At 41.6% G+C, this 56,511-nt stretch overlaps 1 protein-coding gene and 1 long non-coding RNA gene across 2 annotated transcripts; one reads left to right on the forward strand and one right to left on the reverse strand.

Annotated features, from left to right (window-relative positions):
* The first annotated feature begins 22,670 nt into the window (after positions 1-22,670).
* apln (apelin) lies at positions 22,671-45,000 on the forward strand. The gene is made up of 3 exons (XM_018694219.2): positions 22,671-23,254; positions 37,135-37,307; positions 40,542-45,000. Exons 1-2 carry the CDS (start codon positions 23,188-23,190, stop codon positions 37,299-37,301), a joined length of 234 nt encoding a protein of 77 aa, XP_018549735.1. The 5' UTR covers positions 22,671-23,187; the 3' UTR covers positions 37,302-37,307; positions 40,542-45,000.
* Positions 45,001-52,532: 7,532 nt separating this feature from the next.
* Positions 52,533-53,865, reverse strand: LOC108895410 (uncharacterized). The gene is made up of 3 exons (XR_001962952.2): positions 53,807-53,865; positions 53,303-53,372; positions 52,533-52,772 (listed from the first exon to the last, which is right to left on the reverse strand). It is a non-coding gene; the product is annotated as an uncharacterized LOC108895410 (long non-coding RNA).
* Positions 53,866-56,511: the final 2,646 nt, after the last annotated feature.

Consider the following 56,511-nt stretch of genomic DNA (forward strand, 5'->3'; position numbering starts at 1 on the left):
AGTTAATTAAGGCAGGTTTCTAAAGAAGATTTCACAAAATAAGAAAATAAATAAAAATGGATATGAAGGTTAGATTACAAGTTACATTACAAGTGTTTGGGGAGAAGATAATCATAGGGGAATCTGTGTGCTCCATTTAACATTTTATGTAGCTGGGATTTATGAATCCAGGCATCTCTGCAGCACTGCAGCAACAGCCTGTGCCTGTAAGATTACACAACTCACCCAGTCTCTGATTAACCTATTTTCACACTGAGTGAGTATCACATCAAATAATTTATAAACAAATGTACAAATGTGGGCAAGACAAACCAGCCCACTCTAAACTTCTCACCTCATAGCTGTTACATTATGTTAATATGTGTAAAAATCTTGCTCTGTAAACTACTGAAATAATCAATTATCATCAAACAAACACTCATTTTAAGTCTATGTGTATTTCAGAATTAGACTTTGTTTGGTAATAGTGTAACCCTGACACTGCTGTGACTACAAACTCAACAAACTTACAGCAAGTGTTTGACCATAGAGTGTTAAAATTACCTCAGACAAATGTTCACACCAATCAGACAAAAAGGAGAAGAAACAGACTTTAACTGAAGTCACAAGGACATCAGATTTTCTTCAACCTCTCCTGAATGTGTAGCTCACTGTTGTTCAAAGTCCTGTCAGCAGCATGAGTCCTTTTTAATATCAGCCTGCAAGCCTCCCCCACCCACCCCAACCTGCACTTCTAATCTGGTTGGCGGGAAGTGATTTGATCTTGGTGAAAAGCGGAGCATCTAAAAATCTAATAGATTGGGACTCGAAGTGCCGCCCCAGCTATTTGACCTTGTGTGTTCATGCTGGTTTTGAGAGTGGGAGAGAGTGACAGCAGGTGTTTTGCCTCCTGGCACCTCTTGATGGTCCCATGGCAGCACTTTCATCTGCCTCCTATGAGTGATTTCTGTTTGACGCAACAAGCAAACACAGCCCAGCTTCAAGACTAAAGTGACAGGATGATGTCCTGAAGGCCAGAACGATGTTTCTTGCTTCTTTACAGCAATTTTTGATTAAAGATCTGAGCAAATATCTGACATTGTTTCTGAATGATTATATGATACCCTAGTTGCAATAAGGAATTATTCCTTAAATAAACTTGTCACTTGGTCAGTTCACCTAAATCAAAGTAGAAGGAAGAAAGTAAACAGATGTAATTTGCTCAGTTGTCATGAAGATTACCTGATGTGTGAGCTCAGTAGCTGATACTTGAGCAGATTTGTTTAAGCCAACAATTAGGGGAGAAACCCTAAAAAAAATTTACTTAAAGATTGACCTGACAAACTGTTGAAGAATGCCGTTCATTGCTTTTGAACCAGAAACCTCAGGAGATAAAACAAAAACCATCAGCATGAGTACATACCACTATGAGTAAGAAGGAACTTTTGTTTTTTGTGATTTGGTTGAACTTACCCTTTAAATACACCACAAAGAATGTAAAGTATTGCTGAACAATTCTCTGATTAACAGATACTGTATCACGCAATTTGGGCTCAATGATTCATATTATGAAATGAAGGATTTTCCAAAAGTCACTCACTTCCCTTTTGGTCAAAATCAGACTCCCTTTTTTTTTTTAAGAAAAAAGGAATTTCACTCAGTCACCCTTTGCCAGGCAAGTGAATCATATTCCAAAATAAACAAAAATGTTTCTGACTGCACTCAAAGTTGGTGAACACAGAGCCTTTTCAATTAGTTTCCTCTGGTTTGTATATATGTATATATTAACACTTCTGAAGAGTTTAAAGCAGCATAACGTGTCCTCTCATGCAGGTGACTCATATTTATAGCTGCCGCTTTCACTTCTCAGTTGGTGTTTGAACCTTTTCAGGCTTGCTCAAAGGGCAAAATGTCAGAATGCTCCTGTGACAGTCTCCATGTTTCATTTTCCTCTGGACCTTGACTGGAGTCCCTGCAGTGTCTTATATCTCTTGCCTCCCTGGTTTTGCATGTAAACTGTCACGCCACCGGTGAGGCCGGTCCTCACCTGAAAACCATCGACGCTCAGACCACCAAAGGTGCCCTTGACTCAAAAATGTTGTTCCCTGAACACAAACCATCACGCCAGTGTCAAGTTGAGAGTAATATTTTGGAGGAATCTTCTCTGCCTCTGTGGCAGGAAATCAGTGTCCCCTTTTTTTTCCACAGGTGGCTTCACATCTGGAATCTCCAGCTGCGGGAGAGCATGGATCCGGAAGGGCAGATGGATGGATGCACTGTGGCTGGTGGAAGTCCTCATTACCCTGTTCACATCCTTCTAGAGGAGCCTGCCTATTGAGGCCATTAATCCTTGGCTGCTTCAGGGGTCATATGTCACTTCTAGTCCATCACTCCCTCGTCTGCCACGCCATCTCACACACACGAACACACATACACACACACTATGTCTGGCAGGCCCTGAGAGACAGACTTGTTGTGATGGGTCTGAGTTAGCCATGCGTGAGGAGCCAATAGGATGTTTTCATCACTGGGAGAGGTGCAGTGACAACAGACAGAGTGGAAACCTCAACAGGTCAGTCAAACTCATCTGCTATACCTGCAGTGTCTCCTCAGATCAGACACTGAATATGCTACAAACAGCAGATATATATAGGACATATATATCTCTCACACATGTCTGACATGCAGCAAGAATTTCATTTACAAGTTGCAGACATCCAGAAAAATATCTCCATTCACTTTGCTCCTTTAACCTCACAAAAGCAGAGATGCTCCTTCTAACTTATCATTTGCTTTTAAAAAAAAACACGTGGGAATTTTAGACCTCTCTGCAACAGAAAAGGTAAACACCAGTCTGAACCTTTTAAGAAGAGCTAAACATATACTGCAAGATGACAAAAGATTTATCAAAGTGTCATCAAATCATGTGGGAGTGAAAAACTTCAGCTCTTGTACTGTGCAAAGTGCGGATACAGAATGAAGATAAGCGAAATCCAGTCAGAACAGGAGAAAGTATGTCATCCTTCCCACAAATAGCTCTAACTCGCTGATTTTCTTGAGATAGTGTTGCTTACATGAAACTTCACCTGCTAATTAATCAGACGCGTTCTGTGTGCCAATGACAGGGGTACAAGCTGAACTTCTGTTGCACCATTATAAGCTTTTTCCAAAATTAATACTCACAGGACAAAATACCAATAATGGTCTTTTATTAAATCAGTAAAAAGCACAGCTTGGTCTGCATGTGACTGCTTTGACTATTTATAGAGGGTGGCATCACATCTCTTTGTATTATAGCTGACCATTTCATCCCCTTCCTCAAACAATAACAATAAATAACTGTAACGTGGGACGACAGGCCTGTTAAGCTTTGATTTCTCCACATGTTGAAGCAAGGTGTGTGCAAAGAGTTAGAGGCGAATGATAAATAGCATGTTTATCTGCTCTCACATGAGCTGCAATTGTTAGTATGTCTGGTTAACTGGTTTACTACCTACAGTGGATACCAAACACTGTGTCCACTGCCAGGGGCATTTTTAGAAATTGACTTCCTTGATTAGTTTGATGCAGTCTTGGATGCTTCTGGAGTTTAGACTAAAGTTAGCATCTCAGTCATTGTCGTTATTGGATCTGGGGAAGTTTACACTCAAGCAACCCCAGCCAACTACTGGTGATACATTTTTCCTCATTATATTTGCAATACCAGGACTAACTAGTTCTACATTGCAATGTCCAAACAACCCTGTTTTTTCAGCATGGAGCATCACTTGGTCAGGATGGTGACGTGTTGCCTGGGACATGCAGCTTCAGTTTCAGTCTTTCAGCTTGATATCATGTATGTAGCAGCCACCGTTTACACGTTTCTCCTTTTTTGAGTCAGCAGGAAACAGTGCTGACAGCATTTTCAACCGACTCATGAAACTTAATTAGCAAGCGAGCCGCAGCTGATGAAATCTGCTGGCTGCTTTTGTCTCTGTGTGAAATCAAGGACCCATTGTTTAAAGAATTGCTAAGAATTTTGGGTGGTAACTCTGCCACACTTTTCATTGTGAGCACAGCAGCAACAACATTAACATTAAGTTGTTGTCCCGATTTATTAGACAAGTAAAAATATCCCAAAGGCCCATTCCCAGCTGAGGTCCATAGAGTAATGATTAATATCTTAAAGCTAATGTCTTGTTTTTAATTACACCATTATGGTACAAAAATAGAAAACACCTTGAGCTGCATTAGAAAATCCTGTTGTCCATTTTTAACCACTTATTGTACAGTGCACACGAGTTCTCCAGCAGAAACAATCTGTCCCTGGGGATCCTGAAAGCCCAGGACACAGCAAAGCAGTGATGAGTGAACCAGCTGTCCTTTCTGCCTCTTAAGCCCCGTGTGGAAGTGCACACACGCACAGCTACCTCTCATCTGCCTTTCTGCTTCCCTGATCTCCCACTTGTTTAATGTGTGTCTGCTCGGAGGGAACAGAGTAATCTTACTTCAATGTCAAACGTGGCACATCCACTCTTATCCATCTCCCCTCCCGAGTGTACAAGCTCCTGTCTTGGGAAACACGATATCACGTCAAAACAGTAGAAGAACAGAAATAAGTTATGGGCTGAAAGTGCCTGGGATCCCTTGAAACTGCTCAGCAACACACACACACACACACACACACACACACACACAAAGATGACAGTCCTCTGCTTTCTTTTACAACTGGCAGCTGCTCTTGGCCCATGAACCTAGAGATAATTGGTTTTGTTTGCAGGGGCTGAATCATTTTCTCATCCTATTTTTCATCACAACTGTGGTTTAATGCCTCACTACAACACACAACGACTCCCACATGTTGCAAACATATGAAGCATTTCAAAGATGGGAAGTATTGTCTCACAGACTCCTCATCTTTTGGCCCAGTATCATACCATGCACTTATCTGCACGTACTCTATGGGTGAAATCTTACTCTGACCTCCTGCTGTTATTACAGTACTACTGCAGGCAGCATTCTTAACCTACATTACAATTCTCTTCAGTTTTTGGTGTAAGAAGATAAAAACTATAATGATACCATTGTACAACAAACCACACAGCAACAGGTAAGTCCTGTAACCTCAGCACTTGTCACGAGAGTCATGATAGAGTCTCTAATCTTCCACTCATTTTCTCCATTAATCGATTCATTGTTTGGTGAGTGAAATGACATAATATATTAGTTATCAGAATTTTAATTGCAGTTTTACTTTAATGCCACAGGTGTTACTCAACAAACTGACAAAAGCCCCACTTCTGTTAGATGTTATTTTCTCTCTCTCTCTCCATGTGGTTTGGTTGTAGTGAAAGATTCTGTTCAGGAAGTTCAGTCAGAACATTAATGCAGGTCATAAATCAGCTGCTCACTGTTGGATTATCGAAGAACATCCTATGAAGCAGGCGTTTGGCGCATGTCCAACTCGCGAACAAAGAGCTACCTATCTCTCCCTCTGCCCAGGCAATGCACTTGTTAAACTCTGCTTGACGTTCGTCTTTTTGGGCTTCCTGTAGGCCAGTATCGCACTGAAACCAAAACTTTTGTCGTGCCTTTAAATGCTTTCTCTGCCCCTTTCTCTCTCCCCCTCTCTCTCACCCCCTTTCTAATTTGCTGGTCACAGTTAGGAGCCAGCCAAGTGGGACTTGGTCAGTAATTGGAGTCTCTGCAGTGACTGCCTACAGCAGAGCTCCAAACGATGCACTGGGGAGGCTTCCTAGGGAAAACTCAATAAGCTCTTCACACTTAAGTGTAGTCATCATTAGGATTTTTCCACTGTAGTGAACAGTACGCGAATCGTTGGCAGCGCCTTCAGATAGGTAAAAGTAAGAAAAATACTAGCATTGTTTGCTTTTGGTTGTATTTCTTTCATCTCACCTCTATTTTTGAATTATCCTTCATTCATTTCCCATGGCACAGCTTTGTTGTTTAAAGTGGGTCAAGGTCCTTTCTATTCACAACATTGTCTTTTCCCAGTCTATCAGTGGTTTACAGACATGTGAAGTGCATCAAATAATAGAGCACAATCACTCGCAGCACAAAGCACATTACTCCTGCTGTTATATTTAATTCCACTTCGACTTTTCTGGGAATAACAAAGGAGTCATGATTAAAATGAACTTGCCTTAAAGGAAGACAATTTTGTATTGATTATGTGTCAGCAGGATGGAGTTTCAAACTATAAACTGTAGGATCCTAAGGTGGATATCTAATGAATATACACTGAATGAGGTCTTTTGTGGCAGTGTTTTACGGTGGAGGTGCCCCAGCTTGCGTGAAATAAAAAGCACCTCCACCAACTCACAGTTTAATGAAATATATTACGCTTATTAGGCTTCAGGGAAAACTAGCACTGGCACTAAATCACACAATAAAGGACGCATATTTAATGAGAGAGGTGATTGTTTAAACTGTCATCAAGTAATTAATGCTGTAGATTATGGCCCACAAAATGCAGTTTAATTCATCCCAATTTACGAGTCATTTCTATATGTATAAAAGTAGCAATACATATGTAGGTAAACAGGGGCAAAATGTGAAGCTAGGGAATAAGAGGGGGTAACAATCTGGGAACTTACAAGTAATTTATACAGTGGGTATTTTCTAACTAACAGGTAAGTTTGGGAGGAATTTAAATAGAGTTTATGCTGCAGGTATTTTTGACTACATGTATGTGTCTGCAGTAAGTAATTATACAGTAAATTAGGAAGAGCTACGCCAGACACTGCAGGCTGTAATCAAAAGCATTACCAGTTATTACATTCATGAGGAGAAGAAGCAGGTCAGGGTCTGTCTTGTTCAGCTCCACCAGGTGATTGATTGATCACATCCTAAGTTCACTATGCAGTAATTAATCAGAGTAGTATTGGACAAACAATTCAGGAGTGCAATGATTATTGAATATGTATTGGAAACCTGAGCCTGAGATTCAGTTACCACAGATCAGAGCCAAATTTGACATTAAATTCTGACAAAATTAATATAGCTGTCAAAAACTGATCTTTCCAAGTCCAATTACCAGACCCCCAATCAAATACCTGCATCTACAACATTCCCACACTGAAACTATGGCATCTAACACTGCCTGAAAGCTTTACATTGCATGTGCAGTGTTCAAAATGTGTAATTATATCATAAAATTTGTCAACGGTATGGTGCACTGGCTATGGAGTTATTGAGAGGAGCAGTAAACACCAAGCAAGTAACACCAGCAGCTTACTCACTAACCAGTTTCCTGGAGAAAAAGTCAAATGCCTGAATATTCAATGAGACAGCAAGCTGCTCGAGTGATCATTATCCGTAAAGCATAAAATCTTTGGTTTTATGTGCAGATGTTGAGGACAAGAAATAAAAACTCATATTATGAACAAAAACTAGATGAAATATGACAGAAACAGTGAGCTAAAAATCCTCTTGGTTTCAGTGGTAACAGTCTATGGTCGACAGTAAGTTAAGTCTGGAATGTATCTAATGTCTAACATCAACTGCATATTTGTCTGACATCCTCTGCTGTGACAGAGCTATTGACTGAGCTGTACTTGAGTAATAAAGGGCATTAAACAGTGATGCCCCCACCCACTTTAAAGATTATGTGCTTACTTCAGAGCCCACTGGGCACCAAAGTGAGTGCATAAACAAAGTGTTAATTGCAAAAAATGGATTCACTGCCAAGTCAGCGGTATGGCAGCAGCATAGCTACTCCACACAGGTCTAACCCCCTCTGGCTGACACAGAAAACAGTCTGCAGGTTTCGTGTGAAGAAAAAAAGATGAAAGGGAATCAAGTCCAAACTGCATTTCAAACATTTATATTGTTCTGCCTCTTGAGATCTGTCAAAACTCTGGAAAGTGAACTCAGGCCTTCACTCTGCAGAGGAAACAGATCCTATTGGTGCAGATATAGCTCTCAGGAGTGGGAGTATACATTTCAACCATAAGATGCTGCTTCTGCAGCTCAACATATATAGTATGACAACCAGACCACACCATGAATCATGGCTGGTTGCGATCATTTCCTGATTAAGAGCCCTGAAAATTCAGACCCCTCTCACACCTGGTAAAGCATGCTGAGAGTCCTGACATGCAGGCACTTGGGTGACATTGTGATGAATAGGTAAGTGATGAAACACAGAGGCTCTATGACCCCCCCCCCCCAACATTGCCGCCACCTCTCAGGAGGACAGACTGCATTACATTCACAGCCTCCAGCCTTGGAAAGAACACGATGTAGCAATGCTGCAGAAAGCACTGCACGCTGCTCGATTAAGCCTTGTTTGCTTCACCAGTGCTGACAGTTTCATGTTCGTTATTAAGCGAGGGAGGTTAAATATGATACTGAAATCTTCTGCAAGAAAATGCAGTTGAGCTGCTGAAATTCAAGACAGTTTCGCCATCTAACTCACACAACTCCCCATCTGTAGTCGTTGACTGCTGAAGGGCCCATGTTGCCTAATTAAAACAGGAAGAGTGATGACTCGGCTCATTGTCAGTGAGTTATCGTCTTCTGGACGTTTCACTATGATGTGACTCAGCTCTCTACGTCTTCCTCCAGATAGCGAGCTTGTGGCTCCGGCTTCCTGAGAGGACAGTTCCTGGCATGTTCAGCGTGGCGTCACCTCTACAACACACACCGCCCACCCCACATCATCGAGACACTGTGGAGCACAACTTGTTATGAAACAGCCATGATGATGCAACACTGGAAGCAATGCTGCCTTAAAGAGTATAAACAAAACATTTGGCTGCGGAGCGGCAGATACTGTAACTCCCCTCAGCTGGAGATTTAGTGCTCTGTGATTGAATCTTAGCCTGCACAGGAAGTGGTGGGCGATTTTTGAGATTTTTGAGGTGTAAAAAGAATCCTGCTTGTACAAAGTGTCCATAATTCACGGGCTATTTAAGGCCTACTCTTGGTCTACATAATGCTTAATGAGTTGGGGTGTATTTAAACAAGAGGGTCAACCCAGCCACATTAATGCAGCCCACTGCTGTAGCATTGAACCGCAAAACCTGACATTAATCCTGAGGGTAATGTGGCCCTTCCTGTGGCTAATGAAATCTGAAGCTTTTAAATGGCTGCACCTAATGACACTCCCTGACAGTTTTTGAATTAAGCAGCTATGACTGCTGGGACCAGTCTAAATAGCACACAGATGGCCCACACCAAAGTTTTGTCCACCCACCCCCATCGTTGTTTGCCCTTGGGCTGTTACGTGTGACGCTGTACCTGCTTGAGCATTAAAGCAACAGCGGATTTTGAATTAGACAACAGAGAAACTCCAGCTTAGCAGCGATTTTGTTATTCTTGTATAATTTTAGATTTCATCTTTTTATGGTCACCATAGCCGAAAAGCATTAAAACTCGATTAACATGCACATACACAACCTTTAAAGATACTCTGCAGTTTTCTTGTTTACATGCATTGTTTCTCGCAGATAAACAATCTATCTTTGAGGCCAAACCTTTATTATTTAAATCCACTTTTAAGCAGCCTTCTTCTCCCCTGCCTTTACTGACGCACTGCTCCTTTTCTCGGCAACCGGTGATTAGTGGAAGAGCATGAAACTGTTGTCAGGAATGTGCGTCATGCGGCCTCAGTGCTTGCATGCATGACTGCATGTCCTCATGGGTTACAAATAAAATAAAAACCCACTCACCTCCATATTGAGTGGATTAAAAAACTACACAGGCTACCTTTAAGTTGCACATAAACTAGTAAATTAATGATAAATACAACACTTACAATAATAAAAAGGTATTGAATCTTACAAAATCAAAATGTACCTTGTAGAGTTTTCTGGTAAACAGTCATGTTTACATATCCTCCAGTTAACCAATTAAGCAAATTTCCTTTCCTTATCAAATAAGATGATTCATTTTATTCATACTAGAAGAGCTTCACAAAAAGACAAAGGACATGAATACAGACTTACGGAGAATAAAAACCGTAGAATAGACAAACATTTCTAAAGCATTTGTAAAATATTTTGAACATTTCATTGCTTAAATACAGTGCTGTTATTCTTCTTTGCCTTTTGCTGGCACATTGCTACATTTCCTGGCACATTACCACAACCAGCTGTCAATCCATTAAATACTATAGCTTGAAACTCAGGGATGTGATATATCCCCCCTTACATTAGATGGAAATGGCAGTTTCATTTACCATCACAAAGAGCGACTGGATGTGCTGGATGACAATATGTTTCCAAATTTCAAGGTATGATGTTGTAAAAACATTAGCTGTCTCTCCTCCGTGTTATGTTCATGGATGTATCATCAGAGCTGGAGACAGGTTTCTAGTTTGCCAGCCATTCGTTCCAATGAAAAATGCTCACCCAGCACATGCTGTACTGAGATGTCACACACATAAAAATAGTTCTTCCAGGCACTGGGGACTTTATACCAATACTAAATCTTCAAGGTTTAAAGATTCATAATACAAAGACTTGAGTTTGTTTCAAATTCAGGTGTCCAGACAACAGTTTTATGAGTGTCCTGTTTTTTTTTTTTAATACTTTCCTGATTCCAGAGGTAACCATAAATTTTTCTATAGACATGGACGTTACAAGACTCACAGCTGAAGCTCTGCATGAAACTCTCCAATCATCAGTACAAAAGATTAACGACTGTGTCAGACAATATCCATCCATCCATTATCTGTACCATTTATCCTTAAGGGGGGGTGTTGCTGGAGCAAATCCCAGCTGACATTGGCTGAGAGGTAGTGTACACCATGGACAGATCGGCAGTCTATCACAGAGCTGACATACAGAGACATGTCAACATGTCAACAACATGTCACACAATATCTGGTTAAAAGTTGGAGGGAAGTTAACAACTCCCAAGGTGCATTTCAGCAAGAAACATCCAATCACCTAGTTTAAAATTCTGCACACCACTAAATATTACACAGTTGGAAAAACTGAAAGCACAATCTTTAGCTTAAATTTTAAACTATGCTGCTGCCTTCTGTTAATAACTGCAACAACAAGGCGTTTTGAACAGCTAATTGAAACATTTCTGTGTTAGGCAACTTTGAGATACAGTTGAGAGAAAGACCTTGAATGGGAATACAGAATGGAGAAAAACACTTTCAGAACTAGTGGCCTCTCCTGCTCTGAGGCTCTGTAGGGAAACGCTTTTCAGGTCACAGGGATTTTTTTTATTTCTATGACTAAGGATGGCCACTGGCAGCAAGGCCGAATCTTTACACCTGCCCATTTCTCCTGCATCAAACACACTGACTACAAGAACCAACTATTCACCTACCACTAATATATCCCAGACCTTTCACTGATGTTATGAGATAATCAACATTATTCATTTCATCTGTAAGTGGTCATGATAGTTTGGCTAATCAGTGTACATGATCTTGTTTCACCTTCCTGTTTTCTTTTTCTTGTGCATGTTTCATGGATGTGACGAACTACACATTTGCATTGCATCCATCAGGAACGTGGATTGCATCACCTGCACGCTTGTGTGAGCACATGTGCATCCTGCTGGTATAGCCGGTATAGCACAAGGTACAATAGACTGATTCTGTTTCATCATTTCTCTTCTCAGCAAGCTTTCACTTGTCTGAACGTATTTAAAGAAACATTGTCCATGTTGTTCAGTAAAGAAAATACACAGTACCACTCCTACATGTAATCTAATACAAAATATATTACATCTCCTGCTATTCTCTTGATTTGCTCCTCACTGGTGCTGCAGTATTTTCCCCAAAGTGCATATTCTTTCCTCCAGTTGGAGAGCTGAGAGAGGGGAGTGTCAGATATTTAACGCTTAATTGCCAAAGATGTTCTGTAATAACATTATCATGGATTAACTGGTGAAAGATGTGAGTTTTATCATGAAATGCGTGACAGAAAATACTAGATTTTAATAATAAGAGTATGTGTTTCTGTCGTGTCAACACATCATTGTTTTGTATTATCTGTAGTCGTGATGCCAGGCAATCAGCCTCGTACAACAGACATTAAATCCAGCCAGACTTCTCTGAGGACAGTTGAGCTTGTCACAGCTGGACGCAAACATGAAATTTGAAGCCACATAATTGCTGATTTGATTGCTCCAAATATGTGGTGCGTGCAATCTTCCCAAACCAAATAAATCAATTAATTTACAAACTGCCAACCACAGAGAGAACGGTCTCACTTGGACTTTTTCTGAAGCAGTGCCATGGTGAATAAACATCTGCAGAAAACAGCTCAGCCGCGTTTCTTTCATGTGCAACAGACAAATCATTCCAGCAGCCCACGGAGGCACACTGTGAAAATAACTTGATATGGGTTGAAAATGCGTCACAAAAATCACAAAATAGAGCTTATTTCACAGACTTCAATGATATCCAATAGAGACATTTTTCCACAAATCTCAAGATGATGCCTTTTATTCTTCCACTCACTAGCTGTTTCTCTTTATATTTCTATATATATATTCTCTTTATCTTTATATTATATATATATTAATCTTTACTGATTAGAAACAACTCAAAGACAAGAAAACCTGCCACCAGTATCTGCAACATGTTGACTTTTCATTCAGAGTTTCACGAAAATTACCAAAATTAGGACAACCAAGCTTTTCAAACAGCAGCAGCATCACTTTCATTGCACTATGTGCTTCAAAGTGACACCAAACATGGAGCATACCAGTCTTATCTGAGCTGAAGAGCCTCCCACGGTGCAGACGGGGCTCAGTGTCCAGATAATGAGCAAACACCAAGGTGTCTGACCCACTCATTTGATCACAAACACATCAGGACAAGCAGCGCGAAATGCTTCAGCTCATTTAAACCAGTTGGAGTGGTGATCAGAGAGGGGAAAGCGCTGCCATGTTGGTCACCTCGCCGAACATCAGCCGCTGTTTTTTTCCCAGGGTAACTGAGTCACCTCGCCACCTCGTCTGGGTTGTTCAGCTGTCAGAGAGCTTTAGTGGTGGTGCTGAAATCCAGACATGCAGATACTGAACCACTCAGCTACAAACACTGCTCCAAAAGACACAAGTTACAGAATGAGGGCAAACATATTGTAATAATTTCAGGATTTTTTGCTGGTTTGTTTGTCTTTTACCAGAAGAGCGTTGACAGAAAGTCTACTGAAATAAGCAAATCTGGGTGTTTACTTCATGTACCAGCTCTATCAAGCAGGAATTTGCTTGAATGAGCACAAACAGATTTTGTGAAGTTTGACTAAAACCAGTTTGTACACAGGTGGGTGAAAGGATGTGGTGTACTGTAAATGACTGCACAGTGAGTGGGTGACTTCAACTCTTGGATTCTGGGTTTAATTCCGAGCTACAGTATAAACAGGAGAATATCTCAAACCTGAACATGTTTTTGTTCAAAAACCTCAACCAAACCATCTTCTGTTAATTTAGCCCAAAACCTAAACAATGCTTTGAACATACAGAAAATGAAATATACAAGCAGTGTAATTGCTAATTTCACTACATTTTATTGTGTCATGTCCCACTCTAACATTAACACCAGGCAGGAACATCTGTCTGGTGTTGAACATCATATCTAAGAAATATCTATCTAAGAAACATTCTTGCTTTCTACAGTATGGCAACTACAGTATAGCTATGGTTAGCAAGAGATCAAGGTTATGATGCTTCAATGATCTGTTTTAGTCTTTTTAGTCCAAAATTCCCTCTTTGTGTTTCCCCAGTTTTTCCTAGTTGAGCTGCAATGGATACAGATAAAAAAAGGCTGTAAAAAGGCTGCAACTTTGGAAGATAAGGAAGAGGACTGTGGACACATTTAGACACAGTCCACACATTGGAAAAGGATCTTTTAACATTCAGAATGAACAGGAGGAATGATAACAGCATACCAAAACCTGTGTCAGGTTCAGCAGCGATCACAGTGAGCAGATGGCTTGCAGTGTAATCACTTTGTTAGCTGTCTGTTACTGAAGAGGAGAAGACACCTGAGAATCCTTCTTTAACTTTCTTAACGTTGTCTTCACTCCCAACAAACTCCACAAGCATCACAAACATGTTGGGGAAATACAAGAAACCAATCACAGTTATTGCTGCCTCCGCATATCTCCATCAACGCTAGAGCCCCGATATGTAGCGTAACCTTTAAGCAGACGTGTAAATCCAGTTTTACTTTCCACCTTGCTACATATGGGGTTCATTACTTCCTGCATTGGCACTAAATGTTTGCACTGGACATAAAATGTGGTTTGCACCAGGGCCCAGTGTGGATTCCTAAGTGCTACGTCTGCTGGGCTGCAGACTGTGAGAAGGGTGGGGAGGTACAGTAGGTGTCTTTGGGTTCATCTGCTGAGTTCGCAGTGTGCTGTAATGGTTTGATGGGAATGTTAAATGTCTCCAACATCTGAAACCTGAAGCAGGAGAAACAGACGCCAGAATACAGCTCGGCCAGATCTATAACAGGCTGCAGAGAACTATGAATACCAGCCTGGTCATCAGTGTCACACTCATTATAACATCAAAGTGCTGGACGATTATCAGAAGTATGGAGACTGTGAAGTGTGCTTTTGATTTGAGTTCTGATTTCATTGTAGCTCTCTAATCACCAAATATAACAAAAAAAACTTTAATGTGCGTTTAATGTCTTTTTTATCTGTACTTTTCCCTATCAAACTTTATAAAATTTTGATTACTATACTGCAAAATAAGTGAACACAGGGAATCTTAAGTTAAAGTCAAATCTGTGGGGAGGCTGAAATGTGCTGCACAACAACCACAAAACATTTTCTCATAATTACTTTCAGGTCCCCTGAAGCAGCTGAATTTGAGGGGGAAAAAGTGCAATTTATCTTGGAGGCATGTTCAGACTTTATTTTAGATGTCTTCCCTTCTTCTCAAAATAAAGCATCAACAAATGTTTTGGTGATTTGTTATAGTGAAAACTTGTTAATTGTATGTAGCTACGTGTTGACATCATGGCGCTAAAAGGCTTGGCTCTGGTGTGAAAGACTCCAGCCTCCCAGTGTTGATATGCTAGAGTGGCTGTGTGTGTACATGTGTTTTGTGGGTTGGTGGGGAGAGTTTATACTGAGGCATTAGCCATTTGTTGGGCCGTGTCAGATCTAATGCCAGAAAAACAAGAGAGTGAAACCAAATAGCAGGAACTGTTCAATTGACCCCAAAACATAAGCCTGAGGAGTTAAGAGAGAAAGAGTTAAGAAAATGTTATCCCTCTTCCATAATGGAACACACGTCTGCATTAGATTTATGGCTGTGTGCATTCATAGATAAAAATGATGTGAAATACAATTCCTAACACCAAACGTCTAGTTGCTACGTAACTGAGAGAGGTCAGGCGTTCCCTGTGAGGAGACGCGGTTCCTTCAGAGACATCCATTCATCAAGTGCTGCCAACATGCCAAAAGTACAAAGGACAGCATATCCTTCGCTGGCTCCATTTCCCTTTTTGTTTGTCTTTCTTGTCTCTTTTCTTCTTCTAAACTCTTTTCACAGTTGTATTTAACTTCTTTAAAATAGTCACAGCACAAAGAAACAACCATATTTCTTCTTCTTCTTTTTTTTTTTGCTTGAATGGCGAGCAGACTTTGTTGGCAGAGAAGCATCACTAACTCTTTCACTTTTCCAATCTTATTTTCGATGCCACCCATAAATATTGTGTCCTACCATTTGTCAAGTAAGCAAACCAAATAATGGAGAAAAGAATTTAAGGAATATGAGCTTTTCATTCAGCTGTCACATGCTCTCCATCTGCATTTCATTGAGGTACATATAAAAGCCTGTTTAATGGGTCTCTAAGCTCATGTCGAGAAATGCCCTTCATCTACCCCAACCCGAGGCAGGTGGAGACCGGGGTGGCTCACATAAAACAGAAACAAATTGTGCTCAAGATACTTGAAGTTCCGAGTCCACCATAAAACATAACGTGTCATTAATGAAGTTACCTTTTCTTGCCCTTTTCCTCTTTTTGTTCATAACAATAGCAGCTGGGGAAATAGTCACCAGATCTGCTTAAACTTTACAGTCTGCACGGCCATGAATAATTTACTTTGATTGCACGTATCAGAAAAATAAAAAATAAAAAAGAAAGGGGGGAAATTTCCAAATGAAGGATTGTGGAGGTTTTCTTCCCGGAAAGAGCAAAGAGAATTTATAATGGGGAAAGGTGACAAGACATCAAAGAGAAATTTTACAGACTGATAAGAGACAAAAGAACAGTGACTTCAAAACATTGTCAGAGTTTCCCTACTTTGTTCTTTCAGTAACGCTGACTTCTTTTTTTTTCTACTTGATTCAACTGAAAGAGTCATTTCAAGCTGAAAGTTCCTTTTCTTGCATTTATTTCTAGTGGCATCTCAAAGTCCTCCAGCCTTAAGAAGCAGTACAACACTACATTATGTGTTAGTATTAAAAAATCAATCATAGTGGGAACAAGAGGCATTTGAGCTGCTTAATGTCCATCTATAATCACCATAATACACGAATATACTATTAACTATTACACTGATGATACCAATAATGAAGCCATTTCATACATTAGATATCTCCGTTCCTACATGCTGCAGTCATCTTCTCTGCTCACATGGGTGGTACTAACATTAATTCCCAATCTTAAAGCATGAAAGAATAAAGGCCTGGTCACACTGTAAAGCGGCACAATGAAATTTATCCTGTGCTACAGGACTACAGTACGTGATATTAAAAGCTCAGTGATGTGGTAGCTACTCACAGGAGTAGTTGTTCAGCTACTGCAGCTGAAGAGCTAACGGCAGACACACCACGTCAGAATACTGTAACACTCCTGAGCTTTGCTCTATTCTCTCAGTGCCAGCCTGACATTTTATTCTCATTACACATCATTTCATTCAAATGAATCTTTGGCAAACATTCACTAAGACAGATCTGTTTCCTCGTGTTCTGCCTTTGTTCATCTATGGGTGAATGTCTGCTGCTCTATCTTTCTCTGTCACTTTCAGATTCTGGATCAATGAAGATGCTTCACATCATCAGTCTAATCAGAAGAACTTTTCTCTGTTGCTATGTCAGACTTCCCATAGATCCCTTCTTATTGAATAAGATTGAATTGAAACCACTCTGTTGCACTGGATGACTGGTTCCTTCATTACAAGGAACATGGGAACTGTAGTTTTGAGTTAATCCCACATACACTGTGTGGCTGCCGTAAATACTACTGCACCAAATCCACAACTGAGAACAGTCCCCATAAAAAAAACCCTATTTACTCACATTTGAATAATGTTTACCAAAAGCAACACTGTCGTGTAAACATGAAGGTATATATATATATCTATGAGCTTACTGCTGCTTTTGGTCATTTTATGGAATTTGTTGGCAATAAGAAAAAAAAAAAAATATTGCTACAGTGATTTCAAGATCAGTTTCTCTCTTTGCAAAGCCGTGCATCATCGCTTCAAAATGTAAACAGATCTCCATAGATCTCTGTTCTCTATAGGTGGAAGTTGTCGTCTGAGAGTGAGATTTGTTTTGTCTTGGACTTATTGTGTCCTAAAGAATGTGACGACGTACAGATGTAGAATAACCAAGAGGAAAATAGAAAAGTTGCACAAATGAAAACATACCCACACACAAATGGGGGTTTTGTAGTTCAGGTTCTTTTGTTTTTGTTATAGAAAAAAAGTGTTTTTGTAACAGTGAAGTGTTTTTGAAGGTGCACTCCTCTTGCTCCTAAAAACATCCCGCAACTTGTATCAAGGCGGAAGAGAAATTAGTGAATTTAGGGAAAGGTTCAGTGAGCTGGGTTCCGGCAGACGTTGATCTTCAGCTCCTTCACTTCGCGGCACAGACTCAGGCTTTGTGAGCTTTCAAAGACACCTCATGTCTGTTTTCAGAGTCTGTCTTCTCCCTCTGGAAAACATTTCCTTATCTCTCATCTGTCAAGTCACATTTCTCTGTCTCGCTGTATGTCAGTAAGACCAAGCTGCAGCATGCTCAGTCCCCAGCATTAAAAAAAAAAAAAGTCCATAAGAAACAAATCAGCCATTTCCAAACTGCATGCCACTGTTCAGACAGATTAAAACCTCCGATAACTACAACAATATTAGAGGGTAAGAGAGCAGTTCTCCACTTTGGATACAACACCTCCCCCATTTAGGTTGTTTTGACTCTGTTTGATCCTCTGCTACAATAAAGGATGGGTGGATGATCATCGCATCTTCTGCACGCTTAGAAAAAGAAGAAAACACCCCTGAAGAATACTGCACTCAGGGACCAGAACACTGGTATTTTTATGTGCATGGAAGCATGTGAAAAGCTGGCATGCTGCCACTGACTCCCCTCTCAGCAGCACATACCAATACACATCAACAAGTACGGCAAAGTTGAAGGTGAGAGTCGCACTTAAAAAAAGTTTCTGAGTACTGAGGCATTCAACACTAGCAATGAAACATAGAGCTCTGAGGGTGATGTCAGAAGCTGGGCTGGTATCACCTGCCACCTGGAGAAAAACGCTCCAGATTTTCATTGCTGATTAGACAGCATGGAGTACAGTTGGATTCAAAAGACATCCTTTATTTGTTGTTTTACAACATCTATGGAGAATCTGAGTTTGACAGGCTTATGGGGGCGTGAGGCATGTTTTGTACATGCTCTCTGAGTTTGATCCTGCCCTTGCTGGGAGCCAGAGTGACAAATGTATAGTAAAATACGAGGCTGTTTCATGATTTGGAGACCTGCTCTGTGATGTGAATTACTTTTTTTTTTTTTTTTTTTTAAAGGCATGTCCTGCAGGTGCAACATCACAGGATAAAAATCTGCCCTCTGTGCCTGCAAAGCTGCTAAGATGGAAGTCACCTGACAGGGATACTATGATTAATCAAACTGCTGCTGAAAAGAACTGCCTGGAAATGAAGTTGCTTTTTTATCTGTAGGCGGTTGCACTGAATTGTCATCTCACGCAGCATCTTTCCACCGATCTGCGGGCCACTTTGTTTCCAAAGACTGATGAGCCATATTGGACTGATTATAGAGACAACTGTCTGAGAGTCACGCAACACTACAGCATGTGATCCCAGGGGATAATATGTCTGAACAATTCAGGAAAAGTGCAGCAGTGAAACCTATCTGGAAGCTCATGATGAAAAACTTAATCATTTCTCTTTGGTTATTTTGGATTTAAAATCACACAACTGAGGATGAATCTGTCAAAGTAGACAGAAGGAGAGGAGAAGGATGAGAAGTTAACTCATATTTATATGATAACTGTTGTGTAAATTGCTTTCCTCTCTGGACCAGCAGCACTCTGATGTCAAGGGTTTGTGATTATTCTCAGTTCATGACTGGGTTCAGAGTCTGTCCAACATTAGAGGAGATAAACCCCAGCTGGCGTCCAAATTTAGGGATAAACAGGCCTCTTGTTTGTCATAATTTCTTCTCAAACAGACAGAAACCTAATAATTCACCATGTTATCTGCACGAAAAATATGTGTTTTGCAGAAACTCTTTAAGATAATTGTTAACTGCTGCATTTCAGGGCAACAGCAGTTCTCTATAGTCTTTTAATGATTACTAGGAACTCTATTCAAGTATGAAATTACAGAAAATGTGTGTATGTGTGTGGTTGCTCTGAGGCAATACGACAGAATGAGAACCACAGACTGACAGAAAATTGCTGCCCTATCTTTCAGGGGGCTTTGGTGAGCCCAGAACATTTCTCAGCTGAATTTGCAGAGCTGCTGATAATGTCACGATTAAAGGCAGATAAGTTAATCCACCGAGCCTCTGATTCTTGACATTTCATGATATGAAGTGCAGGCCGCCTGAGGGGAGGATCACATTTGTTTAAAGCTTCAGACGAGCAAAACACTGCTCAGGCTCTCTCATCTCTTCAAGAAAATGCAGATTTTGAAATGTCCTAATGAAGATGTCACACTGTCTTCTCCCATTGCTGATCTCTCCAGAGAAGCTAATTAGCAACCACGACCCGATCTCCTTTGACATTCTACAAGCTGTTGACTGCGACTCTTATCGTGATGGAGGTTTGATTTGTTTTCCAATTTAATAAAGGTGTGCTGCATCTGATGGATGCTCTGGATATGGAAGCGGACGCGCGGAAGTGTGGAGTTCGCTTTTCCACAACAATAACAACAACACGAGCAGGCTGCCACTGCTCATTCAATCATCAAAACAACAATACAAACAAACATCCGCACACTTCATTAGCATTTCAGAAATCAGGAGCTTTATATAGAAGCGGATGATAAACAGGAAACACATTAATTGTGAATACGGTAAATAATGCAGCAAATCTTTTTGTGAGATCAGGGAACTAATTTAGCCACAGCTGAGAGGCCACCTGTTAACAATTCCTGCTGTACAGTTTGACAAATATTTCAAAGGAAATGCGAAGATACCTTTCTTTCTCCATCATCTGTCTTACACTTATCTCAGGAATGTCTGCCTGTTATTAAAAACTCAGGAATCAGGAAAAGTCGTCACCACTGACTGAATTCAAACATCCACAGCATTCCTTCATCAAACACTTCCTGTAAACAGCCGAGTGTTTCCTGTGTTGAAGCACATGTGACTGTATTGCTACCCCCTGACTGCTGTTGCCCTCCATGTCATGTTGCCAGGTCCCGCTCCACATCCCTGGATGTAAAAAGGCAATCCTCCACTGGCTTACACTCACGTCACGGCCTCTGATACACTCTGAGGAAACACCATCTGTTACTTTTTCATTACAGGCTTTGCTTCGAGCTAAGACAATTAAAGCTAACAGAGTGCAAATGTTTGAGGCCGTACTGCCAACTTTACAATCTCTCACACATTCTTATCCATGTCCATAGGATGTTTTAATGACTGGTAAATCCACAGTCATAAATTACCGTGGACAGCACCTGGATTCAGCACATTCTGGATATTTGGCTCTGCTTCAGTTTTGATCGCCAACTCATGCACATTAACTGTTAATTTGAAACAACTCCGCAGGCAGTTATCTCATATTGCTTTAAAATTATTCCTCAATGTTGGATTGGATTGAATTTTGAATTACTCCTAACTACTCCTAACTACTAAGTGGGCTGGTAATGGCGCTATAATCCCCACTATCTCTCATTATGTACAATTGCCCGCGCTCTCTGTCAGTGATCAGTGAGCACCTCTGAGAAAATGCCGTGAACAGATTCTTTTAAAGGCACTTGGGCGAATTATCTTTCAGCTAAAAAAAGGACAGGCTTGGATAAGCATCTTTAGCCCCCGGGGGCTTGGCCACCCCTGAGGTGAGAGGATTGCTTCACATGAAGTGGAGGCTTCAAGTGCTGCATGTAAAAATGGAAGGTGCTCTTGTTGTTGGATCTCAAGTGGGTGGCACAGACATGTTGCCCTCTGGGACCCGGAGCCTTAAAGAGACAATGGCCAGGCTGTGTGAAGCGGGGGCTGTGGAGTTGAGGGTCACAGGGCCCCTCTGCTCAGGTCCACGCCACTAAAGTGACTGTTTAGTGACAACACATAGAAAAGGGGTTTTGTGGAAGACTTTAGTGGAGGCTGTGACCAAAGGCAGCCTATCCATCATGTGTCACTGCGGCCCTTTGGGGACTTGGATATATGGGCTCAAAAGTGAACTGACGCCTTGTAAACAGTATATCACAAAAACACCTATATATATGCTTATTAAACTGATATATGTTTTGTGCATATTTTCTTCATTGGCCTATGGGTTTTTCTATTCAGTGTGGTGATCAGTTTTCTTCTTTATTGGTTCTTCTGTTTAAGATTGATGGTCCAGATCTGGAGACTGAATTATACAATGTCGTAAGAGGGTGGGGATCAAATTGTTTGTGTTTCTTTTACATAATTTTGCATGCATAGCATAAAGCGCAAAATTTATGGTCCTCCGCGAATGTTTTTTTCTCAAGAGGGGATGCAGAAACTTGTCGCCTTGATGTTGCTCTATGGCAAAACGCGATAAGAAAAGTTGTTGTACATCTAGTGCCTGCTTACAGTTCTCACAATTCACAGCAAGAAATGCAACCTTTCCTGTTTATTGTCTGATAAACAAATGAAAAAAACACAAGTCAACTTATTTTATAGCCATGAAGGGTGGTGGTTTTCTTACAGCTTTTGTTCGTGGAAAGAATATAATCTGAGTAACAAAATAAAACAAATGACTTCAGGGGCGGTGGAACAAATAGCGCGAGCGATGGGATCGGGCAGAGTCTGATAAGTTTTTTCCTGCGGTTACTCCCAGTGTCACGGACGCTAACTTCAAACGGTACGAATGATTTAAGCCATACCTTTAGCCGAGACAGGGCTGCCAGCACCACTGTGGGTAAAGAATAGTGTGAGGAAGAAAGGTCTATACAGCTGGCGCAGATACAAAAGCAGGAAAGCATGAACCTCATCTCACACCTTCCCTTCTTTCATCTACTTCCCCTCATAAGCTGGTATTTTGATTCCTGGATTCCTGGCAAGCGGCCGTGTTTGCAATTCAAAGAGTTTTCAACAAGAGCATCTGTTTGGGTATTATCATAAACCTGCATGCAACCCCCCACCCCACCCTTCACCTCCCTACTCCCCCTCCCTCCTGCTCTCTTTCCTCCGCCGTGTGCACTTGCATGTTTGTGGAAAAGGGGTGGAGAGGGTGGGTGATGGTGGGGGCTTTTCCGTGACCCACAGAGTCAGTGATACATAAGCCACATGACCAACTAGTCTCCTTATCCAAAGCAAACAGGACTCATACGCACACACACGGGCGCATGCACACGCCGGCAGACAGACCTGCGAGCTGACTTTCAGCACATTCACAGCTCCACTGAACTTGGCTCATGCTGTCGTTTCTCTGACAGAAGAAAAGAAGAGACACACACACACACACACACACACCTCCGTGGGAGAGCACAGATAAAGACGTGCTTTCAGTCTTGGAGTGGCGCTGTCACACACTGACATACAAATACGCATTTAGACAAATACACAGGCACAGTCAGGGAGCCACCACACACACACATTCCCACAAATTGACACACTCACTTCTCCCATACACACACACACAGGGGAGCAAACAGTCTCTCTCTCTCTCTTTCTTGCTCGCTCAGCTGCTCTCTCTCTCCCCCTCTCCCTCACTCACTCTCTCTCTCCCTCCCATCCACACACACACACACACACACACACACACACACACACAAACACACCACTACAGTATATCAGCGAGTGACTAGCGGAGAGCCAGAGGGGAGTGCAGAAATGAATGTGAAGATCCTGACGCTGGTGATTGTGCTCTTGGTGTCTCTGCTGTGTTCTGCCAGTGCTGGTGAGTACAGGAGCGGCCAGCCTCGTCGCCGGTCGTCTCTCTTTGCTTTCTATTTCTCTCTCTGTTTGCCTTGGGCTCGTGCAGGCAGCTGTAGTTGATCAGTTACCCAGCATGGTTAGCCTTGTGTGGGCTCTAAAAGGCAGGAATATCAGCACCTGGCTGTATACAGTACTGCACTGCAGTGGTTATACTGTCTGCTATTGTACTGTCATGGCTTTTATGGTAAACTTGAATGTGGTTTCTAGCTTAGATTGATTATTTTCCTCCCTGCCTCACCTTGATGTAAGCTTGAAAGACTTGGAGATGAAATGTGAAGAGGTTTTTATTGATGGACATTCATGTGTGGAGCTATTCCTAAGTGATAGATGGGCTGAATGTATGGGTGACTGTTGTGGCTGTTATGAAATGTAAGATATGCATGGCACATGTTCTGTAAGGTGGAGTGAATCTGATTAATTTATGGCTTGATGTATTCCATCTGACCCAAGTGCTATATGATTATTACATGACTGTGATTGTGCAGCGGGGCAACACAGCACCTATATATGCGTGCGTTCCTCCTGTGGTGATGATAATGAGGACTGTAATTGTTGTACGCATCGATGAGGGGAACACAGATCCCAGATGCATGGATTGTCTCCGGAGGGGCTCAGGCTTGATGCCTTGTCACAGTAAATTTCCGTAAAGTGCCGCTGCGTCTCTGGAGCCATTGTTGAACTAGATATGAATTCCAGCGTGGACCTAAAATGTCTAATATTTGGAACAAAAACATTGACTTGGGACAATCATACAGGGGCAGGGCATATTCTCTCTGATGGCTCATGGGAATAAATGGCTCATGAGAAATGGGCTGGGGGGTAGAGTTTGGAGACCGATGGGCAGTCTGCAGATGTGATGCAGGTAACATTGTGGTGTGAAAAAACAACACTTAGGCCTGTGTAAATGTCTGGACCATTCTTGGGATTATCACCTACCCACCAACTACAGCAGCTTGGAAGCCACACAGACAGAAGCTGTGTTTATATCAAATACTGTACATGTGGAAGATGCTATGTAGACACCACATTATAAGATACAGAGAATTAGAGAATTAGAGAATTATAGATATAGAATATAAGATGCTGCACACACTACATCTTGAAGATACAGGCCTGGGAATATGTATAATGTAAGATGCTATATAGGCAATATGTTGCTAGGTGCTGTATAGACTGTGGTTGAGAGATGCTGTGTAGACTTTATGCTTGCAAGATGCTGTCCACTTTGTGTATCGATCCATGGCCACAGCACTCACAGTTCCCATGCTTCCCAGCACATTCGTTTCAGTGACATGCTATTTTTGTCTGAGGCTCTCAGCACATGAGTAAATGGGAAGCAATTATCTAGCATCATGGTCAGTGTCGTTTTTCACGCCCTGCGTGTGGCTAAGCATGTTCCACGCCTGAAAGCCCATCGTGCTACACAAGCGACGGGGAAAACAAGGCTGCTGTGCCTCGGGCTTTCATGGGAGCTTATCCTTCTCAACGTTGTTCAAGTCATGCCGCTTATGTTGCCTCTCTGTTCCCTGGCTGCTACTGTAGTATCAGAGCTCCACTGACAGAGAGAGAAGAGAGAGGAAGGGAGTGAAAGAGAGGAAGGGATGCAAGTGTGTTGCGGCGTTGATGGGTGTGGGGAGGGATGCTAGCTGGAGTGTGTCTGCGTAGCACAAGCCTCTGCTACAGTATGCGCTGTCGCGGGAAGGTGTCGGAAGAAGCTCTGCATGTAGGCAGTGGGTGTGAAGCCTTTCATCTTGAGACAAACGCTTTTCCAGTTCAGTGGGCTTTCTCTCCCTCTCTCTCTCAGGCATCTGTGTGTGTGCATGTGTGTCTGAGAAAGAAGAGAGAGATGCACAGAGAGTGAGACAGACAGAGCATGTGTGTGTGCATTTGCAGAAAGCTGTGAATATAGACCTGAATCTGACTTATATAGGGTGGGGAAATGTACATGAGAGAGTGTCTTGGTTGTATTTATGGACGTATATGCGTATAAGTAAGAACTCCTAGTGCAACAGGCAATTCACCTCAACAACCTAATGCTGCTTACAATATTCAGCCAGTACACTAAAAGAGCTGCGGTGGCCTTCTCTATGTAATATTAGCATCCTTTAGGAGCGCACTTCAATTACCCATCCTTGAAAAGCACTCTGGCTCAGGAGTGGGCTCCAGCTTTAGACATGTGGTATCCATAATTCATCCCAAGGCCGATCACTCTTCCTCCCTGTGTAACTCTTAAGACTGGTGTATAAACAGTGCTTATTCTCAAAACATTCTCATGTCTGTCACAGCCTCTTAGAGGATATCAAAGCTTCATTTTCCTCCGCCATGGAAACACCCTGCCAATCCTCACCCAGGGACGCACAAGATAAAAACAATAGCAGCTGGCTCAGACACGCACTTGCCCACGCGCACACACACATATACACAGAGGGTGTAGTTGCGAGGCCTGGGTTGAACAGGTGAGGCAGTTGCGAGTGTGAGCGGGGCACGAGGCCCAGATCAGAGCCATTATCTGGCAGAGAAATCGTCTGCTTGGGAAGGGGGGGGGATTTTTATGAGAGCTGTCAGCAGTGCTATTATTCCATATTAAACTTTGATGTATTGTTGGGGCTGGCTGCTCCGCGGCACCAGCATGCAAACGTACTGTACTGTAGCCCACTTCACTCAGATGCTCAACCAAGTGTTACGGGTCAAAGTACAGCCAGAAAGAGGAGGGCTACGGTACACGCAGCCACTCATTAAAACACCTACAGGCATAAAACTCGTGCTTAGCGAGGTCTGATTATTTAGTGAAACAACATATACCTAAGGCTGTAACCAGGAAGCTTTAAATCATAATCCCGGGTTTTTCTAATGTAAAGAAGGTGTTTGTGCCTATGGACGTGATTACGGTGGCCTGTGGAGAGAACAAAAAGCAGTTAAACTTTTCCAGATGTCCAGGCATAACATAATAACAGTGGGTAAACAGTTGTGTCAAAGGGGAAGCAGTGGAAAGGTTATTAGAGGATTATGGAGAATCACAGAGCCTTTTTCCTTTTTTTTTTCTTTTGAGGCACAGGAGCTTGTGAGCACCAGCTGGGTTTATGTCACATACACACACACACACACATGCTCACACAGGGTCAGATGAAATCCATTTCATGAAGAACCTGGATTTCCTCTTGATGCAGCATTACAAGAAAATAGAGCCTGCAGCCTGCAGCATCAGTGTAGTTTGTCTGCTGCAGAAAACTCACACATACACACACACAAACTTGTTGGTCTGACTGTCGCTGTGAGGACACTCATTGACACAATGCATCCCCTAGCCCCTTACCCTAACCTTAACCATCACAACTAAATACCCATCCCCAACCCCAACCTAAACCCAAATCTAAACCTAACCCTAAAACCAACTCCTAAACCTCTAACAGCTCTTTGAAGTCGTGAGGACCGGCCAAAATGTCGTCATACAAATGGTTCTGAACTATAACTTGTCCACACAAACATAGAAAGATACACACACATAGATACACACACTCTCTCTCTCTAAACAGAGTTTGAGAAGTGAGTAAAGAGTGATTTGTTATCCTCTTGTTTGTCTCTTGTTTATCCTGTGTGGGCTTAAATAGTAGCGCTGAAGCTATGTTATTATGATCCACACATTATCTGTGTTATCTTGCTTGGGTTTAGGGGCGGGCATTTGACAGTATATAACCTGAGACGGTATAAATTTGTCAGCTGTCAGAGATTTTGCCTTATTGTTTACACTGTGGTAGCAAACCCTTTAATATTTCTGGATGTATTGTGCTGTATCCACATCACATTGTTTAGACTGTGAATATGAGCAGCCAAGAAGGAAGTAAATCGTGAATTTCTGACAGTGGTGATATCTCCCACTTGGTGAAAGGAACTACAGAAGTGTCAACAAACTGCTAGCAAAATGTCTGTAGCTGGCGGTTTCTGATATCAACATTAATATCATGAATTCAGCTAATTTAAAAGTAGCTATACCCTGTTTGTTTGTATCCAGTTTCACTTGTTAATGAACCACTACAAATACATAGCACCATTTGAAGAATTACTTTTATTTGTTAGGTATTTAAATTGTTGGAAAAACTACAAACAGACATCCCTGTGTGGCTATTTTATCTATTAACAATTTCTAGATCAAAATATACTGTTGTCATGATATTAAATAACACATATTGTGACAGAAGATCTTATCCATATTGCCCACCCCTGTAGCAATCAGAATATGCAACTCAGTCTACCTGTAGGTTTCAATGAGGAGATTTTTCTGCAATAAACCAACTTCACATCTGTGTACTATCACCCAATGTCAGCTTGGTGAATGGCGCTCACAATTGCTCTGAAGTGGGTGGGAGCTGAGGAAGAGATTTAGTGAAAAATCATAACTCATTTGGTAGGGATATAAGGCTAACCTTTGGGCTAACGTTCCCTGGAGAGCTCAGCTGTTGAAGACTTTGGCATATGCGACTGCCAGGCTGCTGTAATGTAATTCAGAACGCTTTGAATGAATAAATCTACTCACTTAGATTTTCCCTTGAGAGCAAAATGCAGTGAGAGGAAGAGAAAGCGGAGGGGGGGGGAGTAAAAGACGGGCCAAGGGACAGAAAAATAAAAGGGTGGACAGGAAGAGAGGCTATCTGGGAGCTGGGAGGTTGTGTAAGCTCTCCGTGGTGAGGGAGCTCACAGCTACGTCTAAAAACTCACAGCTGGTGGTCTGGTTCGGCTTTACAGATTTCATATGTGAAATAATGACACTTCTTGGAAGAAGAATCCAGTTCTGCTAAATATGCTAAATTACTTGTAAATGAAATTCTGACTCCATTCTGATTCATTAAGTACAGGTCCTTAGCAGACCCCTCTTTGAGTTTTGAGGGCACAACCTGGAGGTTTGGGCAAGGGGGCAGTGGGGGTGCAGACAGAGGTCTGTGGGGGGGGGGTCCTGTGTTAGCCAGACCTCATGTGATCACCAGACCCTATCCTCAAGCCTGGGGCGCTCCTTACAACTTAATTAGAGCCAGATATTTTTCAAAAACTGCTCTGTTTTCCACCAGTATCCAATATTAAAGTGATTTATGACTCTCTTTTTGAACATTAAGTGTTACATTTATAGCGGTTGTCCCGGCAGATCAGATTCCTGATCACGATCTGAGTGGACATTTTTATTAACGGGCTGCCAGACCACAGAATAAATATTGCGGTCTTTAGGAATGCAGGTGCTTTAATTACTTTCGTGTTCAATTTGTAGGAACCCAGAATGGAAAAATATGGCTTCTGTGTATTGCTTTAGAGATGTCATTTGTGGTAGAAATTCATACTTGAGCAGCTAAAACGTAGGGGTAGATGTGAATATACTTTGGAGAATTAAATAAATATGGTTTAGGGTATTGTCACCATTAACGTCAAACCTCTATAGGCGCCATAATGGATCAGTGAGATTTCATTTATAGCTAAAAGTGCTGCACAGCTGGCTGTTGTTAGGCTGTTCTAAGTCAGACAAGGGATTTCACTGCTGTGAAGATGGCAGTGTGGATTGGTGCTGTGGAGGGCGTAGAGGGACTTAGTAGATTTTGGGTTCATTTAGTGACGCCCCCACTGGGATCTGTCTAAACTCCAAGCCTTAGGCAACAGGATGTGTGTGTCTCCTCTATTCTCGGTGTATTATAGGATGTGGCTGGTGCATCTCATGAGATTTCAAACTGTCATGTACCTTATGTTCTTGCCTTAAATTAAATGCTTGAAAGTGGAAATTGTAAGATCTCTTCCATCTTCCACGCAACTGGGTCCCTTCTGTGACCACATAGAAATCATTCTTTTTTTTTTAAATCATGCATTATTCATCACAACACGCTCTGTCTTTGATCACAAATGTTATTTTCCCTGGGAGACTATTTTACACGTACAGGTCTACACTTAAACGTTGGTCAATCTAATGATCTGCCACTGACTAATAGCATGGCTCTCCCCACAGACCGTTTCCTGCATCAGGACAGGGGCCCCTCACTCCATCTCTCTCACCGAAGCCGCCCTGCACTCAGGGCCCCCCTGAGCATGAACAAATGTTTGTAAAAATGGGAGAGCAAAACAATATATGGAATTCATAAACACACATCCACATCAGGCAAACAGTTTATCCTAACAGCCGATGAAAACAGGAGGACGCAGAGGGCCAATAAACACTGAACTTCAGCTCACCTGCAGCACTGTGCAGTTGAGCCTGTCAGTAAAAGTCTTTAAGATTTTTATTTCTTCACAAAATATGTGTGACGAGATTGCTTACTAAGTTTCATTGTATAGCCTTTACCCAAAAGGGCTTCTTCTCTGCGCACCATATGCTTAGTATATCAGCAATAAAACTAGGTTGTAGGAGACACATTCATTAGACACAGGTGCTGCAAGGTAAAGCAAAGTAGAGCAAGAATTACTGACAAATTAATACTAGTCACACACACACACACATATATATATATGTATATATATATATATATATATGAGATTAGAATTAATTTGTCATATATATATATATATATATATATATAGGTACTTTTATCCCAGTGTGACCGTATTGTTTATCCTCTATAGCTTTGAGCGTCAGAGCAATTGTTTTGGATTCTATAGTCTGGTTGAGAGGTAACACGGTCTGATGCAATGTTGGTGCTATTTTCCTTTAATAGTACTGTACTGTATATGCTGTGGGGAGAGGCGATGGTCCCCTCAGGCATTAAAAGCTGCAGTGAACCCTGTGCTGTGACGTTACTCTCCCTCTTTCTGTTTCTCTCTTTCTCCCACGCCTCAAATAGGAGAGGGAACGCAGGTTCACAGCATTGGGGGGGGGTGATGACACAGGAGAGGGAGGGGCTGTGTTTCACATCTGATTAGCGTGCCCATGGAAACGGTTGGTTGGAGGATCCCTTTGCCCTTGACATGCAATCTCTGGAGATTAGGGCAATGGTTGGTAGCCGTACCTACCTACTGTACCTGCCATGCGCACAGATTCAGAACGCTGCTGAGAACGGAAACAGCAACAGCAGTAGCAATAGCAGCATCTCTCTTGCTCCTGCCCTCACTCCTACAGGAAAGTTGTGAAAAGAAATCTCTCCCTTTGGAGTTATTTTATGTTTGCTTCTCTGACTGCTCATGTTCAATAGGCTCCAACCAGCAGTAACCTTATAGCCACAAATTCACCCCTTCAAACTGGAGTGGGATTGTGAATAAACCAACAGGCAGTCAAGTGGTGAGGGGAGTCAGTGGCTTCATTAGCTGGCTCAATGCTGCTGCCGGCCCTTTGAACTCACAGCGCTCTGATCATAGCAGAGTACGCAGTCTCACACCTCATCATTTCATACACTCTCTAATTCAGGAGCATATATAGCACCACACTTCACAGGCGGCTGACTAACTCAAAGGGACATCTGCAGAAAGCCAGAAACTAGAAGGCTGCACAGTTTGTTTTTAATTTGTCCTGAAACCTTTAGTGAGGAGGGGGAGGGGGTTGCTTTCTGAGCAGGGAGGACGAGGGGTTAAGTTTAAAAGCTTCAGTCATAAGAGCAACTTTTCATGCACTTTGGTTTCCTCAGTGGAGTTTGTATAGACAAAGCCAGCCTTCAGCTCAGCCACAAGCCCTAGCATTATCGCTGAACAACAATGCTGCATATCAAACAGTCCCCGACAGAAATAAAAGAAAGTGCTCACGACCAAAACAAACCCCCCCTGAGAGGAACACTCAGAGGCCAAGTGCTGTGGCCCACTGAGGACGTTGAAAACATCGGGGACACAGTCAGAGGGCTGCTCATGGATTCAGTGAAATTTGTAAATTGAGAACCTGGTCGTTTTCAGCTGACAATGTCATTCTTTTTGCTCCAAACTGAGCGCCTTTCATGGTGGCTGCCATGGTAACGTGGTCTGAAAGTCGGCAAGCAATTGGTACCAGTTTCTGCCAAGGCCCAGACTTACTGGTAGGCATGCGATAAGCAGCATTTCCGACACTAAATGTTGGATTGTGAAAGCTGAACAACAAGGGACAGCCTCCTTAGTTAGGCACCGTTCCATATGTGCAGAATGAATGTGTGGGGAGGCTATCAGGCAGCTAGCAAATCCCCAGTATGACACTGTAGCAGTGCTGGGACTTATTCTAGGTTAAAAGAATGTTTGGCTTGTATCTGGTACAATTAACACATCTCATCCTTGGCTAAATAATCCTCATCCCCTAATGTGCTTATGCAGTGGGAAGCATCTCTGCCCATGACATGTCTCTGTCTGGCTGTGTGGGTTAGTGTGTCTGTGGTAATGGCATGCTATAGAGGGATTCATTAGCTAAAGCTACTCCTCTGCTTTTAGTGAATGAAGGAGGGAGGCACACAATGGAGACAGCAGGCCTGCTCCTCCAACGTCATGGTAATAACCATGGCTACACACACCAGGGTATTTATTCTTCCTCTCTCCCACTAACACAAATATTGTTCTGTTGCCCATAAGGATTATACACACACTTAATAAGCTACAACTACCTCCCATATACAGCAGACACAAATAATGCTGCCGTCTTTTATATTACTGGGCCTGTCTGGAGAATACTGCAATGGTGGTCATTGCTTTATTTATGCAACAGAAACCAAATCCATCATTACATCAGAATATGTTGTTAGCCAATGTTATCGTATTAATAGTGATTATAATTGTGAAAAGAGGGAAGGAGCTTTGAATGGGCCCACACTTTAGTCCAATCATAGTGCTTACAGAGAGGAAATCTCAGTTCCAACAGAGACAAGACTCATGCTAGTGGCTCTGTGAAGCTGTACTTTGGCACAGTGGTGCCTTGAGCATGCTAACATGCTGATGCTCAGCTGGTATAATGTTTACTATGATCACCATCTTAGTTTAACGTGTCAGCATGCCAGCGTTTTCTAATTAACACAGATGAGGGTGACAGGAATGTCATTATCTGAGCAGGTATTTAAACCTAAACCAAAGAATTTGGTAAATTTAAATTGTGTCCACATCATGGTGCTAAATGGAAAGCTGAGGAATCATCAGTTACTTCATCCTGTGGATATGAATGTGTGCACCACATTTCACATTAATCTATCCAAGAACCAAGAATGTCTGCACAAAAATTTGTTCCAATTCGTCTGGTAGACATTAAGCTATCTAAGTCTGACCTACTAGTGGTGCTGTATGAGAGACCAGGCATTCACCAAATTCAGAAGGATTCATCCCATAGTTGTTGCGATATTTCAACAGTAATATCACAGCGTGGTCTTAACTGTGGGCACCTCAGGGTTAACTCATTTCACCTTATTCCAGTACAAACTCATTCCCAGTCCTCCAGCTGTTTGTTTACACATCAGGATCTGTACAAACTACACTGAGCAGTATTCATAGCACGGAGGTGTCAGACGAGTGATGTAGGGACATTAGAAAAACAGAGGAGAGATGAAATGTTCTTGAGAAGCGCAGCCAACTGTGAAAGTAGATCAATGAGATTGCACACAATTGATTCATAATCAGTGTGACTGTGAGTGATGAGCACGATGGGTAAACAAACAGATAAGATTCAAGAGGACGGCAAATCAATTTGCAGTGACACAGAGAAAATGAAACACAGCAAGGATTAAATTTTGGCAGCCATGCTTGATTGTACATGTTTGCGTTTGATGCAACAGTTTCTAAACCACGAACACAGCCCTCTGCGTACTTGTTGCTACAGTTAGTCTCAGAGGCCGGTATAATCTCTTATGTCCTAGTGGCAGAAAAACCATTATGCTGTGGCTGCATTTACAAATGCAGACATTTGTTATGTGGTCGTTTTGGCAGTCGATACACACAAATCAGCTTTACAACTATTAATAAACAGCTCAGGCCCATTTGCCATGCTGTCTGTGTTCCTACACTGACACACAGCACTGTGATATACAGTTTGCTCTTGCCAGCCATGAGGGCAGCTGATGAACTTGGCATTAAACCAGAGGACAGCCATTTCTCTTCTCTGACTGGATGGACAAGTGCTGGATGATGTATATCTCTCCAGGCTCCACTGATGGACTGTCGTAGAATCAACAGGGATAAGCTGTCAGTTTTCCACTTTCTGCTGGGCCATTATAAGATGGAGAGCCAGCCATTTGAAAAAGACAACATAACAGATTTCACCTTAGGAGGTTAACGGTGAAACTAGGGCGGTTGAATTGGGAAGCAGCCAACCAGCTATTCATCATTAGTCTGGAGACTGGCCAGTCCATGACGCTGTCAACCATTCTCTCATCTCCACCTGACCACCTCCACCTCTCCACTTCTACCCTTCTCCTTTTTAAGGAGGCAGCAGTGATGCAAGCAGCCAGTAGCAGCAGTAACAAGGCATTCCTGAAATTCCCCGTTTATTAAATTTTAATTAGGGAATTACCAAGTGGGGGAAGATGTGTTGAGGTTTGGTGGAAAGAGGGCAAAACCAGGGCTCCAAGGTCATCATCAGTAGAGATAAGACACTTATTGCTGTGAGACACATGTTATCCTGCCATTTTACTGTTTTACCAGCTCAACATAAACATGGGAATCTCTCATGGGAACAGATCAAATGGGATACTGGAGAGGCTGGATCCAATTTCAGAGCAATAAGATAGCTGAGATATCTTTGTTTATGGAGAAGAAATATGCATTATCCAATGATAAACCTGCCATGGAAACAATCAAAAGGTCTTATCCAGATGCAACAGACACTGCCACATTCAATCTATATGTATTCCACTACAGATGGAGAGAGATACAAAGCTAGCTGTTGCTATATGTCATATCTGTCTGTCACATGGAGATGCTCTCCCTACAGGCTGCAAGAGTTAATCTATACTGCCACTGTTATCACTGGGGCCTGGCTTATTTTTAGCAGCTTTCATTACACTTTTCTATCCTGTCGCCAGATTGGATGGGTTGAGATTTGTCAGGAGAATCACGAGATGTTCTCCCTTCAAACCCCACTACCGAGCAGTGGCTGACAGTTCGCCATGGCAGGAGACATCTAAATTGTCTCATTATGGACCTGGGTTATGACAGCCTGAGCCACCCTTAGAGGAGCGGCAGATGAGCTGTGTGAACCGAGGTACAATTACTTTACCATCCTGCATTGAAATGTGTGTTTGTGTGTGTGCGTGTGCGTGTGCATGCGCATACTAGCAACTGAGTGAGACTCCGTGCGTCTGCTTGCAGCACCTGTTAAACTAGCCTGCTGCTTAAACTTCAGCTGCAGTTGGGCACAGTGTAGTACAGTAGTTACTGCTGCAAGTAACTGAGACATTTAAGGTGTCCGCGCGGTTTAACTGGAGTGCTTGTCATAAGCTCTTTTGCCATTTCTCATCCAGTGACTTTTGAGTGTAGCATTCTAAAATTCTGATCAAAAATGTGCATCATTAGCCCAACTTCTGCCCTCAGAAAACATCACACAAACTAGTATATAATTATACTAGTATATACTGACAACTTAAATAGCAAAGACTATAGCGTTGTGTTTCTGTGCGTTCAGCATCTAAATGCTGAGGGTATTTCAGGGGGCAAAGGGAAGCAGGGCCCCCTTCCTCCATAATACTTCTGTTAGCCTCAAAATCTACTCAAACACAGACTGTATTAACATTCAACCACCTGGATTTGAAGGAAATGAGCTGAATGCCTTCAGAATGTGTGAACGTCCCTCATTCACTGCATATCTGGAACAATAACAAAAGGATAATGCGCAGATTAGTGGTCCTAGGGGCAAAGATGGGCTTTAGATGCGAAAATATGCAACAGACTTTCCCTGCTGCAAATGAATTAGCCTACTGTTCGCCCACAAATATAGTGTGTAATGTGCTTGCGGAAGAAGATTAGCATGGAAATGAAACTTGAGATGTCTGGCATTTAAGGGATATACATTGAAAACATTCAACAAGGAGTCTGGCTCAGTCAAGCAATTCACCATTGTTTAAATCTGAAAGCTAAAAACCCTTCTCATTTTTTTCTCTCTTTTTCTGTGGAAGTTGCTCATTTGAAAATGTTCAATATGCCACAGCTGGTCATTAATTAAGAGAGGCTGCAGTGAGACTTGGTCTTGCTTCTAATAGCGTTTTGAATTCTGCTCTTGAAGAAAGCTGCCCTCCATTCAAACACACTGATCTTGGCTAATAAAGGATCTTGAGTGTTTTGAACACCATAGACAGGTTTTAAGAGACATTTATTCAAGAGAAGGTTTCAATCAGGCGACGTCCTCAGGGTCACAGCTGTGCCTTGTTCATATAACAGCCTGTAATATCACCGCTCAGGCACAACTAAATACACTGACTGATGAAGAGAATCTTAAGGAAACCAGGAAACTTAACATCAGCATGGCTTTTGTAAGCTGCTCAACTGCTGTCCTCAGTACACTTGCTGACTAATCTTAAGCTGTGTCCTCACTCAAGTCTCTGTAAACCTAAGGAAGGTTGTGCTCTTAGGAATGCTAAAAATGGTGCCAGTGTCTCTGAGGAATGTCATGACCCCGTGTGACTGATTTCAATCAGCTTTTTGACCGGAAATACCCAATGAGGTGATTTATGGTTTCTTTTGAGAAAAGAGGGTAGTTTGGCTCCGAGGAGGTCTTAAGGATCCTAAGAGAATGAGAAAGGTGTGCTGTTAAAGGGATTTTACTCATGAAGTTTAGTTACTCAGCCTGTGAAATCAATTGAACGATATTCTTTTGGCTCTGGAGGCAGCTTTCTAAAGTTTAAAAAAATAACCCTGACGATGTAGAGTTTGAAAGACATGGTTATTAAGGAGGCAGTGTTTTCAGAGTTTGACCCACACCGGGATCTAAAAGTCACAATATATCCCAGCCTCTGCTGCTTCAATTTCATTTTTTCAGATCTGTCTCTTGTGAGTCCTCCAGACTTTACAGAAGTCAACTACTAAATCACTGCAGTGTTCCCTTTAATCACATCTACACCGCTCCAATTCAGTAACTTAAATTTTTATGAGATTATTGAAGGACTATTAAAATGAAAAAGTACCCACAGTCTGTAGTCACTGAGATATTTAACCACTTCAACGTACCTAAAGAATAATAGGTCCTGGTCTGCTTTAACCCAAATTTTATTGGACTAAAGATCTGAGATCAGCTGCATTAAAGATCCCATTACAAGTAAAGGTCTGCAGCAAAACATTAAGAAAAAAAACCTCTAGTTCTCCAAGAGGAGGTTTTTCAGTTTGTGATGGTTAAAGGTCATAGAGACACTTGAGGTGGACCTAACCATTTAGAAAAGAGGGGCTTAAGGGGATCAGGCCACACTTATTGAGAGATGACTGAGAACATCTGGGATCGCTCTCTAACACACATATAGATGCTCACACACACACATCTTTTCATTCACACACATTGTCTGGGAGACACTCTTCTATTAAACTCATCTCTAATCTTGGATCAAACACTGCGACAGGATGCACCTCCACAAGGTCTGGTGCTGTGTGGTGTTTGTAATCTTGAAGGAGAGTGAGAGAGACATGAGACATGAGGGTTTGGGTGTCTCACTTCAGCCAGAAATGTGTCTATCTGCTGTGCTTTGGTTGCACCATGCTGACTTGATGAACTACATCACTGGGTGGGCTTAAAGAGGCCCACACACATGCACACACACACAGACACACTTATCTATACATGTCTCTTGTTTCCTCATCCATTACCATCTGTGATCCCTCTTTGGATCTTGCTACACATTTTCCTTAGGCACTGATGGGCTTGGCCCTTAATCAAGTCAAATATGATACTTTTGGTGAGAGGAGGCTGTGAAATCTATCTAAATTTTTGGGGATCTAATCGGTCTCTCGTCTATGTGTGTGTGTCCCCAGGTCCCATGGCCTCCATGGAGCATGGCAGAGAGCTGGAAGAGGCCTCCACAGTGAGAAAAATGGTCCAGCAAAACCCTGCGAGGGGTGGTCAGACCCACAGACCAGCTGGCTGGAAGAGGAGACGCCCACGGCCCCGTCTTTCCCACAAGGGGCCCATGCCGTTTTAGAGCAAGGTGAGTTTCTAGCAGCCTGGGGTGACAAGGCGTTCATTAAGTTTTGTTTGGTGAAGCCTGCCATCAAACCCGTGATAAAACAATTAGTGTCACACAGCAAAAGACTTTCTACCCATCTTGGATTCTCATGAAAAAGTACGTGCCTGTCTGTGCTGTGTTTGCCCTGTGGCCAACTTTCTGTCAAGTCAGACCTCCATGTTTCTCAAGAGAACATGAGCAAAAGTACTTCCCGATATATTAAATCATAACTGCTGACTAGTGAGGAAACAATTTCATAGAGGAATTTCTTAGAGGAATATGATGTTGAGTCCTAAAATACTTTGTTGGCAGAATCACTTTGGATGTTTTCGATGACGAATGGGAAACTCAAATTCTTACAGGAACACTGGAAACTCTGTTAATGACCATCGCAGCCAGACTCAGCTCCAACACAAGGATGTTATTGTTGGCACTGAAAAAAGTGCATGTCTTAACAGCTTACTGGACTTTAGCCTACCAGCTTGCATGCCTCCGTAGTTCGACGGATACTGTATTTAAGGCTACGTCATTTATGTCCTCGTATGTGAGACAGTTATACTTAGAAACCTAACCTTTGAGTCAATTCAGCTAGCATAAATCTTTTCTCTCCATTTGATTAAGTCAATTAAAACTCTTTATCCAAAGATAATACTTTGCAGAGTTGAGTTTCCTAGCTGTAATGCTTTTCCGCGCAGGAATGTTTAACTTGCTGTCAAGTAAAACAAGGTTTGGTGTGAAAACTCTTTCATCCAAAATCAGAGATAATATTTTACTTATCACCTTTTCATGGTTTAATTTTCTTCCTCCAAGCAAAACAAACCCTGCAATTCTATAAAAACAGATCAAGCTTCATTGAGAAACTAAAACATACAACAGCTAATTTAACGACATGATCAGATTTGCAGTATACACAGATTAAAACTCTCTTTGCAGTTGCTAATGTTTGCACATCTCTGCGAATAGAAGGCAACAGCAGTGCAATTACATCCCTGCACTGAGAAGCACCGGAGCCATTCACATGTCTCTCCCAGACACTGTGAGAGACAGGGAAATTTGACAAAACACAATATCCCCACAGGAGGTGCCGACCATACAACACTGACCCGCAGAGGTCCACCATAAATTAACGGCATGGTGAGAGGAGGCTGCAGCCAGAGAGTGTCGAGGCATGGTTAATCAGAAATAGGATCAAAGCCATAAAACTTTGGAAGCTCTACTCTCTAAAACTGCCAGAAACGTTTTACAATCTATGGCAAATTATGGATCATTATTGTTTTTTGGGTTTTTTTTGGACAAGGTTAGACTCCTTTTGAACTCACTCCTGCTTTCAATATGGGAGTCTAGAGTCTCACAACAAAGCTGAGAACAATAAGTAAGGTCAGTGTGTACTTGAGGGACAACACAGGTCCTCCAACTTCCCTCAGCCTGCCAATAAAATGTGAGAATCCTCTCTGCGAGTTGAGTGGCCAGAGCTTGTGTTCAGTGCCAGAGTGCTGGCCACACAATACGGGGAGCTTCAGGAAGTTGTGAAGCTCTGTAAAAAGTGAACGGCTCAGTGAGTCACAATGCTGTCTCCACAAACACCACTTAAACCACAACACGCTGAAGACTTCCTTTTTTTGTTCGCCTCCCACTCCGGCTACTCTCATTCTTACAAAGTTCATAGTTCACCTCGTTCCAGGGATTTCTCTGCATGCCGTGCCAATTTATCCCAACCTGACCAGAGTGGGAAACAGGCTTTCCATTAGCAGCGTTTTAGTGATAATGCTACCAACCTTCACAGAGTAAATGATCCAAGGAGTTACAAGTTCTTCACAGTTCACTTTCAGTTTGTTCAGTGTCTGACCTAGAGGAATTAAGTCTTCACGAGAGCTGATATCTGGCTTCAATCCACCCAACAAGCCATTTCTAACACGTCAGCTTGAAAGGCTCTGTTCATCCTCATGTGTCCTGCTTCCTTCTTCAGTTTGAGCTGATGATGGGAAAAACACCTCTGGAAGCAGCTGGCAATGCATTTTGTTTGATCAAAGCTTGAGTTCAATGGAGACATCCAGCTGAGGCCTTGTGAGACCTGTGGCAGACGGACTGTATTTGGATATGTCATTATCGGCCTAAAACTTCATTAAACTTAAGTGCGTTTTTAAATAAAGATTAAGAACGATGATTGACTTGTCAGTGTCCATCCTCCAGCCCTATCCTATTTAGTGACGTCTCCCCATTTCAGTGTCAAAAGCAGCTCATCTTTTATTCTCTACGACACCTGAGGCAAAGTTTGGCTTTTCATCATTACACATTCCAGATGTGAGCGACTCTGAGAAGAAAGATGGCGACCCCGGTCATCCTCTTTGAGCATCTGAGTAGACTCAGATCCGAACGTGCTATTACAACTCTTGGATCTAAGCCATGCCAGTGACAGTCTAAAAGACGACAGGATATTACAGATTTAAAGCCCCAGGCAATTTACAAAAACCCTTTGAGACCCTGAGTGTGAGAAAGCTCAGTGAATGAGTCTTCTGAAGAGTTTTTCCATCAAAACAATGTGGAGCAGCTCTGCAACTGCTCCCATACATTCACTCTGTGATGTAGTATGACTTCAAGGGGCTGCTGCACTGAGATCATACCGTGGACCCAAAAAGCACAAAGGATAACAACAAACAACGATACAACTCAGCAGAGATTAGATATACCGTACATCAGTTCTTGAGGCATTACATGACCATGGAAATATGCCATCTTGAAACAAGCGCAGGCTCTTATCATTGAATGAACCTTCTTGTCATGCAACAAAGCTTACAGCATCTGAAAGCTCAGGAAATTATCACAGGACAGTGGGTGATGAAGGGCGAGGGAAGATAAAAGATTCCCTCATTGTTAAGGAGCGAACCAGTCCCCCCAGCGAAATATAATGTCGGGCTTGTGTTCCACAGTGAGATATACAATTGTTTTTCTTACTCCCTGCTGCACTTTTCTATCAAAGACCGTGAAATCTGGTTGGAACATGTCCGGGATAACCTTTTCTTCTAGTTTTTAAGTGCAAGATAACACAGGGTAAAAACACAGTGAAAGCTCTGGCAGAAACTCCCTGTGGGGTGCCCTTATTGGAGAGGAAATTGAAATGTCTGCATGACTCATGAAATGATTTTTAGTGAAACAAAAAAACCACACACACACACACTGATGGCTCTTTTTCTGTGTTATTTTCCTCTGTCTTTGCAGGCACTGCTTTGAGCGCCCTCCCCCAGGTTCTGATTTCTATGCTCTTCCTTTGCCTTGGGGGGCCTTGCAACGAGGGGCCTACGCTTGCCCAGCCTGAAGAGTGATGTCCATAGCACCTGCTGGTTCTTCAAGCAACTCTGTCCACAAAAAAATCAGGACAAGCCGCTCACCCTCAGCTCTAGGAGGAATTAGGGGCAGGGAAGGGGGGTGGGGGGGTATTGGGCCCGAGCTATCAGACTCTATTTCTCTGTCTCTCTCTTTCTCTTTCTCTCACTCCCTCACTACTTATCTATCTCTGTCTTCTCCCAAGTGTTTTTTTTCCCTATCATTTGCTTAATAGAGCCCAATCATAGTGATCTCCCTGAGTGTCTCACACACTTTGCATGACATGTGGTGGAGAGGGAGCCCGGTCAAAACAATCTGAGTCTTAAAGCATCTGTCACTTCTCCATGTTGTGATATTCCCATCTCTCAGATCCAAGGTTACTTCAGCCGCTGATTTCTTTGCTGTGTAGCTACTTAACAGCTTTACTAGCGGGTGAGGGCGCTGATCATGCAGAAGGGCAGTGTCAGTTTTAATAGTTGACAATAGCAAATATTAAGTTCACTTATGATCCTCTGGATGTCTGCTGCGTAAAGGAATCCAAGGTTTCGTGTTTAAAAATGGAAGAGCAAGAGTGTCACATCTGAGCGACATTAAAACCATCACTTAATTATCATTATTAATGGTGCTTTGTACCTCCTAATGACAGTACGTCCACATGCAAAGTAAAGCTGGACTGAAAAGAGAGCACATATCGTCAAAACTATTTAAGTGACAGAATAATTCCTTCATTTAGGAGATTCTTTAATCCAAAGCTATTTTGGTGTTTCTGAACTCATTAACACCTTAAGGGGGGGTTTACTGACACGCTCAAGGTTACTGTAACATGTCCCACCTTGGATGAGTCCTTTGACCCCAAATCCCAATCCCAATCCTGTCCCCAATCCCCAGCCTTCGCACCACACTGCTGCCCTGCGCAGCTGCTCTACACGACTGTTAACTGGCAGGGGCAGTCTGCTCCACCGACAGGCCGCCTTGCCTTTTAATGAAGTGCCAAATAATAACCTTCTCCACAATGCTGCCAGGAACAAAGGAATGAAAGGTTAGGGAGAAACACATTACCTCTTGTTTGAAGTCTTGATACACTGACACATTATGCATTTTAAATTTCTGCAAACAGAAAAAAACCCACTTGAGATAATGTTAAAAGCAAGGAGGACAAGTTAAATTAGACCAAAAAAAATGAAAGAAAAGAAAAAATATGGAAACAGTTTCAAAGCAAACAACAGCTTAAATAACATCAGCCTAACACTAGTGCTCTGGCTGTTTTAACATTCAGCATAAGGTTGGTTTGACCCCTTGACCGATATCTTTCACTGACAAAATGCTATGCCTTTCCATCATACTGGAATATATTACTGTTTATGTTTATTTCTGTGTTATAAGTAGTTTTATTTCTTTTTTCTCAGGGTGCTGTGATAGAGGCTTGTACTAGAGCAGTCTATTTTGTGCATTTATTTAACAAAACACAAACATACAGTACATTTAAAGCTTATATGAGCATATTTTCGTATACTGTATCTTTACTCTCCCTGTATGTATTCACCTATATAGCCATGTATCCAGATTCAGTCCTTTCTAGATCATGATCCGTTCCCTACGTTATGTTGGGTACAGTTGCCTTTCTAGTCTGCCCTTCCACAGCACAGGTGGTCGTGGCTTTGATCATTACGCTCATTAAATCCTAGAGTTAATCTTTCTCAGATGGATCTCCCCAAGGCTGACCGGGGCCACTTAGTCTGAGCTCATTGTTAAATTGGCTTAGACTGAAACCACACCCTTCCCCCTTTCCAATCCCCAAACCCCTGCTGATTCAGTGTGTAACCATGTAACATATTAGGACTCTAACCTGTAGAGCAGCCACCTTGCAATCGTTCGTTGTGTATTAGGTGTGCGGAGCAACTTCCTAGTTGTCGTTTTTGCTTTTTCTTCCATTTGGATTTTAGGTGAAGATCTGATTTCAATCCACTGCAATTCAATCAGCAAAACACCCTACTTTGAGTCAGTTTTGACCAAATAAGGAACTGACAGGTTAACCTAGATTTCAACACCTTTTCCCTCTCGCCATGTCTCATGCAAATATTATAATAAAATGCAGAGTCTTCTCAGCCCCAGCATGAGAAGCTTTTATTAAGAGAGCATCTAAAATCACAGTGGTAATCCACCCAGCCAAGCTCACCTTGATTAAAAATGTATTAAATCCTAGGGCACTGTGAAGAGTAATAATTTCAGTTCCACCATTATTTTTTCATATCCGCTTAGACAGAGATGTAGATTTCATTAATGCTCCTCGGGAGTGAGACAGCTTTGCTCAGGATGTCTCATCTATTATTGGGGAAGATAGTAGGAAGATATGAGCTGGGGATGGAAGTTCAAAGCTGCAGGAGTTGGGATGCTGGAAGTAGACTAGGTCATGACAAGGGGTTCAAATCAATATTTCCCCCCCATCTCAGAAGTTATTGTTACGGAGCCGAGCAACGTCTGTATCCGCACTGTTCTTCATGAATGTATCCTCACCATCTGCACCAGCCATGCTGCCCTTTCAGAGACCAGAGCAAACCAATGTTTATGTGACGTACCCTTTTTAATCTTGGTCTGGTTATCAGTTGAATCCAAAAAAAAATCAAAAAGCCAAATATCCCACTGATCCAAAGCCTCCAGTGTCAACAAGTCCCAACAAATAGACGTGGCTTTGCTCCAAGACTTCTCTGTATGGGTTTGCAAGGCTGCACTTTTGCAATTTCATTATGCTGCTGGAAAAATACACCCTGAAAACAAGAGTCTCTTGGTATGGAATGGTTTTCCAGTGTATTGTGACAATTTTTTTGTCTGATTCTTGTCTAGCTGGTTGTCCAAAGCTTACTTTTTTGAATACAGTGTGAAAAGCTGTATCTTTTGTGGATGTAACAAAATAGAAAAGTAGTCTGCAGCACAATATGTCGTGGACACGTGAAAGCTTTCAGGCATTCTTTTCTTGTAGATCATAGCCCACAGCCCTCCCCTGCACATCAGGTTAATGGGCCTTGTGGTGTGGAAGGACAAGCACGTCCAGGCTCAAACTGAAATGGTAAACCAATACATTATGCTCGGGGAGCAAAACCATTTTCCTTAATGGTCTTTTCCAGCAAGGCTTACACAAGAGAAACGATTCCTATCCTCTCAATGTTTCTTCTCCAGTTCCTCTTCTCTGTGACCATCACAAGGCCTGAGTAATGTTCCTATGCACTTGTTAGCATGTTTTCCTGGTAGAAAAAAATGTTTGTTCTGAGAACTTGCCCCATTGTGTTTTAGTTCTTTTTGTCCAAATGCATTTGGCTGGGAGTGTGTAAGGAGTGGGGATGAGCAGAGAGATAGATACAGTATGTGTTACTGGTGGAGATGAGAATAAGCTAGCAGCAGGTTTTAAAATATTAGCTTAGCCATTGAGCTCTGTTTCCCAATAGTAATAGACACAACCCCCCAACACAAAAACTTCACATGAAAACACAAGGTTTTTATGTTTTGTTTTTTTTTTAATCCTATTGTCCTTGTAATCTCTGTTCTCTACCAGACACAGTTCCTTTAAAATTACACAGAACCAAACTTTTCATTCATTGTGGAAATGGAAACAGAGTTGGCACGCAACACATTCCATGATTTTACCTTGTGAATCTCTAAGCCCATCAAACTGTATCATGTTGGCCTTCGGAGTGGGTGTCTGCAGGATCAAGTGGCTGATATTCAATCCAATGCATTCACACATTTCCACCAGCTGGGCAATCCAAAGGATAACTAGATTTTATTCCCCCTGTGGGAAATGACTATGATCTGTCATTATCTTGGAGCCTCAAAATGAGACTTCCTACACCCAGAATAGCACAGGCCCCTCCTGCCTTGATTGCGACACATTCTCCATCTATGTAACCAGTGTGTCCGAGATCAGCTACATTCAGAACAATCTGAGGAGAGATGCAGTCTGTTAGGCTTACACGCCATCGCAACAGTGTTACTAGGTCTCAAGCAGATACCATTTGAAAGACAATGTATTACTCCTGAAACGTATATTCTGTTTATGGTGTGTGCTCATATTACTCACCAGGCCAAATGTACAGTCCCTGTCTCTGTTTTGATGTTGAACTGGGCAAAAATAAATGACATAAATAAATAAATAAAACAAGTGTATCAGAAATGGTTGAAATACTGTGTACATATTTGAACTTTTGGTTTCTAATTTATAAAAGATAAGCTTTAGCTCTTGGAGTACTTATTTTATTTTTCCTTTCATGCGTAGCTTTGTGTTTTTATTTTCTATTTCTGTAAAGTGTGTAAATATATCTTTATGATAATAAGTAATATTAAAAATCTTATTTTAAGAAAACACTGCCTCATGTCTTTTTTTTTAATGAAAAAGCAGGTTATGGTTATCATGGTCATTGTTTCAGTTTAGTGTTTTAGCATGCTACTATTTGTTTATGAGCAGTAAACACAAAGTGCACTGACATGATGATGGTGCTAAATAAAAGATCATCAATCAATCTCCAGTACTTGAAAAGAAATCTCCCTCAAAACCACAAATGTCAAACTCAGATTCATCCTCTGGAAACCACGAATATCTGTACAATGGTTTGTGCCAACAAATCTTACTTCAGATATTTTACTTGATAACAGAGAATTTAATGGAAATATTTAGATAGTTGTTGAGGCATTTTCACTAAAAAACTAAAATGTCAACCTGCTGGTGGCACTAGAAGAACAGCCATGGGATCAATAGTCAGACTTCATCTTCTGGGGACCAAATTTAAAGTATATCCACCCAGTATTTGTTGAGATATTTCAGTCTGGACCACAGTGTTTAACTGACAGACTAACAGATATTACCATCCAGATGACAGCCAGAGGTAAAGTGAACAGTATAAATCTTATAATGGAGTATAATGTACAGCTGACATTTAGTGAAACTGTACTTGGCAGAGACATTTGTCATCCTCTCTGTTCAGAGCAGGGAGTGACACAGCCTAGAAACATCAACAAGCCGACTCACAATTGTTCAATTCAAATGGGATGCTCTAATCACAAAAAATCAGCCGCTTCATCACTCAACAGAAGTGCTTGGCTACTGAATATTTACTCTCATTGTTTTTTAAATATTTCACTTCAAGTCAGCCCAGTTTTTAACATTTGTGTAGCTGAACCTGGCCTGCATACTCAACAAAAGCAACAGCAACATGTTTACCTGACTGTCAGGGCTATTAACCTTTACCTTCAGTTGAGTCTCGTATAGAAATTCATTCGTTGCAGTACGCACATGCCTTTGGAAATGTAAATCAACTCCTCATCCATTAAGGAACACTTCACCAGTGACAGGTAGCCTTTTCAGACCTTATAGTGCATACTAAGCACGCTGCACATTAATGCAACGCAGCTGCTGAGCATGCAGTCAGACTTTGGATGTGTCTAGATGCACTGAGATTCAGCATGCATACATGTCATATCTACATACAATGGAGGCTCCTCCAGTTGTTACTGCTGGATAATCAAAAAGGAATTCAGTGGGGGTAAACACAGTGGGTTGAGACATTGATATTTCTGATTTTTTACTATAAGAATAAACCTGTCCAAGACTCTCTAATTCTTTGATTAATCCTTTTATATTAACTATGTGTAGATTCCTGTGTTTACTAAAGACGTGTATGCTTAACATTTACAGAAACATTTTACAGAGGTTACACTAGAAATTATGCATTTGAAAACTTCCCATATGCTACTTTCTCATTATGTTGTTGATCTAAAAAGAGAGCCTCAGTGAGGCAATATGCTGAAAAGTCCTGGGCATTGCATGGGAGCCACTCTTCCTCTTAAACCCCCTTTGGGACCACTCAGGGAAGTGTCTGGTTAACACGCAGAGCTGACATGTCATGATAGACAAGAGGTGCACCCCTGAGCCCCGTCAGCCCCCAAAAGACGCCCAAGGTTATATCATCAAGCCTGGGTCAGCTGTATAATTGGGCTCGGGGTCACCAGGAGGATATGGAGCGTGACAATGAGGCTATAGTGTTACAGTTTGTAGCTGGGCAGTGAGGGCCGCCGGTGGGGCATTACTGTGAGGCCAGACGTCCCTTTAAAGAGTTCAAGGTCCATCTGCAAGAGCGGCTCCAGTCCTGTTCACTGTCACTGCTGGAATGTGTGTCACTGCCTGCCAGCCACCAGTACACTGCTGGGAGAGTGGGGGTGGGTGAAGGAGACGCTGGGTATATTGGGTTTGTTGTGAGGAAAAAATAAAACTTTCAGGATGATGACTGAGGTACTGTTGGTAATGAGTGTCAGACACAGTTGCTAACTCTCATGAGGTTCTTGAAATTATTGGCACCATCCCTTTGGCGAGAGAAAGAATAGCAGTGGGACTAACAGACTGGGAGTGTGTGGTGCTTGGTGCCTACTGTGCCTCAATGTATGTATGTATGTATATCACAGAAACAGGCTGTGGGAGTAACATCTGGTTTGCTCCTGGCACAGAGTCCCTGAATCAACTTCTACCACATCATAAAAACCTTTACTGCAGTTGGCTCTCCCACAATACCACCAACAAAGCCCACAGAGCCGCTGACAAACCCACACTGATGGATATTACCCAGCTCACTGCTGTCACTCAACCACCTGGACTCCATGGACTCAAATTATACACAATGTGCAGGCTGTGATTGCAAATTAAGCGCACATGTAACAAGCAGGTGTTGCACAAGTTTTGATAACATTTTTACTATTCTTATCAGTGTTATTCTGTAGTTATGTAGCAATAAGTACATGAGTGCAAGGGTGTGTGTATGCAGTGTTTGAACCAAGACTGCCTGGGAGTAGTACTTTCAAGCTTTTTCCAAAGGGGAAAATAAACCATTTGACTGCTACAAAATAATATTTAGAACAATTATGTGAATTATGTAGAAATGTTAAAAACAGCACGAACAGAAAGAATATTGCTTTGTGTTACCAAAACTGTGGCACTGACATATGTATTGATCAGGGCTGCAGCTAATCTGCTGATTATTTTCTTAATTAAGTGACTAATCATTTTGTCTATAGAGTGTTTGCAAGTAGAAAAACATTTCCTTCCCATCACAATTTACAATGTCCAAATTCATTTTACCATCATATCTGTGATTTTTTCCCATTTTGCTAAAAAAAAAAAAAAAAAAAAAAAAAAAAAAAAAGATTATCATTATCATTATTCTCATCACTACAGTCAGAGGTAGAATCTTTCTGCTACCTAAAAAAGTTAGGTACTTGTGATAATAATGATAAACTACTGGTAAATAATGTGTGACAATTAATGCTGAATATATCAGATATCATATGAATTGGTCCTGAACAGCACTCAGACTCCCCCCGTAGCTGCTAAGCTAACATCATGTTAGTTAATGTTGTGCTTTCACAGCGTGAGATCTGACTTAAGGTGATGAGGATATAGATATGATTTGTAACATCAGTGTACAAAGACTCAGACTATTATTTACTATATGTGAGCGTAAATGTAAGTAGTCAACTGCTATCCAGCTATGCTAAGAGCAGGAAATACAAGCCTAATGCCAGATCAGTTATTGACCAACAGACTCATCACTTTTTTAAAAGCTAAAAAGAAGCAATTCTCACCTCACAATTAAAATCTCAGCAGCAATCCTCTCTCTATCAAACCACCTATATGGCCAATCATTGATTCTACACTTGATTCTATGGGTGTACAGAGGTTGTCATGACAGGACTTTTTATGTTTTAAGGGTGTTAATGGTGTGCTGTGCCTCAAATCCTGTGTGTGTGTGAGAGAGAGAGGGAGAGAGAGAAAGTGCATGCACAAGTCTGCATCTGCCTCTGAAGTGACCATAAAAAAAACTCCTGCAAACTGCGAACAGAGCCTGGAGCCAGGTAAGAGGCAGGAACAACAGTTTGTGTAATGCACCTCAGCTGTGTTAACACCAGCAGCTCTGCAGTGGCGACGGATCACTGAAGTGGTCATAAAAACAAAGCCAGCACAAACACAGGCCGGGAGCATGGTGGTGGGGGGGTCTGGTAAAGGAGGTTAACATACAGAAAAAGGAGCTGGTGACTGCATTTGTTTCCCCTCAACTGCACAAATGTGTTTGGGATTTACTGTAATTTTGAACTTCCGCTGCGCTTTTAAAACAACATGAAAACATGACAACGGCGTCTGGTTAATTTGCACCTTTCCCAGAACTCAGGTCTCTTGTGAATGAGCCAAGACTTCCTTCAGGATTATTCTATACACTGTGCAGCTTAGCCACATTCGCTTTAACTCACAGGCCAGGAACAAAGCGAGTGCACCAGCCCATAGGCTAATATAATCAGGGTCATAACTTTCCCATCATTGGAACGTTACCCATTGATGACGGATGGACTTAGGATATAAACTTCCTTAAGCCCTTCCTGAAGTGTCCTCTTTTGGGATCAAGAGGACACTTCCTTTCCCTTTAGACAGAGAAATGTTGGCATCCATCTCCCTGCCATTCTTTGTTAATTGTAGTTACACGAGCATGAAGGTGTGTTGTCTATGCAGAGGTCTGGGGGTACTAGTGAAAGCTTTACGATCATATATGAGCTGGTAAACAAGAAATCCTCAGGGAATTTATGTGACATTGTAAATCTGTGCAAAGCCAAAGTGTTGTGTTGTGCTGTCATGTTAAAAAGAACCTAAAACTTTTCATTGAGCAGTGACTTTTTTTACAGGAATGCTTTCTATTGTTTGGATGCTTGTAACATTAAAAATTCCTCATGCCTTCCTCACGAGTTATATTTTTAACAACACACGATGTAAACAGGTTCAAACAAAAATCTAAAGTGTCCAGTTGTCCTTGAGGTCTTCTTTGATAGCCCTATCTCTAACCACACCACATACACATGTACACATAGTGTGCTCAGGGCCAGGAAGTGAGTGAGCAGATCATACGGGTGTCACCCAAAACGGCATCTTTATCAGCTGTGTGCAGGGCACTGATTATCTGACAAAACATCCTGGGTTTTACCAAAATCGTTGAGGAGTTCCATTCAGGGTCATGTCAGTAGAGCCCACTCATCTTCTCCCCTAACCAAAAGCATTTAAAGAAACAATTTGCTACTGATCAGGGGAACTGTGCCGTGTTATTATCTTGTTAAGGCCGGTTAAGAGGCCATGTCTCCGAGGGCTGAGCTGACCCTGTCAGGAAGGCGTCACTTTGCTTTGCAGGCTGCCATGTGACCACAGAGGGGTTAACGGCGCAAACTTCTTTGCCACATGGACACTCAAAGAGACAAACACACACTCAAGGACAGACAGCAACATGAGTCACTTCAATACCCTCAAGGTATTTCCCAGAAGTGTCTCAGAGGAGTCAAGTCTGCCAAGAGATGTTAAATGTTTTTGTCTGAGCCTGCAGACAATATTTAGAAAAGCTATTATTTAGTGAACAAAATGTATATAAATACCAATATTACAGAATTACTGTTTGTATAAATATATAGAGGCCAAAATTAAACAATTCAGTTGTGAAGACATGATAGGCAGTGAATCATGTCACTACAGTAGCTGCACCAGCTAAAGTTCAAATTAGCACGTCGTAGTTTTTGAGTTATACTATAAATTAATATCAAGGAGCTGCATCATACAAGTTAGTTCTTATATTGTATACCTCCCGAAGAAGGTGTAAGTCATTCTTTATCATGTGACGTAATGGCAGAAAGACAGAGACTTCACATTTACTGTGACACTTGCATGTTTAGTGTTATGTTGTGGAGATGAGTGTGATTTTAAGTTGCATCTACTGGAGATGGGAAATGATGTTTCTTGTGCCAAAAACCTGTAACTGATTACGTGTTGATGGATGTTTTCAAGAGACTTTTGTTTGTGTTCTTATAATTCATCACCATCTTTATGTATGACACAGCCATCCACGCATTAGTAAGAAAACATCAAACTACAGCGTAAGCAATCAGTAAATGAACATTGAATTATTAATGATCTAACAGACAAAAACACCTTGATAGTGCACATGTGATTGCAAAATTATACTCTCAAGTCTCTCTCATTATTTAGTGGTGGCTTTCATTCCCTGTGACAATGTTTTGATTGTGGTCGACTTAAATTATGGCTGAGTAAACATGATATAAATGAACAAACTGGTGAGTTGAGTGTGAAACTAAGTGCTTAAAAAATGGCAGTTTGTATTATTACAATCAAACTTATGATCAAACTTACATTGATTTGGTGCAAGAGGCTACAGGATTTGCATTTCTCAGGTCTTTGCCATAAAAATTCTCAAGTTAATCAAGAGGAGAAGGAGTAAAGTTTCATCACAGCATTCACTCTGACTAGAATTTGGCAAGGGAGCGTTATTCTAAAACAACCCAAACAACAATGATTCAGAAAACAGCGGTCATGTTGTTACTGGATTTCTGTTCCAGTTTAAATAGCAAAGAGAAAAACATAACTGATTGCAGTGGGCGCTGGGTCGCAGCCATTCAAAGGGAAGACAATGATGTCGTGACACCCGCTGACCTATAATTGCCGACAGCAGAGCGCCGAGGGGCAGTGATTGGCTGGCTTATAGGGCCCTGTGGCCTTAGAGGATGAGAGCCATCATGCAATTGCACAGGACCTGCAAATCACTGTCAGATGCCCACTGGCTAGACCACTCCACACCAGAGCTATTTTCCCATCAGCACCAGAGGGTTTACAGAAAACAATAAAAGCAAAACGGTTACAGTAAAAAGGAAAAGAATCCTTTAGACGAGTTTCAGTAAAAAAGTGAAAAAGTCTTAGAAGAACAAAGTGTGTTAGAAATGAGAGATTTTTCTTTTCTTTACGCAATGCTTGACTCTCTGATAATGACAGACTTGAGTGCATTGAAAAGAAAACATAATGCATTAAAAGTAATAAAGCTAAAGAAATGTTGGCTTGCGAGTTCTGTTCAAAGAGTTACAGAGAAAGAAAGCAACGTGTCTAATAAATAGTGTAGAGACATATCAGTTAGCGAGGAAGCATGTGGGTGATGTCCATCCATTTCTAATCTGCCAATGCAGATTAGGTGAACTCTATTTAAACCATAATAGCAGATTTCCTTAAATCACTGCCAAAACTCCACAGTTTAACAAGCTTTTGAAGATGTTCTAGAAAACTGTTCCTATTAGCCCGTCAGGCAGTTTCTGATCTTTTAATGCAGGTCAGCTCCCAGACCTGCAGCTGCATAGAGAAAGACAGACCAAGAGAAGAGGGTAGGGGGAGGGTGTTGGGAGTGGGGGGTAGGAGTGTGGAATAAACCCAGAATCAGCAGCTCTGCCTCCTTTCTTATCTGCTCTCACAGCCAGCTGAGAAGCACACAGACACAGCACTCTCAGACACAGCCAAGCTTTCCTGGCATCTCTCCCCCGACTACGGAGAGATGAGTTTGTCCTCCCATCTACACCTCTGTGTGAAGCCCAACACACATCAAGCAGCAGCAGCAGCCACGAGCGCATTTAATTGGCCAGCTGTCTGAGTGGTCAGAGCTACAAATTACATCAGAAGCAGCAGACAGCAGTTTTGTTTTCCGACACTTGCTGAAGCTGTATAGGAGCACACATTAGAAGTGTACATGAAGAGTGCAAGCACAAGCCATGTATGCTAATAACAGAGAATTTTTTGTCCTTGCCCATACTTTCCCACTGGAGCGAATCTGCACTTTCTCATTTCTCCTTCAGGACATTAATTGATTAAAAATTCAACATATGGTAATACAAAGCTTGTGAGTGAGGCTCAGCTCGCAGGCAATAGATGCAGTCAAGTCCCCACTGTAAATCAAAGTGATGTCTTATCAACTAATTATCTCCACCGAATTGTTTATCAAACATAAAGCCTGAAGACTTTTTTCTCCTTTGCTCCTGTGTCTCTGTGTCTGCCTATGCTAGCTGTGTGAACTGTATGTGTGCGTGCGTGTGCTCTGGAGCTATATGTATGTGTGTGTGTGTGTCAGTAGGTGACATCTCTGGATAACATTGCATGTAAGGCTAATAAACACAGACATCAGCAATATACAAAGTACACTGACCGTGGATGCCACAGGGAGACACAGTGGAGATGAGTCAGGAGGGCTGGAGGGTGGAGAAAATGATCCAAGGGCCAGCAGGTTAATGCTGAAAAAGAGCACACATTGCTTTTATGCAAGATGCGCTCAAAATTTTTGATGGTGGTTTAATGCACTTCTTCTAAATTGTGTCTACTAAATGAAGGTAAAATAATAATGTCATATAATTTCTATTGAGTCTTATGCAACTGTTTTCTTCCAAAATAAGGTGGGCAGTTTACTTAAGTTTAAGGTTTGAGACTGTTGACAATGGATATCCCCAGGCAGAGATGCTGTGGATGTTGTAACAGTCTGGTTTGGCCAGCTCACTTAATATCAATGTGTTTGAGTCACAGAGACAGGCATCAAGTCTTTTTAAACGTAAATCCCTAAAAAACTTTGAAAAATTCAGAAAAGCCTTGAGCTTAAAGTGACACAAATAAAGACATAAAGAAAGAGAGAACACTTATGCTCATGCTCCAAAATGCTCGAAGACTAAAAAAACAAATCCACTGCATGACACCATGCATGCCACTCCCTAAAAACACTAAAGCCGTATAAGAAGGAATCAAGGAAGATTAAGAGAGACATGATAAATACCTTCAAAATGTGCTGAACACTCCACTGAGGTGAATTTACTGCGATGTATCATAAAACAAGCGATGGCATCCTGTGTGTATGAGGGAGAGAAAGTACACATGATAAAGTAGACATGATAAATGATTGATCAGATGATCAGTGTTTTCCAGACAAAGAAAGAATCAGGTCCAGAATTACTGGATTGCCTGATGAAGAGATGCAAAAAGATGCATTGACATAACACAGTACAGATGATGGACAAATTGTTGTTTAAAGCATAAATAAATGTAAGCTAACCACTGTGACTTCTCTACACGCTAACAGTGACGTAATACGTAGCTACCTAGCAACACTGCGTCCATAAACGTCGCAAATTAGCCAAGCTGAGGGTAAAGAGAGCAGAATTTCTTTTACGGTAACTACGTCAACACAACATTGCAAACGCTTGCTAGTTTGATCACCACCATTTTTTTCTTATTTTATCCTTCAAACAGTTAAGCCAGTCCACAGTTAGCTTCTGCTTACCGGAAGTTGCACTCTCCTCTCCCACCATCACCATCATCAGTCACAGGTGCTGAAGAAGGTTTTACAGCAAGATGTCAGATGATAGTTGCCCTGGTGACAGTGGCTGAACCATAATGCATTACATTTTTGAAATGTATTGATGCCACGCAGTAGTTGACATACAGTCAACATAAAGTAAATAAAAAATAGCTCTATACCAAAAATGTATAGATGTTTTTAAAAAATGTATAAAAAATGAATGTCTTTTTATTATTATTGATCAAACAAGAGGTTGATTTTTGCACAAATATGGCAATGGGGATCATCACTGACACAGACTGATCTAGAAAGGAACTTTATCACACCAGAAATCTTATTTATAAACAGCTGTCATCCTGTGTCCCTGCCTTTAAAACTGTAATTAGAATCCAGGACAGGTCTGCATATAATTCATCAACCATATTAAACAACTTTGAAAATCCAAACTGAACCAACCCACAGTTTACACTTAATGACACAGATTTAGGTAGTTTAGGTACACAACATCATTGTCTGTGGGAGCTGGGTACATACATATCCTGGTCACTGACATTAGACCAGGATATGTTCCTACTTTTCCTGGAGAACATCTGCCTGCAACAGGTAAACATTAGCAGTTCAACCCACAGCCAACCAATCACCTGTCAGGAAAACACAGCAGGGTAAGGCTCTGAGGTATCCAGTGTACACATGCACTGATAAGGATGACACCAGATTAGGGATGATTTGACTGAGAACTCAAAAGTTCAGATGTGTGGGCGATAGCTAACACACAAACACTGAGGAAAAGCTCAAACAAGTTTACAGAAATATTTCTGGACTCCCTAGATATCATGTTATATATCAAAATGAGGTAATTTAGCAGTAATTGCTGAATTTAAACACAGAGGAGTTGCATTCAATGACCTCAGACAGTGTGGTGAAAGAAAAATGTGCATCCATTTGACCATTAAAGGCCCAGACTTGCCTTGTAGCCCAGTAAAGTTGGCCCACACGGGGCCATCCCTTCAACAGCTTCTCTACTCGTGTAAACATGACCTATGTAAGACTAACAACAGCCTTAAAATTCAAAAAGTAATCTCAGTCCAGGGAGACTAAAAACCAGACCAGGCACTTTGAAAATCCCCAAGTATGTGTGCGCCAAACACATGGCTTAGCGGAGATAGAGAGAGAAATTCAGTGTCGCATTCTCAACTTTGGTTTTAAAGATAAATCATTCGTCTGTGTGGCGGGCTGGAGGTGAACGCCATGTGTTCCTGTCATCACAGGTTCAAAACCAGCTCATGACCTCTGTTAGACATCATCTGTTTCCTTCCCGTATTTCCTGCCATGTTCCACTGAGTAATATCTAGTGAAGCAGGGGTTTCCTCAAAGGATATAACTGATGTCTGAGCTCTCTTTACATTATTCCTACTGATGCCTTAAAAAGAAGACATCTGCTGTTATTTATTTTTGAGCAGCATAAAAACAACACTGACATGACACTGACAAAATATCTCAAACACAGTAATCCATCACAGACAAAAGTTTTTTTTCCACAGTCTCTGTATATTATTATTTCACTGTGAATGACTTGACTGTTTTCATATCAGTCAGTGCATTATAGTACACGTCGCCTCCAGGAAATAATCCCCCAAAAACATGTCAGCTCACAAACTTTATTGTCACATTCATGTCTTCTTATTCAGGGAATTATAGTTTTGTAGAGCAGTTAATTTCAAGCAAGGCTGGCAGCATAAAGTTATGACATTTTAAAACAACAAGGAGAGATCAGGAGTTGAAAGACACAGTACAGCGTGCAAAACCCTGTCTCCTAGAAATTAACTTTTTATTCTAGTAATTTGTTTTGTCAAATACGTTTTGAAGGAAATGTAATTGCTGCATGGATTATGTTCACTGGCAGCTTTTAAAGTTGAGGAGGTGCTATGTTCTTGTACTGCACAGAAGTTGTAGGGAAGAGGTGAAAGAGGGGCAGGGCTTTAACACCAAAGACTGGTGTTCAAATCCAGACAATCCCACATGGGGCTAGGGTTTGGGCAACAAAAACACTGGTTTAAAAAAAAAAAAAAACAGATTCTGTTTTTAGTTAAATGTTGAAAGAGTGGTCTTTTTCTGTATTTATCAAAGGCCCCAGTCCTCCCCTGAGTGCTGTGTGTGACTAATCTCATCCATACAGACATTGACATTTGTTGCTACATGCAGATATTGTATTTCAGCATCAGATACTGTAGGTGAAAATATGTTGTCTGTGAATAATAAAAAATGTAAAGATATAAGACTGTCTATAGCCACACTGTAGGCACAGCAGTGAATTGAGTTAAATGCTAACCTCAGTATGATAAAATGCTAATGTTAGCATGTTACTTCAGTTTGTTAGCATGCTAACATTTGCTGAGGCTGATGGGAATGTCTGTAGTTTTACAGGTGTTTTGTCATAAATCAAAGTAAAAGCTGCAATTTTGACCTGATGGTGGTGCTGGATAAAAAGTCAGGGGATCGTTAATCTTTGCACCAAATTTCATCACAATCCATCAAGTAAAAATCAACCTGAAAAAGTCAGGGGACCATCAAAGTCAGCAGGGTTCATCCTGTGGGGATCATAAATGTCTGTCCAACCCAATAGTTGTTTTCAGTCTAGACCAAAATGGTAGACCCATACAGAGCCATAATGCTAGCATGACTGAAAA

This window comes from Lates calcarifer, linkage group LG8 (assembly GCF_001640805.2).
Source record: "Lates calcarifer isolate ASB-BC8 linkage group LG8, TLL_Latcal_v3, whole genome shotgun sequence".
NCBI classification, from domain to species: domain Eukaryota; kingdom Metazoa; phylum Chordata; class Actinopteri; family Centropomidae; genus Lates; species Lates calcarifer.

Coding starts and splice junctions, on each gene's coding strand:
- apln (XM_018694219.2), top strand. CDS start 23,188: ATGAATGTGAAGATCCTGACGCTGGTGATTGTGCTCTTGGTGTCTCTG. Junction 23,255..37,134: donor GCTGTGTTCTGCCAGTGCTG/GTGAGTACAGGA, acceptor GTGTGTCCCCAG/GTCCCATGGCCTCCATGGAG.